We start from the raw sequence: 72,089 nt of genomic DNA, 5'->3' as shown, positions 1-72,089 counted from the left end.
TCACCACGGATTCAGGTGGAAATGAGGGAAGGATTATGCATTGTAAATCTAAGACTGTTTGTGCCCCAACCAGATTTGCAGCGCAGGGTTATGTCTTAGTGCCACGATCACTGTACCGCAGGACATCGGGGGAGTAAGAACACAAAAGAATTGGTCCGGAGGTCATTTTTTTGGCCAGAAATGTCTTCTGACATTAAGAAATACTTTCAGGCTCGCGCACAATGTGCCAGAAGTAAACATTGCTTCCAAAAACCTATCGGTCTTCTAGAACAGATCCCCTTGCCTGAAAGCCAGTGGGAACAAATTTCCACCAACTTTATTGTGGACCTTCCAGTCTCTCGTGGCCACACATGCATCATGTTTACTTTGGACTCGCTTACCAAGTTGGCACATTTCTCCCCATTACCGGTATTACCTTCTGCCTCACAAATGGCAGATGCATTTGTCCGAGACATATTTCGCTTACACAGTTTACCTACTAAAATAATATTTGACCGTGGAAGTCAATTCACCTTGACATTTTGGACAGCCCTTTGCCAGAAACTGGGTATTGAATGGGCACTGTCATCTGGTTTCCACCCACAAACCAATGGACAGACAGAGCGATTAAACGGTACCTTGGAACAATACCTTCGGTGCTACATTAACTACACACAAGACAACTGGTATGATCTGCTGCCCACTGCAGAGTTTGCATACAATAACTCTAAACATTCTGCCACTGGCCTCAGCCCCCCTCTTAAGTACCTTTGGTAAACACCCGAGGAGCATCTTTCCGGTCACTACTTCCACCATCGTTTGTCCCACCATAGATGACCGATTGCAGCAAATCATGGATGCACACAGAACCCCCAAAGAAGCCCTGACCGAGACTCGCCATCGCTACAAGAGTCTTGCTGACTTAAAGCGCACTAATGTACCTACCATCGGAGTGGGATCCCGTGTCTGGCTATCTACCAAATATCTACCCAGATGGATCCACACTTCTAAGCTGTCTCACAGATTTGTGGGACCCTACACCGTGGTCTCCCGGATTAATCCGGTAGCATTTCGCCTCCAGTTGCCTAAAAGTATGAGCAAGGTCCATCCTGTGTTCCATTCATCTCTGTTGCGTCCAGCCCTAAGCGGCATTCCCGCCTCACCTCTAGTTCGATCCACGGGGGCCGGAAGATGTGGAGTATGAGGTGGCGGGAATCAAGGACTCCCGTTATCACAAGGGGAGATTGGAATTTTTGTTTTCTTGGAAGGGATACCCTTCTTCAGAACCCAGTTCTAATGTCTGGGCCCCGCAGCTGGTGAGGAAGTTTTTTCGGGCTCACCCCCGCAAGCCAGGTTTCTCCCGCACTGGTGGGGGGCATACTGTCATGCATCCTTCTATGTGAGGCAATGGGAAACTTGACAGCCATAGGAGAGTTCCGTTACGTTGCGTACGCATCGTGATGCTGCAGTCTAATCTTTCACAAGATGGCCGCCGCCCGGGATATTAGCGTTTCATTTCAGCCGGTGGTCGCGTTGAAACTGTGTTTGTTTCCTCTGACTGTTGTGGCACTCCGCGTTATTTCTCTTGGCTCTGCTGAGCCCCCACTTTCCTGACCTGGGCCCTCTGGCCTCTCTCCAGGTAACATTTCTTTGTTTCCTCTGACTTTTCTCCTCGTCCCTCCGGGTGCCTTTCACAGTGCCTACCTTCTTTCTGTTCTCTGTCTCTCAGCAGTCTTGTGGGGTCCTCCTACCTTTGGGCCCTATCTGGATATTGGATACTCCCTTACCAGCTTCCTGCATCTACTACCATTCATCTCTGTTTTCCCGGATACTCTGCGGATCTCTCTATCTCTCGACCGGCATCTTGCAGACACTGTCACTTACCTTTGTTATCCGGTTATTCTAGGATACTCACCATCTCAGCCGGCATCAGGATTTCCACACTCCGGCTTGAAAGACATATCAGGGTTTTTTGCCTACCTGGTTTTTTCCCTGTTGGCTATTGCGGATCCGGGGCCACTGGTTTCCGGAACCCTCCAACAACCATTGTGGCGTCTTTCCGCGGTAGACCATATCTCCTAAAAAAAGAAATCTTCCATCAAGGAAAGAAAGAAACAGTTGGCTAAGGCTCTTTCTTCAGGTGAGGAGGAGGGGGGGAGGAGACTGAATTGGAAAGTGATTTGGACATAACGGACAGAGTTGGTATTTGTGATATATTTGATGATTCAGGATACTGTGTTTAGTTCTTAAGGTAAAAGTCCTTGATCAATGTCTGTTAAGTCTTGTTTCTCAACAATGCTGGAGTGTGGGTTGGTTTATGAGTTTGTGTCAAAAAAACGTGTTGTGACTTAAATGCCCAATTCTCTTCTTCACCCTGCAACTAGGATGCACAGAGTGTCCGTTTTATGTCCTTATCCCCCTTTTTGCTTAGAGGAAATGTCCAATTTAAGCCACAATTTGCTGAAGAGTTCTTTTTATTGGCTTTGCTGCTCATGCATCCTTCCTCGTCATGGATCTCGTCTGCAAGTGCTGAGGTTCTTTCCCGTTGTCTGTAGTTTCTTCGCGGTGGGGTGCAGCTAGAGGACTTTCTCCGATATAGGGCTTAATGTCATTGAGAAAAATCCATGCTCTGCTTCCTTGCAGTTTCACAGTTGAAGGAGTGCAGTCCTCTACGATGAAAGGGCCATTGAATCTTGGCTCGTCCCACCTCTTCCTCGTGTGGTTTTTTACTACCACCACATCTCCAGGAAAGACGAGTGGAACACGTAGACCTTGAACTGCATCTGTTTCAGTGTCTACTGCTTTGTTGTGTGCTGCGCTGCACCCTTTTCGTCGTCGCTGCAGTTGGTCTGAAATTACAGTAAGACTGGATGTCATACAGTTCAGATATTCTTGTAATTCGGATCCCAGGACCTCTCGGGTTGGCTGGGCATCACATCTGGCTCTATCTCGAGGGGTTAGGGGAGTATAGATTCCCCTACCTGTGACTATCTCGTGCGGCGTAAAATGATGGTCGGAGCCTGGTTGGTTCCGAAGAGCATACAATGCCAGTGGAAGGCAGTGCAACCATCCCCTCTTTGGAGTAAGCTTCAACTTGGCTATCCTTTCTTTTAACAAGCCGTTCAGCCTCTCACAGATACCATTACCTTCCGGATGATACGCCAACGAGAACTTGTGCTTTATACCAAGCAACAAGCTAATCTGTTCATAAACTGCATTTACAAAATGAGCCCCATTGTCTGATCTCATCACCTCACATACCCCCCCATCTAGGGAACACTTCCCTCACAAGAAATTTGGCCGCATAGGTAGAGTCTTAGTGTGTACATGGACCTGCTTCTCTCCATCTAGAGAATGGACACACCACTACAATTAAGTACCTGTACCCGTTACACACTTGAATCATGTCGATAATATGCAAGTGCTTAAAAGGCCCATTTGGCCAGGGGATGACTCCTCTCACTACTTTTAATGTGTGCCCAGCGGTGAATTGCTGGCAGATTATGCAGTTCCCCATAAAGAATGCAACATGCTCAGGTAAATTCGGTATAAACCAGTCTTCCGCGAGTGTTGCTGCCAGATTATCCTTTGACATATGTATGGGGTAATGTAATTTCTCCAATGCTATTTTTAGTAGGCATACAGGTTTACCAGTGCTGTCTTGCCACCACAATCCATCAGAGGGGTTTAAAGAACACCTTCGACGTTTCCATAGGTTCTTTTCATCCTGTGGTGCCTCCCCTTGAAGCTCCATTAGTTGTGTCTGCCCCATATTACTATAGGCTTCGGGTGTGGTTCGTGCCACCATCATTCTCTCATGGGTACATGTCACTTCCACTTCCATGATTGTCTCACTTTTGGATGCCATACCCTTGGCTTCCGTGTCTGCTGCATGGTTTCCGCGTGACACAAAATCTGTCCCTTTGGTGAGGGCGGCGCATTTCACGACTGCTGTGCCCACTGGGAGCTGTAGTGCCTTAATCAGCCTGACCAATAAGGCTGCATGCTGCACTGGCGTGCCGTCCGCTCGGAGGTAGCCCCTCCTTTTCCAGTGTGCTAGTCCTGCATGCACTGTGGAGGTCACATAGGCGGAGTCACTGCACACTGTTACCTCCTGGTCTGCGTGATTCTCTATGGCGAGTATCAATGCCAATAGTTCTGCAGCCTGCCCTGAATAATGAGATGGTATTCGTGCACTGACGAGCACCCGGAATTCTCCGTTTGCTATGTGTTTCATTATGGCAACACCTGTATATCTTTATCCGTCTTCTTGGTCGATTCTCGAAGAGCCGTCAATGAAAACAATCTCTCCTCCCGCCAGGGCATTTTCGCTCACTCTGGGGATTTCATCATAGAATTCTTCATAGTTTGCACAGTCATGTATCGGCTCTCCTTCAGTGATTGGCTCTGCTATGAATGTAGCTGGGTTCACTGTTTTACATCAAACTATTTTGATCAATGGATTAGATATGATCACTTCATATGCAGAAGCTCTCTGAGATGTCAACGTGCCTTTAGGTTTCTCTAAAATAGCGAACAGTGAATGTTCGACGTATAACGTCATGGAACATCCCATCACAATAGTGGCTGCCTTTTCTATGGCGAACGCTGCAGCAGCTAAACTTTGTTAGCATGGGAAGTGGCCTCTCATTACTGGGTCCAGGATCCCACTGTAATATGCCTGGGGCTTGTAACCCAATGTTTTTTGAGCAAGCACTGCTGTCATAACGTTGCCATCTGTGTGCGAAAACAGGTAGAATTCCTCTGCATAATTAGGAATTCTGAGAACTGGAGCTGTACAAATCACTCTCTTGAGTTCTGCAAACCCCTTTTCCATTGCCTCGGTCCTTTCAATCTTTTCCTTTGTCACCTGGGCTTTTAGTGCCTGGAGCAAGGGTTTGGTATACATGCTGTAATCGAAGACCCATGCTCTAACATAATTGCACAGGCCTAAAAAGCTCTGCATTTGCTTTATCGTGAGTGGCTTTGTCGTGTTCATGATAGCTTCAGCCCTTTCTGGGGTCACCTTTTTTCCCTCATGCGAGATGACTTGGCCCATGTACAGCACTTCCTGTTGACAATACTGTAGCTTTTCCTTGTCAACCTTATATCCTTTCTCAGCCAGTATGGTCAGTAGCTGAATGGAATCGCGTCTGCATTGCTCTTCAGTGGCGCTGCAGATTAGGATGTTATCGACATACTGTAAGACGACACTATCTAATACAATATTGCTTGGGTCCATCTGTGTTGCCACAGGGGTACTGTGAGTCCCCATCCAAAAATGGACGGGGACTCACAGTACCCCTGTGGCAACCTTGTTCTTTTCAGACGCATTTGTCTGAATGTAAATGACGTCAGATCTTGAGAGTCACAGTGCAACGGGATTGAGAAAAAGGCATTTTTCAAGTCAATCACCCTAAAATATTTTGCCTCGGTGGGTATATTACATAAGATCGGAGATGGATTAGGGACTAGAGGGAACTCGGCTTGAACAATACCGTTTAATGCTCTTAAATCTTGGATTCAACGCCACAACCCTCCCTTTGATTACTTGACGGTATGAATCATCGTATTACAAGGTGACTCTGACGTCACTAGGATGCCCTGATCCATCACGGCGGAAATTGTCTTTGCGATCCCCTCATCTGCCTCTCTGGACATGGGATACTGTGGCGCTCTCGGTAAAATTGCTCCTGGTTTCAGTTTAATTTTCACTTCTCCCACTCCCTTCAGTAGGCCTACGTCATAAGGTCCTGTAGTCCATACTGAGACAGGCACCTGGGCCATGTCGTCATCAAAGTATTCCGGACGTATTAGTGCCACCATCATTCTCTGGGGCACTTCTCTTTTGATCATTTTTAGCCAAAATATGAGACTCACTTCTACCCTCGTTTCTTCTGAGTCTGGTTGTTCTTCAAACAGATCGTCATCGGTGACGTCAGTCACTCGACACCCTTCTTCAATGGCGATAATTGTGCACCATTGTCTGCCTTCATCATCACAGCCTTCAACCAATGCTATTTTCCCTCGCACAGCTGCGGTATGTATCATTAAGGGACATACTTGTCCCTCCTCTTCATGCATACCTGTCATGCGCAGAAGGAAGGTCAGGCACACTGCCTTACAGAACACTCATACCCCCGGGGACTCCCTGACACATAACACAGCTAGACTCCCCAAGTCACAGTCAGCCCTTCACATGGTCACGCTACCTGTGGTGCGAGGGAAGCGTCACCAGCTTCAAGGCTCTGTAAGAGGGCGATATTATTTGTTCCCTCGTTTCCAGTGGCAACTGCCATGGAGATTGCGAGCGGGCTGGAGCAGGAGCAGTCGGCGGCAACCACCTCCCGGTTCCAGGCCGAATTCCCAGTCACGTGCCCTGAGCTCCGCTCACGTGATCAGGAGTCGGCAGGGTTAAAAGCGGCGCACTTTGAACCACTCGCCGCTTCACAGCTGTTTCACGACACTGTTTGGTGTTTTCGATTCACGTTGGATTCATTTGGATACAGACCTCAAGCCTACGGATTACAGACTGGTTATTCTTGCTCCTTGGATTTGTGTTTTTGGTTTCTGCTCAGATTTACGGACTTTTGGACTTTGGCTAACGTTTAACGGATTGTTTGGATTACCCTTCTCTGCTTTGTCAAGTGTTCTACGGTCTTCAGGGTTCCTTGAACTGCTATGCTACCACAGTGTTACGAATACATCCAAGAATCATCAGGTGGTGGCCAGCGCTGAGTTTCTGGCGCCTGGCTTTAAGGATTGCTGACGCTTCCCTGCACCACAGCCTCAGAGATCCTGGCAGTTGTAAATCACCCTTGGGTAAGCCCTTTTTTCAATAACAGTTACACTGTTGACAGTACTGTGCTTGTTTGTGCTAATACCTGAATTCATTCCACAGCTCTGGGGTCCTCGGCGGCATCTGGTCCTGCGAAACAACAACCACCTGTGGCCTCAAGGCTCGCATAGGGAGCAGTTTTCTTTCTCTCTGCGTGGAACTTGGGGACAGAGGCCCATATATTCTTCACGACGAGTCAAGTCAAGACAATAGGCATTCTTGGTCTGAATAAAAATTAATCACAGGTTCTCATAGTTCTATTTGCAAGGCCTGGCAACCCTGCCATAAGCACACACATGCCATATGGGAAGACCTCTGGCTCTAGAGGTACGGCCCTCATGGCTATGTGTCCTGAGTATGCCCTGATCATTTTGCACACATTTGAACAATGCATTCCTGGAGTGGAGCATACTATGCCCTCCTCCGTGAACAAGATCATCATGTTCAACTTTGTCATTAAGTCTCGACCCAAAATGTTCACCGAGGTCTGACATGAATATAATAAAGGTACATTCATCTGGCACTCTCCTACGGAGACTGGGAGTGTGTCTGTAAAGGGAAGTCGACTGTGAGCTCCTGTAAAACTCTGAGTATCTATGGTATCGCCGGACAAGGAACACTTGCCTTCACGTATGCACGAGCGTGTTGCACCTGTGTCAACTAAGAAGTAAAATTCTTTACCCCCTATGACGACATTCACCCTAGGTTCCCTATTAGGGTCTGGTGTCACTGATAGGATAGAGCACATCAGGGTTCCCAGTGAGCTGTCCTAGTTCATATACAAGTTCGGTCCACTGTACACTTGTGAATTCCCTCCACTCCCTGGGCTGCCTCCCCATCTGGAGTTTGTGCCCTGAGATGATTGTGGTGGTGCCTGATGAAATTGCCCTTGTGGCAAATTCCCCATGTTCGGGGGTTGAACCCTTGTTGCGCACCTTGCTGCACGCCTTGTGCTTGCTGCTGCACTGTGTGATTCTGTGCATTGCCCTGTTGTGAGACTGCAGGTGGATTCGCCATCCTGCTCTCATTCCTTGGCTATTCTGCCACACGTCTTGACTTCTGCACGTGCACGTCAGATGCCCCGTCATTCCACACAGCCAACATACTGGCGGTGGTTGGATTATTCGTCCATTTGACATATCTGGGTTGCCCATTTGCATGTTTTGAAAACCTCCTTGATTACTCTGGAAACCTCCTTGATTACTTTGCCATCCTCTTCCTCTAAATCCTCTTCCCCTCAGGTACTGCCCTATGTTACCCTGGTTGTTCTGCTGTGGGTTAGCCACCTGTTGGCAGTTCTGTTCAGCTGGGATAGTTAGCATGGCTCCTTCAAGAGCATACTTTGATAATTTATTTTGCACCAGCTTTGCTTCCTCACCCTTTCGAACTGCCTCCTTTTTTCTTTCTTTCACATCTACAGTAATGTGTGATTGTTAACTGTATTTCTGCCCAGGGTTTAGCCTCTACCCCTACCAATTTCTTGAGCTGTTTTTGAACCGGCTCTGGTAGCCCTTGGCACAATATGTGGTAAAACACTGGTATAGATTTCGTCCAAGATTCATGTGTTTCGAGCACCCACGTGTCTTGGAAATTCTGAATATAAATCAACAGATCTTCTGACTCCTTCATTTTGCAAGTCATTAAAGCTCCCATATCGGAAGTGTCTGGGAACCGTATTCGTAGCGCTTTCCATACGGCTGCTCTGCAATTATTAAATGGTGCTCCGTTGTAAGCAGTGTTAATTATGGTTACACCAGGGTACCCTGCCCGTGTCCACACATCCTCTGCTCTCTTACCAAGTATGGCGATCAGGAGACCCTTAATGTCCCCTATTGCGAGCACGACACCCCCTGTCATTTTTTCTAACTTGTGTATCCACTTCCCGGCTCCCGATGTCAGCATTGGAAGCTTATTTTTCAGGTTTTCCCGATCCATGTGTGGCCATGGAATATATTGCGGTCTTGCTCCCCCCTTTTCTAGTAGTGGAAATTGGAATGCATAGCCTTCCTTCTCTCATAGCTCTCCTGTCTACCGCTGGTGTAATATTCCCGCATAGCTGTCTGCCTGGCAATGTCCTCAACCTGTCTACATAGGCGGGTGCTGATACCCCCCTCTGACCATGGGGTGTTCTATCATGCCGGTCCGACTGTGTGGCAGACTCTGATGTTTTCGGTGCAGACTCACTAGCATCCGACCATCGTACCCCTTTGTCCCTTGGGAGTCACTTTTCGCGCTGTCTCCCTTCTTCATTTGTCTCGTGCTCCATTTCCTCTCCGGAGTCGGACATTGATTGTTCCCAATTCACACAACTCCTTGTGTCATCATCATTTTTACTGATTTCTAGTCTATCCAGGGACAGTCTCCTGCTCCCACTACTTTGGGTGATATCCTCAGCATCATAAAGCTGAGTGCTCTCCAGGAGCTCGTCTTCCCGTTCCCCTTGGGATACTTGTTCTAACCCCATTTCGTCAAATATCTTATCGATCGTTTCCCCAATGCTTCTGGTGTCAAAGTCATCTTCAATATTTGCCCTTCTCGTGCCTGGTACTGAGTCATACGCAGGTAAGAATTCTTCAATGTCTTCCCATTCTACAGCAGGATCGGGTTTTTTAACTTCCCTCTCCAGATATTCGAGATCGCGTGCCCTCTGTCTATGCTTACGTTCTATGACATCACATTCTTTGTGTTTCCTCGCCTCTTCTCTGACCTTATCTTCTTCTCTTCTCCTTTCATTTCTATGTTCATTTTCCCTTCGAACTTACTCATCCCTTCGTCTCATTATCTTGTCACGTACTCTTTGCTCTTCTTCTAAACCTTGCTGTTTCTGTCTGTCCAAGGCATAGACTGCTGTCTTTTTGCGATCAAGCTGTTTCTCTTGCTCTTCGCGATATAGCTGTTCACGCCTCTATCCTTCCGTCTTATCCTTTCATCCTTTGACTCCTTGTCTTTCTCCTTTCTCTGCGCCTCATCTAACATCTCTATAGGTCTCACGTCATCACTTCCTTTCCCATCGAGTTTCAACAATATCTGTCCTCCCATCCATTCGTCTTTTGCGAATGCCATCTCATCTGTTCTGCTTTCACCTTCTTTCCCTCTCTCTCCTTATCGAGAGATGCACTAATCTGTGCCTGATGCTTCCTCTCATCATCGCGTCTCTCCTTGTCCCTCGGGACTGCGAAGGTAAGAATCTTGTCGTGATCCTTCCCTCGGTTTTCGTCACTACTGTAGGTAGGTGACTCATATGCAGGGTTGCTGTACCCTGTGGCTGCTTTAAGCTCCTTTATCGGGTAGAGTCCCTCAGGCTTACCTCCCTCAGTTTCTGTTTCAGGCGGGGCAGGTGGCGCGTTAGGCATCTCACCCCCCTCCATGCATATGTTTAATATCCAGTCTGCAGGTGGCTCTTCCTCCTTGTTCGAACATTTTCCAAAGTTCTAGAACAGCCAGGCGTTTTTCTAGTTTTTTTCCCTGTATACGTGACATGCAAGTAAGTCATCATGTGCTGTAAAACGATTTTAGATAAAGACCGATTTTGTGGCCACGGCATAAACATCTTGTGGGCGGTGCCCTTAACACACTCTGTTCTATATTTCTTAAGCTTGGGTGCATGTTTCGGCAGTTGCTTACATAAGTGTGCTAATGGTGTAATTTCTTCCATGCTTAAATCTGTTCTACTTCCCTCTTAAACACCACTTTTCAATGCTTCCATGCAATTTCAACACCGTCAATAATATGAGCAAGCACTAAACACTGCAAGCTCCAATCCAATCCTTTCCCGCCAAAACTTTTTATCACCAATGTACTCAAAAACATCAATCCAAGTGCGATTCCCGCTCAACGATAGAATCGCGTAAAAACCCTATTTGATTTCAACCAATACAAGACAAAATTTCTTACATGTGACATACAACAGAACAGGTACAACAGACATTTGACGGACTAGACAGACACCAGCTGGACACAAATATCTCTGCCTTCTAATCAATAACCCTACATGAAGTCTAAATGAACTCCTTTTACCACGTCTTTAACCGTCGTAGTAGCCTATTCATTCCCTATTATGTGGGACTATGAGTTCACGTTTCTTCTGACCGCTATATTAAAGCGCATGAACAAGGTGAATCCTCTCTCTCCTTAGGTGTCCGCCCTGGAATCCTCTCTCTTCTTGGGTGTCTACCCCGGTTTTCTTTAATATCTCAGGTGTCCACCTTGGTATTCTTTACTATCTCAGGTGTCTAACCCAGTATTCTTTAATATCTCAATTATTCTCGAGTCATTATCCCCTTATATATATATACAGTCTTCGCTACTTCTGACTATTTTGTCTTTTCCACCTCCCTCCGTTACCTTTTCCCTTACTTGTTCTAATGCCTATGACATTTGCCAAAGCATTTACATTTTTTATTTTATATTTATTAAGTTGTCAGGGCTAGGCAGATTGGCAGCACTTCATGTAGGAAACTAGTATCCCACAGTCACCAAAGCCCTGCGAAACCTCTGTGTAAACCTTATATGCTGTACATAAGGAGGATGTTCCATCCCTATTGCAGGCAAAGTATGCAGGGGCTAAGAAACATCAAGAGACTACATATCCCAGCAGGCCGTGTGCTTCACAAGCCTGCTGGGAGGAAAAGATCTGCAGGCGGGCTACGCCCAACGAACAGCGCATGCACGAACCGCGCCCACGCTTCCCCGCTTGCTATTCCGGCTTAAGAGGAGAACGGACGTGTTTCCGAGCGCTCCGCTCAGGGCCAGCCTTCGCGGGGCATTTCCCCCGCCTGAACTCAGCACAGGCCCCACACCAACTTAAGATAAGTGCTTCTTGATATTTTCCGCGTGCAGGGAGAAAGACTAACGAAGCGGCTGAGGTCGCGGTGCATGCAGACATAGGATTTTGGCGGTTCGGACCGCAACGTATGGCTGAACAATAACCCGCATGCAGAGTGCATATGTGGGGGTGACTGAGGGTAACGTTCCGGGTGAGGCAACCCGACACGTACAGTTTCAAGTCTCCTACGGGGCAGGGCAGGAGGCACGTGTGCGGAGCCACGGGTGAAGACAACCCGATTCAAGCACACCAGCGGGTGACGTAGTGGTTTGGGAGCACAAGTCAGTGTAAGAACGTGCAGTCTGACCCAGCACACGGTCATTGTATTTTTTGGTATTTTCCAGCGGAGCTCGCTACGAACGTTCGGGGACTTCCTGTGCCGCGTCAAGGAGAACAAGCTCACGACCCGCAGCTAAGTGCATTTCTGGTTCTTTACTAAAGTATATATTGCCTAAGCTGGCAGGTACTCTGTAAATACCCTAAGGTGCTATGTAATGACATGTGATATTGTGTAATTGCGCACGTTAGCACGAGCTTTGATAACTGCTTGAAGAAAATGCAGTGGGGAATACCAAGCTCATGCTAACGCTGTTTTGGTGCAACAGTTGTGGTTAGAGCTCCAAGCAAAAGCTCCTGTAGTGGTTCCAAGCTCCACCACAAAGGCTCCCAATAACTGGTTATGGTATGACTGAGGATTGAATGAGTGGACGGAGAACTCATCACGAAAACGACAAGTGGATGAGGCGGCAGGAGCTGAGGAGCATCTTTCCCTAAAATTCCCATTCCCATCCTAAACCTCTCCCTAAACCTTTTTCCGGTGAACCTACAATCCCCTACCCATCCACTCTACGGACCCTAACCCTCTTTCCCCGGCGGGTTGCGGTAGCCTGTGTTTCCTATCAGGTCCAGGTGCCAAGACCCTACGGGGAGGCAGGAGTTTGTTCTGCCTCTGCGCCGGGCAAGTTTGAAGACGCCATGACAGAATAGCAAGCCCACGTATATTCAGGCGCCCGGGCAGCACGACCAACCATGGCTGAGCTAGTAGTTTTATTACAAGAGCTCAAACAGGAGCTTGCAGCAACTAGGAAGGAATACTTAACTCTTGCTGGGCAGGTCCATACCCTAACAGTTCAAAGTCAAGCCCAAGCAACCCCATTACCCCGCGAACCCTCGACACCTGTCCAAGTACATGTCTCTAGCGAACCTCCGCTTCCATTGGCAGCCCCAGAACGGTACGAAGGTGACCCTCAAAAGTATAACCAATTCATCATGCAATGCCAACTACATTTTTTAATCAAACCCACGGTGTTCCGGACAGAACATGCCCGCACTGCCTTTGTAATATCGTACTTAAGTGGGGATGCAGCTTCTTGGGCTACACCATTGGTTCGTAAGGATGATGCCCTTTTATATTCCTGGGAAGACTTTCTTGAAGAATTTGGCCAGATTTTCAATCGGCGTTCAGCCGCCCTGCAAAAAGACAGGGAGTTGTGGACTCTACGACAGGGAAGTAAGGAGCTAGTCACTTATGTTACCGCATTCAACAGATTAGCCGTAGAAACGGACTGGCCCCAAGATAAAAGAATGGTGCTTTTTTATCAAGGTCTCCGAGAAGACCTTAAGGATTTAATTGTGCAAGCAGACCCACAGCCATGCGACTGTTCAGGGATGATTGATCTAGCATTGCGCCTAGATCAACGCCAAATTGTTCGGCGTCAAGAAAGAAGGAAATGGGATGCCAAGCCAATGGTCCGTTTAGATCAGCAGAAACCCAGTAAACCCTTCGAAAGGAGTACAGGCTCAGAAGAACCAATGCAAATTGGGACAATACGGGGACCATTGTCCAAGGAGGAGAAGGACAAGAGGAGACGAGACAAGCTCTGCTTATATTGTGGTAAGGCAGGGCATTTTGTGAGAGAGTGTCCCACAAAGCCAAAAGGTAGTCAATCGGGAAACGCCACCGCTCGCCAGTGAGGGTGGCCCAGGCGAGCCTAGTAGAAGACACCCCAAAGAGCTTAGCCAACAGCTATCAGAAACAGGGGGCTCATGTATTGCTTAAAGGAGAGTTGCGTTGGCAGGGTGAACAGGTCCCAGTAACTCTCATGGTCGACTCAGGCGCCACGGGTAATTTCGTTGATGCACAGTTGGCACAGAAGCTAGGACTTCCCCTAGTCCAGAAAAGACCGGAAGAAGAAGTGCAGGCAGTGGATCGGTCTCTGTTATCTTCAGGACTCATCACGCACCAGACACAAGATCTACAGTTAACATGCGGAGACCACCATCGTGAACAGGTACGATTCAACGTCATAGCAGCTCCGCGTTTCGGATTCATCTTAGGCTTACCATGGTTACGCATACATAACCCTACGATAAACTGGACCTTAGGTTTAGTCCAGTTCTCATCAGACTTTTGTGAAAAATACTGTTTGGAACCACTTAGCACGCAGATTATTGGGAGTACGGACATGGCGCTACCCGCAGAATACACCGAGTTCAGGGATGTCTTCAGCAAGGCTGCGGCAGAGACTCTACCACCACATAGATCATTCGACTGCCGCATTGATTTGGAAGCAGGAGCTGTGCTGCCATGTAGCAGAATTTATGCCCTCACGGAGGCTGAAAATGAACACCTTAAGTCTTATATTGACACCAACCTGGCAAACGGATTTATTCGACATTCGACTTCACCAGTCTCTTCTCCATTAATCTTTGTCCCTAAAAAGACAGGAGATTTACGCACTTGTATCGACTACAGAGCAATAAATCGGATAACTATTAAAAATCGTTACCCGTTACCTCTGATACCAGTATTGCTTGATCAAGTGAGGGGGTCCACGGTATATACGAAATTGGACCTACGTGGAGCGTACCATCTAGTTCGCGTAAAACAAGGAGATGAGTGGAAGACCGCGTTTCGGACCAAATTTGGTCTATATGAATATCAAGTAATGCCGTTTGGACTCTGCAACGCCCCAGCAGCATTCCAACATTTTTTGGACGAAGTCCTGCGAGATGTCTTTACCTAGATGTCTTCGCAGTTGTATATATCGACGATATATTAATATATTCACAAAGCATGGAGGAACATCGAGAGAATGTACGAGCTGTCTTGCACAGGTTAAGGAAACACCAACTGTATGCAAAGCTAGAGAAATGTGAGTTCCATCGGTCAACTATAGAATTTCTAGGATATGTCCTATCACCTCAGGGAGTCACCATGGACAAGCGAAAGGTACAGGCCATTGTAGATTGGCCATCCCCTGGCTCAGTTAAGGAAGTCCAAACCATATTGGGATTCGCCAATTTTTATAGGCGATTTATAGACGGTTTTGCTCAAAAAGTACTTCCAATCACTCGTCTTCTCAAAAAAGGAGTGTTCCGTTGGGATTCAGCAGCCGAGGAAAATTTTCAGGCACTAAAAAAGGCCTTCACCACAGCTCCAGTACTTCTACACCCAAATCCTGCTAAACCCTTTATCGTTGAAACGGACGCATCAAGCTATGCTATTGGGGCTGTTTTGTCGCAGCGCGACGACCATGGGCAACTACACCCTGTAGCTTATTATTCAAGAACTTTACTACCAGCTGAACAAAATTACACAATAGCTGACCGGGAATTATTAGCAATCAAGACCGCATTCAGTGAATGGCGACACTATTTAATGGGAGCCAGGCATACCATCACCATTTACACAGATCACCGGAATTTGCAATTTCTAAAGTCAGCTAGAGCGCTAAGCACACGACAATTAAGATGGGCAATGTACTTTGCAGAGTTCAACTTCGTAGTTACGTTTCGGCCTGGCGCAGAAAATAGAAAAGCCAACATCATGTCTAGATATCCAGAGTCTTCATCGGTTTTGGCAGAAAACCCGATTGAAACAAAACCCATAGTTGACCCAGCTTGGATAATTGGAAGTATTACAGTGGATGATATGTTCCAAGGTATCAGAGAAGCTATGACTGCACAAGAACTAGCACAATGGAAAGCAAAAAATGTGGATCAAACTGTGAAAGAAGATTTACCATTCTACAAAGACTGTCTTTATCTACCCACTGCTCCACTACGAAATAAGGCCCTTCGGTGGTGTCATGACTCACAGTTCGTGAGACATCCTGGAGTAACTAAAACACTTGAACTATTGCATAGACATTTCTGGTGGCCTCACATGACCCGAGATGTCCAAGCATACTTAAATCAATGTGAGAACTGTCTACGTAATAAGGCTGATCATCAACGCCCTGCAGGCTTGCTTCAACCCTTACCAACACCGCCGAGACCTTGGCACACAATTTCATTAGATCTTATCGTCAAACTACCTGAGAGTTTAGGCTTCACATCAATTTTAGTGGTCATAGACTACTTAACTAAAATGGGACACTTTATACCGTGTACTGGAACACCCTCTGCCAGCGGCCTCACCAAGTTGTTTTTGAGGAATATAGTGCGATTCCATGGTATCCCTCAAGGAATTCTTTCAGACAGAGGTCCACAATTCACCTCCCACTTCTGGAATGCCTTTTGTAAAGCAGTTGGAATCGAAATGCGTCTGTCTACAAGTTACCATCCCGAGACGGACGGTCAAACTGAGCGCCTAAATCAAACTTTAGAACAGTACTTACGATGTATGATACACAGCCAAGGAAGATCTTGGGCCGAGGTGATATGGCTGGCCGAGTTTGCATATAACAATGCAGTTCACGCATCCACTAAGGTGACTCCTTTTTATGACACGTACGGATTTCATCCGAGATTTCAACCAGTACCCGACCTTGCTCCAATGGCACCAGCTGAGGAAGCACGAAGGAAACAACTCATCGACATTTGGCAGGTCATGCAAAACAACCCGTTTTCAGCAAAACAAAGCTATAAGAAACACGCTGACAAGAAACGCAGACCAAGCCCACTTTACCATTTTGGGGATACCGTCTGGCTGTCTACGCGAAATCTGCACCTCCAAGGACCAAGAAAACTCCAACCAAGATTCATTGGCCCATACCCAATAGAGAAGGTGATAAGTCCTGTGGCAGTACGTTTGACACTACCAAAGAAAAATGCGCATACATCCAGTCTTTCACGTGTCTCTTCTAAAAGCAGCACCCCCGTCCCTGAAACCCAAAAAACCCCCACCTCTTATTGTTGACGGCAATCCTGAGTTTGAGGTTAAAGCTATTCTGGATTCACGAGTTAAACAAAATGAACTCTGGTACCTGATAGACTGGAAAGGGTATGGCCCGGAGGAACAATCCTGGGAACCAGCTTCTAATCTGCATGCTCCTCGGCTCCTCCGTTAGTTTCATATGCACCCTTCTAAACCTGGGCCTGCGAGAGGGAGGGGGAGTACTGTCAGGGCTGGGCAGATTGGCAGCACTTCATGTAGGAAACTAGTATCCCACAGTCACCAAAGCCCTGTGAAACCTCTGTGTAAACCTTATATGCTGTACATAAGGAGGATGTTCCATCCCTATTGCAGGCAAAGTATGCAGGGGCTAAGAAACATCAAGAGACTACATATCCCAGCAGGCCGTGTGCTTCACAAGCCTGCTGGGAAGAAAAGTTCTGCATGCGGGCTATGCCCAACGAACAGCGCATGCACGAACCACGCCCACGCCTCCCCGCTTGCTATTCCGGCTTCAGAGGAGAACGGACGTGTTTCCCAGCGCTCCGCTCAGGGCCAGCCTTCGCTGGGCATTTTGCCCGCCTGAACTCATCACAGGCCCCGCACAAACTTAAGATAAGTGCTTCTTGATATTTTCCGCGTGCAGGGAGAAAGACTAACGAAGCGGCTGAGGTCGCGGTGCATGCAGACATAGGATTTTGGTGGTTCAGACCGCAACGTATGGCTGAACAATAACCTGCATGCAGAGTGCATATTTGGGGGTGACTGAGGGTAACGTTCCGGGTGAGGCAACCCGACACGTACAGTTTCAAGTCTCCTACGGGGCAGGGCAGGAGGCACGTGTGCGGAACCACGGGTGAAGACAACCCGATTCGAGCACACCAGCGGGTCATGTAGTGGTTTGGGAGCACAAGTCAGTGTAAGAACGTGCAGTCTGACCCAGCACACGCTCATAGTATTTTTTGTACTTTCCAACAGAGCTCGCTACGAACTTTCGGAGACTTCCCGTGCCGCGTCAAGGAGAACAAGCTCACGACCCGCAGCTAAGTGCATTTCTGGTTCTTTACTAAAGTATATATTGCCTAAGCTGCCAGGTAATCTGTAAATACCCTAAGGTGCTATCTAATGACATGTGATATCGTGTAATTGCACACGTTAGCACAAGCTTTGATAACTGCTTGAAGAAAATGCAGTGGGGAATACCAAGCTCATGCTAACGCTGTTTTGGTGCAACAGTTGTGGTTAGAGCTCCAAGCAAAAGCTCCTGTAGTGGTTCCAAGCTCTACCACAAAGGCTCCCAAAAACTGGTTATGGTATGACTGAGGATTGAATGAGTGGGCGGAGAACTCATCATGAAAACGACCAGTGGTTGGGGCGGCAGGAGCTGAGGAGCATCTTTCCCTAAAATTCCCATTCCCATCCTAAACCTCTCCCTAAACCTTTTTCCGGTGAACCTACAACCCCCTATCCATCCACTCTACGGACCCTAACCCTCTTTCCCCGAGGGGTTGCGGTAGCCTGTGTTTCCTATCAGGTCCAGGTGCCAAGACCCTACGGGGAGGCAGGAGGCAGGAGTTCGTGCTGCCTCTGCGCTGGGCAAGTTTGAAGACGCCTTGACACATGTCTACTCGGTCAAATGGCGAAGGACTCGTGATATTGCCGAAGACCTAGAGTTACTTTGTGTCGACGGTCAATAGGTGTCTTATCAATAATCAATAGTTGATGGTCAAAACCATCCTCCCCGCAACCAAGTGTACAGGAGGGTGGAGCAACCTCTGACAGGCCCATGGGATCAGAGCTCACCCTTAAGTACTTTAAGACGAGATAGCTGCACCTTAAGGAGGTTGGGGTGCAGGATTCTCTTACTCCAACACCAATCAATAAGGACAACTCAAATGGTTTGGCAAAGGGAAGTCTGTTTAATGACAAGTACAAAAAACGGGGAAACAGTAGCAAATCATCAGTGATGCGATCGCCCGTCTCGCTTCAACTTCCAAATTCTTCATTCAAACAGCAGTTTTTATAGGCAAAATTCGTCATCATTGACGTGTAACACTGAAGGTTTGTCATGCAATTCTATTGGTTGTAAAAGGTAACTTAAGTATAGGTACTATAACTGTTCATGGTAACGGGGTGTGAGGATTGGATAACTTATCAGGTGGGCGTCTACGCCCATCCCTCTACATTACTCGTGATAGACGTCACTACAAGTACGACGTCTCATTGGTTCTACTAGCTATTGGACCCTAGATTACTTGGTCCATTGTGATTGGTTCGGTTACACCCCTAGGCATAAATCTCCACTTTAATTAGCAGCTTGCAGAATGGTTACCCAGATGCGGCATGCCCCAAAATTCACCCTGCCTCCCTTCCATCGATCAGTACTTTAGGGCTATGTGTCAATTAGTTGGCTGAGGACGGCCTCGAAACTGTAGCTTCTTATCAGGAAAAGTTATGGCATCCTCAGGTTCTGGGTGACATCAGATGTTGGTACCTCTTTGCGCTTGGCTGGTCACGTGTCAGTACACCGAGAAGCTGCTTCATTTTCCATCTATTTGCTTATTTGATTCTCTCTTCGGCCTCACCACCTGCCTGGACCTCCTTATCTCGACCTTCACGGGCAGGCTGCTATACTCTTAAGTTTCGATTCTTCGGAGTTGCCGCTCTCCTCCCTTCCTGGGGTTGACCTCGAATTCCTAGGCATGAGCTGCTTCTTGCTAAGTTTCGATTCTGCTCTTCCGTCTGGCTTTGTGCTGGTATATGAATCCTGGCCCGTTGGGCCCCTACCTTAATTCTGCTTTCATGGAAAATGGAGTCGCAATTGTATAATGTGCTTCGTTGAGGTAGATATATAGTTGGCGCTTGCCGCTCTATTCTTCTACTAAGCTTAGCAGGCCGTACTGTTTTCTTAGCTTCTTGCATTACAAGCCTATGTAAAGGCATTAGCTGGTTTCATACTTTCATCCTGCTTTATGGTTGCGTTTCTTTATATTTTGACATCGTCGTTTTTATTAGATTTTTGAACAAACAAACAATAAAACCAAACAAACAGTGCATGTTCAACAGTTTCATTACACTTTTTAAATTTCCTAACCACTACTCCCACTACCCCACCCCCCTTGCGAGTCTATCACCTTGAGTCATCAGATTCCACACCCTTTGGTTCGGTCTCCTCCTCAACAGGTTCAGTCGGGTCATCTAATGACCCAAACAGTCTGGCTATCAGTGATTTCCAGGCCATCAGGGACTCATTCTCCTCCTCCCCCCCCGTTGCTGCACGCCTCTTGCCATGCTATGGTTTCGGCTTCTGCCCATTTTTGCAAGTCTTTCCACGACACCTCTATCCTCGGCACATGGCATGACTTCCATCCCATGGCAATCCTTCTCTTTGCAAGCACATAAGCCAGGTCCCTTAGTTTGCTTACATGCCTGAGTTTCCATGGTCTGGGGAACCCCCCAAGCAGGCAGGCCCATACCGTGTCCACTACTATCTTGATCCCCCTTCCTTCTAGTTTCTCTTTTACACCCCTCCAGAACCTCTCTACGATCGGGAAAGACCAAAACATATGCACCATGCCTGCATTCTCTTCGTCGCACTTGGGGCATGCTTACCGACCTGCATTCTCGAACCTCGATATCCTCCAAGGTGTCATATAAACCCTGTGTGTTATGTAAAGCTGTATCTATTTCAGTCTTGCGTTTCTAGACACCTTCTTATGATACCTTTGCACCCGTTCCCACATCCCATCTCCCATTTGAGCCCCAACCTCCGTTTCCCAGTCCAATCTCAGCTGTGTGACCTCCTTCCCCAGTTTAGACATCAACATCTCATACAATCTCGAGACCTCATGGCCCCCCTCAGCTATATCATATAATGTCGATGGTGGCGTCCAGTTCTTCCTCCAACACAGTTTCGGGCCACATTCTCTTAATCCTCTGTACCATTCTGTGGTACATGATGTACTGGCCTTCGTGCAACCCAGCCTCCTCCCGCAGCCCCTCAAAGGTAACACAAGAGCCCCCTGCCAAATATCCCCCATCGTTGCCACCCCAGCCGGCTCCCAGTGGGTCCAGATTATCAGTCGCAGCAGAGCGTCTGCCCCTGTCAATACCACCAATGGCAACTCCGGCGAGCATGGGGACGGGTTCCACATCAATTGGCATGCCCTGCGCCACACCTTCCACCCCATTAGCATCATTTTAGGGCGCCCCACCATCTCCGCCCTGGGTGCCCACATAACTTCTTTCAAATAAAAGGGTGCACAATCCCGCCCAAACAGCCTAAATTCGGAGGTCTCTTCATCAGATAGCCATTTGGCAACATATTGCAACTGGCTCGCCACATAGTACGCCTTGTAATTGGGCAGCTTTATACCCCCTTTGTCATGGAAGTTCTGGAGCTTCCATAACGCCACTCTGTTTTGCGTGCCATGCCACAGAAAGTCCCCACACATGCTATTCAGTTTGGCAAAAAACCCTTTAGGAATCAGATACAGAATATTCCCGAAGTAATGTAGGAGCCTTGGCAGGACCACCATCTTTAGCATCGCTCCCCGCCCCATCATCGCCAAAGGCAGCTTCGCCCAAAACCACATGCATTTCTCAATTTTTTGGATTGCCACCTCTGTATTACACCTATGCTCCTCCCCCACGGTGTGATATATATCTATCCCCAGGTACCGAAAAGTATGAACCGCCCACAGTACCTGTAAGACCGGTAACCTCTCCGCTGGAACCCCTGTACACCCCCCCAACGGGAACAGACTAGACTTCTGGGGGTTCACCGCTATGCCTGATAGCACAGCGTATCTCCCAAGCACTTCCAAAATGTACTGGAGGTTCTCCTCCGGATACCGCACATACAGCAACATGTCGTCCGCATATAGGGAGACCAAATGCCGCTCCCTGTTCACCTCAATGCCTATGGTGTCATATTGCTGCCTCAAATAGATCGCGAGAGGCTCCAGGGCCAAAATGTAGAGCATAGGGGACCACGGACATCATTGTCTAGTACCCCTATTAAGCTGCCACCTCTCTGATATCACAGATCCCGTCTTTACTCTTGCCAGCGGTTCACTGTACAAAATCTCCACCCACCTTACATAGCCAGGCCCTAACCCATAGTGTTTCAGGGCCGCCAGCAGCCACGGCCACTTGACGGAGTCGAAGGCCTTGATCGCATCCAGGGACACGATTGCCATTTCCTCCTCACTTCCGCTGCCAAACTCAATGATCCTCTGAAGTCGCCTACGATTGTTGGTGATGTTTCTGTGGGGGACATAGCCCGTTTGATCCGGATGTATTAACTTACCAATGACCTTTTTCAGTCTATTCGCAAAGACCGCAGTTAATATCTTGCCGTCTTGGTTCAACACAGGTCTGAAGGAACCACAGCTGCGCCCTGGTTTATTTGGTTTAGGGAGAGGTACTATAACAGCCTCTCTCAGTGACTCCGGCAGGCGGCCCGTCTCGAACGCCTCATTTATCATCTTTAGCAGCGGGGGAGGACCTCTTCTATATATACCTTGTAAAATTCGCTTGGGAGCCCGTCTGTCCCTGAGGTCTTACTAGTAGGCAACTGCCTCACCACCTCCCCCAGTTCTTCCAGGGTAATCGGGGAGTCCAATTCCTCTCTTTCCTCCTCACTTATCTTGGGCAGCCCCATATCCTCAAGCGTTTCTTCTATCATTGCCCGGCTACTTTCCCCGTCTTCCCCGTATAGCACTTTATAATAATCCACAAACGCTTGATTAACCCCCTCCTGGGTGTCCTCTACGCTACCATCTTCCCTCTCTATAGTTCCGATTGTGGCTCTGGGGGTCTTGCTCTTATATTACCACGCCAAAAGTCTCCCCGGTTTGTCACCTCCCGCATGCTGTCTCTCTATGTACCTTTTATAGTTAAGGTTGCACAACCTCTCCCAGTAATCCGCACATTTTTGCTGCAGCTTGAGTATCAAATCTAGTTTCTCCGCTGTATCGTCGCCGGCTTTTAAGGCATCTTCCAATTTTGCTTCCGTCTCCCTCAGTTCTGTTGAAACCCCACCTTGTAGGCCCTTGGATTTCGCCATGGCCGCCGCCCTCATAACAACTTTAAAGGCCTCCCATAGTGCCCCCGCAGAGTCCACACTCCCAGTATTGGTTTCAAAATAATTTACTATCTCCTCCCGTAAATCTTCTCCAAAGAAGGGGTCTCTCAACGCCTCCGCTCGTAGGCGCCATGTCAGGATCCTCGCCCTCGGGGGGCAATATTGCCACGCAAGAATCAGGGGTGAGTGGTCCGAGAGGACCCTGGCCCTGTACTCTATGTGCGCAATCTCCGCTATCATTTCAGGTGATGCGAAGACATAGTCCAGCCTTGTTGATAACTGCTGTGGGGCAGAATAATGCGAATATTGCCTTTCCCCAGGGTCTCCATGCATCTTCCAACCCAAAGTCATCAAGCAGTGTCTGTAGCACCCTGGCTGCAGGGGGCGGTCTATCCAATTTCCCGTCCGATCTATCCACCCTCGGGTTCAATACACAGTTGAAATCCCCTCCCCAGATCACCACGCTTCCCACACACACACTCAGGTTCGCACTCAGTGTCCTAATGTACACCGCCTTGTTCTGGTGGTGTTAACGGGGCGTACGTGTTAACAATTCTTATCTCCCTATTCTCTACCAATCCCCTCAGCATAACCATCCTCCGGTCTGTCTCAGCCACCACTTGCAACCGCTGAAACGGGACATGTAGCGCCACCCATATAAGTACTCCTCTTGCGTAGGCCGAGTACGAAGAGCCCACCAACACCCCCTTCCATTTTCCCGCAATCGTGTCCATCTTCTCACGTGTAAGGTGGGTTTCCTGTAGCAATGCAATATCTATTTTCTGCCTGCACAGATACAGCATAACCTTGTTCCTTTTTAAATAGCTATTAAGCCCCCGCACATTCCATGTGAGTATTTTAAGGTCCCCCATGGCCTGGTATGATCCCATTCCCTCCCCCCAGGTGCAGTGTAACCTTGAGTTCCATATAGGCTCGCATCCCCTTCTAAAGCCCTGTTAACCAAAAACACACCGAACTTCCCACTCCCTCTCCCCCCGCCTCCCAACCCTTCCCCAACACTCTCCCCCCCAACTGTTGCCCATCTCCATCCCTGGATCTCAGCCTCCCCTGCATCTAGCTCTTTCCGGCTTTCGCCTGTACTCGAAGCTCTGCAGGGTGAGGCCGCCCTAGTGGCCAACCTACTATAATTACAACTACAATTCGGGGGTAGGGTGCTACAGCCCTGCCGCTCCAATAGCACATCAAAGAACTACACATTGCTATACAGTTTAAATATATGTAACCGCCAGTATATTCAAGTCTGTGATATCTTTATTCATGGTGTTTCGTCTTAGTGTGTCATCTTTTGGTTGTTGTTCGTTCATCTGTACGTCTGTCCGGGACCTTGTGACGTCACCATTCGCCTTCGAATAAGGCCCTTTGGGTCTCTTCTGGGACCGTCTGAAAGTAGTCTTCATGTCGTGTCAGCTGTTGGTACAGTTGTCTCAATGGGTACCCTGCTGCCCATGGTTGTCTGGTTATTGGCATTTCAACAGGTATTTCTCTTCTGATGGGCACTGGGCAAAGCCCTATCGCGGCTCTGTGTTGGTTTATTTGCTCATCATACGTCACATATCTCAGCGAGTATGTTCCTGGTATTTCAAAATGGGTGGCTGGAGTGCAAGCCATATCTGGGACCTCTACACTAGCACATGAGACACTTCAAGTTGCTAGAGTAAATTTTAGTAGCAGTGCGGATGGTTCTGGTCCAGTCAACCTGGGCTAGATCTAGACTCTGAGTATCAACTGCTTTCGCCATTAGCTGGAAGATCGTGTCGCTTCCTGTGGAGAGCGACGTGCAATATATAAGTGTGAAAAGAAGTGGTCAGCAAGTGCCCTTTTAAAGAAATTCCTGTCCGTTACCTGCAAGTGCCTCGCTGACAGAAGGCGAACTGGTCGATTGGGGAAGAGTCGATGCCAAGGGACTCGGCTAAGCCACGGGTGTAAGTAGAGCATTGAAAGTGGCAAATATAAGCGGAGGGACTATATTGTAAATATATGTATTTAAGTAACTGGATCTTTGGGGATTAGAAAGAAAAGAAATGGATACCTCAATTTCTGATTCCAAAAGGGGTGGAAGGATACGCACTAAAACTCCAAATAGGGGTACAATTTAAGGAATCCTGAGGCAAGGGCAAAAAGAAGAGTGTGTGTAACAAATTTGATTAAAAAAATGAGATACATTTACTAGAGATAGTAAAAGAAGGCGTATACAACAAAAAAAAACAGTGCACATGTGTATGGGGTTATAAATATGTCAGTGCAAAACTTTTATTGTGCCTAGATTAGGAGATATAAAACGATAGTAAAGAATTAAGGTGATCATCAGATTTTTAAAGAGACTGACGTAAATCAGGAGGATAAAATCAAAGGAGAATAATAAAGTGTGAATAATAAAACAACGAGATTGATAGAAAGTTTAAATGAAGGAATAGAAAGAACACCATTGAATACTATTTTTAAAATGGGTTAAAAGTTTGTATTTTTGGTAATGGGCGGCGATTGATGGTGCTTGCTCAAATCAATCAGTGTGGATATTTGATGAAGTAAATAAAAGAATAAAAAATCTGGTATGTATTGGCAGTCAAAATTGACTTGTCACATTGGGGGCCACTCCTCTTTTACAGCTATGCAGCACACTGCCAAGATATATACCCAAGATAAGGCAATATCATGCGCAGTGGTTGAAGGGCACGACTAATAAAACACTAATGCCGTTGCCCCATGAAGGTTTGTTGTCAAAAACAGTATCACGACACATGACAACATATTGCATGCTCCATATAAGGGGAAGTAGTTACAGAAAAGGTGGTATACAGTGATATTAAATTCACAATAACAAATAACTTTAATAACAAACACAAAATAATGAAAACATTTTGAATTAGTTGATCAAAGTATCTATGGTGGTGGGATAAGGGATGAACGAGAGGATTTGGCTCAGGACGTGCACTCTCTGCTCGTATTTTCCTTGAATGAATCCAAATAATATTTTTCTATGTTGCTTTAGAGTCTTAGGTGCAATCTGTTAAGTCTGTGCTACCAGACTGAAAAACTGAACAAATTGTGAGGGTCAACCGTTATAACCGGAAGACATAACAAATGCACTCTTTTGTGCTGAACTACAACAGCCAAACCGTATCAATAAACTTAACGTGTACAGAAGTTATTTTTATAAAAAACACAGTAATATGTGTGTATTTATTTTTTCATGAAAAGGTTTTATACAATCGTTTTCTATTCACTCACTTAACCTTCAATTCAACTTAAACATTCTGTATATATAACCTTATATTGTCATATACATGGTTCTTCGTGATAACACATTCAACATGATTTTCAACATAATTTTTTCAACATAATTCTTTTTTTTTCCAACAACAAAACTTCACTTAAATACAATCAAATATTCCAAAATATCCTGATATCCTTTGTCTGTTGTTCCAATTCGAAAAGCCCAATTTCAGGCTTCTGGGGTTTTAACCTAGGACTTCCACTAAGCGTTTCGGGTGATCTGTTCGCCCTTCTTCAGGTGCGGATATCAGTGTTTTCCTGTCTTTATTCTTGGTCCAAGTAAACCAATGAGCGGCAACACCTTGCACGCTTATATAAGATGGCAACGTATCTCTTCATATATCTTTTTATACTCTTTCAGGAGTTCAAAACCATCGGTCAGGGCACGGTCCACTCTGTAACAGCCGTTTGCTGCTGTGTCAAATATCCACTGGTTGTGCACTTTCATCTGTGTAGTCTAATCCCAAACGATTCTGCCTTCTGTGCTTGTTGAGTGTGGGGCTGGAAACCGCCTGTTGCTTGAAAAGGACGCGCCGCGTCCTGCTGCGGATGTACGTTAAGGACAGACTCCCTCGCGGTACAACGTCTCTACAAGATTTCAATCGGGTTGCCGTTTCTAAAAGGTGTATGGGTGTTGCTTAAATTACACTAAACGGTCATGGTTCTAGTCACAAACTCATTTGTACTCGTTCATAACCTTAGCCGCTAACTGATTCCTTCACACCGTTCCCGACCATGACCGCACTTCCGTGTGCTTGGTCCTACATCAAAGGGTTGCTAAACCAAGGTATTAAGGGATTAAAACAGGTGGGGAGGGGTTGAGGTGGGGTAATAAGTTGGAGAAGGAGGGGTTTGGGGAGTCCCCCCAAACTAAGGACAACAGAAGAAAAAAACTAATGTTTTCATTATTTTAAATGAATTAAAAAATGATTAGTTATTATTGGATTCGTTAAGATCACATGGAACCAGAAAAGGTTGGCCATTTTAGAGTTGTGGAAGATGTATCGGAGTGAGAAAGAAGATCTGCCTGAGAAGGAGTCAGTGCTTACTCGGCATAAAAGGGAGGGTGCAACGCTGTTGGCTCCTCTTTCCCCTTCTGAAAAGAAGAGCACAGATATTGAGAAGCAGGGGTTTTATCCTTTAAAGGAATTGAAAGCAGCGGCAGGGTATGTTAATCCGACATACAAGCCCCCCCGCTTATAACAGTGAGGACAACATGGGAGAGAGCAAAAGTAGAGAATGCAAATATATGTCAACACGCAATGAAAGTAAACAGCGTGATGAGAGAAAGGACAGACAGGATAGACTGAGATAGAGGAAGAAGCAAAGAAACAAAGAAGTGAAGGACATGGCTAAGGGAGTGACAATAGCACAGAATTAATGGATGGGAGGACAGATACTACTCAAACTAGATGACAAGGGCATTGATGAGGTTAGAAAAAGGGAAGAAACAAGAGTGGAAAAGAAAGAACAGAGCGCATATAAGGAAGAGAAGAAAAAGAGGAAGGAAAAGGAAGAACGAACAAGGTCTGAGGCAAGGAAAGAAAAGGAGATACTAGAAGAGAAGAAACAAGAGAAGATACAAACACAGACTGAAAGTATGCAGGTGGCAATGAAGGCAAGAAGAAGAGACGGGAGATGAGGAGAAGGGAAGAAGAGATTAATAAAAGTAGGGTAGTAAAGGATGACAAAATAGATAATCTATTTACTAGAAGTAGGGAGCTGCAAGAGATACAGAGAATACAAACATGGGCTGAATAGCATGAAGCGGAATTCATAGGACAAAGGATTGGGGATTTATGTCAGAAAAAAGTGACAAAGATGGGTGTACAACCAAAGAGAATGTTGAAGGATTTTATTGGAGGGAAACGGGAGGAAGGCCAGATAACGTATTAACAGATGAACATAGAATGCTATCTTTAACCAAACTAGATCTTGATGATGTGGAAAGGGGCGAGAGCCATATAAATTGTGCATTAATGATGTCAGACGAAGAAATGGAAGAAAACATGAAAGCACGAATAGAAGGTGCATGCGGTTTTGCTAAGACTCAAGTGTAGAAAAAGGGGCAAAATGGTCAGACTTAAAGGACCCTAAAGAAAAAATACCAGAACCAACACCATATACTGAGCAATCACAAGCACCATTGTGCAGCATAGGGGGATATAATCCCTGCCTTTTATGTGAGGAGATTAGGGTCACTGCCAGGATGGAGACAATGGGCAAAACTAGCCTCAACAGGAAAACAATAAGTGTAGGTGGGTATTATCATGAATCAGGATTTTCACAATTCCCATTATTATAGAAAGGGGGAAGACAACCACAATATATACCATGGCCACAAATGGATAAGGATAATTTAAAATGTAAATTACCTAGTTTGGCTTCAGGTTTGGGAAAATGGATTCATGAGTTAGAGAGAATGACATCGGTAATGACGCTAGCAATAGGTGACATAAAAGGCCTGCTGGCAGTCATTCTAGGGTAGATGGCTGATGACATTATGAAGTGAGCAGGGTATGCAGGTGTGACTGCACAACACACGACACAATGGAGCACCATTTAATAATTGCGGCGCAGATGTATGGCGGGCACTCATGGTACAATATCAAGATACAGACTTGGGTGCGATAATAATTAGGAAAATGGGTGAGGATGAAGATCCTTTTGGCCTTTATTCAAGATATTCAAGAGCGATGGCATCTCAAGACAACAGAACCGTGGGATAAAACAGTGACATTATTTTACCACATTTTATGTTAAGGAATGCCCTAGCCAGGGCAATGGCAGATGAAGAAACAGGTTTGGATGGAAGCAAAGCCATAGCAAGAAATACAATTGACTATCGTGCATTATTGCCAATTGTTACAAGAGAAGAATAAAAAAGCAGGAGGAAGCAAAGTTAGTACAGAAACAATTGTCAAAACTAGCCATGGAGGGAGCGGTGTTGACGAGTGGTTAAGTGTCATGGCCACAGGCCCCAGAACACAAAAGCCACACCATCTAGTGATGGGGGCAATGGGTCACTTGACTCACTTATGTCCCTTTGGGACCTATAAACACAGGGGGCCTGGCTGGACTCAGTCCTGGCACCTTTGGCGACAGGCTCATATAGAAATGTGAGCAGGAACACTATTTCAGTGCAGGAGTGCTTTTCCTTTATTTCAGAGCAGGAGTGCTTTTATTTTACAAGACCTTTCTAGGAGCTGAAAGCCTTTATTCCAGATAACATCCTCATGTGCTGACTCATCAGGTATGGCTCCCTAGGCATGGTATTCATGTGCCGACTCATCGGGTGTAGCAGGGTGTGGCAGACAGGCTGAACCTGGTGGGCATGGCTTCAGAAGTTCAGCTATATAAGCTGCTCCATCCTTAAGGCCAGTGCTTCGCGTTACTGTGCACTCGCGTGCAACGTGGCGCTCACTGCCGCTTGGACCAGTTTACTTACCTTTGAAACCAGGTGTTCTCCTGCATACTCATCTCCAGGAAACCGATACTTCATCGCTTCATCTGCAGACTCATCTCCTGACATCCAGTGATCTTGATCCCGACGCCGCAGCACCGCACTCCACATCCACGAACTCGGAGCCTGTGAAGAAGAAGAAAGACAAGGTTAGAACATCTGTCCTAGGACCGCGCCGCATTTGAACCCTGCGCGCCCCCTAGTTAACAACGTACCAGCTACTGTACAGCTGCAGATTCGTTCCTCATTCTTTCCGGCTGTCGCCTCGAGCTCCGCAGATTCTGCCGGGCCGGCAACATCACCTGCAAGGGAAGAAAGCAAAAGCGCAAACATCAAAAGTGGAACGGACAGCAATACAAGACAACGAACTTTACAATACAATAAAAACAGATGAGGAAAGACAAAGGCAAACAGGAACACTTACCTGAAGTATAGTGGCTTAGTCGCAGCAGGACTGGACTGCCACATGCAAGGGACCAGTGAAAGAACTCGGTCCAGATCATACAAGCGCCCCTGTCAGAAGCAGGACGGAATGCGCGCCAAAACTAGTCAACAGGTGAGCTTTCCAGGGACAGCACATCCCACGGGTACCACGGTTTGGGAGGAGGAGTCTGGAAGGGGATCAGGCGCACAAGCGGGCATACTCACGCCACCTATTCTCCACGCAGGAGCAGTCCCGAACAGCATCACCTATTACCACCAGTCACCAAATAAGCGCAGAGGGCGAAGTCGGACCCGAGCGACCTCATCCCCGGGACGGCTACAACCGTGACCCAACGCTTCCACAGAGACCAGGTGAGTAATATGAAGGTGTAATGACACAGGAGATGAGTCCAGCGCAGCAAAGCAATTTAGTGTACCCTATGGATCAGAGTGGTTACAATTTTTGGCCAAGACGGAGATGGAACAGACCTAGAGGAGGACAAGGTGAATTTCAAAACTGAGGGAGGAGGATGATTTTATGGCAGACAGCCGCAATAATGTTGGAATTGTGGGAGGATGGCACATATAACCAGAACATGTAGAAGTAGGGGAGGCATGCAGCAAAATCGGCAAACTCCAAGGGGCGGAGGCCAAGGGGTTTGGGCTATGCTCCACAATACAATACAATACAGAAGAACCACAGGAGTATTATGCCCAAGATCACATGCAGAATCAGACACATGCGCCACAACCACAGCAAATACGGGCAAGTTCCACTACAAATGCAACTGCCGCAAGGGGAACCACAGCAAGTGCCTATGCAAACATAGATACAAACCCGGCAAGCGCAGACACAATAGGCCATGGTACAACAATGGAATATGAATGCAGGAGACTCTTTTCAGGGATGATTATTCAGATGATGAGTTAGTATTTTTCATAAACCTCACTTATTGGATTAAACACCCAAACCTTGAATAGGACGTGTGACCATGGTAGGAGGAAATCATGAATTTATATCGACAATCAGACAGCACACAGAGCAACCTGATGTGTTCAGTATTATCAGTAACACCGGACCCCGAAGAGGAACCAATGTTCAAGGTAATGATAGGAGGCAAGACATTTTCGTTCCATCTAGACACTGGAGCAACGCGTTGCTGCGTCCCAGAGGGAAAATACCCAATGTCAGGCATTGCCATGAATGCGCAGGGATTCTCTAGGGCAAAGAGCTTAGTTCCTATTACAGACGAATCAACAATCTATATAGGAGAACTCAATGTCTTTATGCCATTATTATATTCTCGGCAGACACCAGCTAACATATCGGGGCATGACTTCATGAAAAAACGTAATATGATGATATCTTTTACTGATGAAGGAATAGAAATGTTCCACTCCAGGGATACATTATACAAATGTGAAAGAGTTTATATTCGGCATTCAGAGGAGTCCCTTTAGAACCAGAAGTATTTTTGTATGGAGTGACTGTTTTATTTACGTGCTTACCCAGGTTGGTAGGAAACATGTTGAGAATACCTGTAGAGTTTTTGTTTAGACCAGAAACATATGGATGAAGAAGCAGAAGTGGTCAGAGAAGAAAGGGTGGTTGTCCATGGGACAGAAGATGAGGGAAGAGGATGAAGAGCAGCAATAGCCCTCGTGAAGGATATAGGTTGACAGATTTGACAGACTAGGCAGACCTTCCAGGATTTTGCGGCATGAAATGGCAAATTTTGCGGCATGAAATGGCAAATTTTGCGGCACAAACCTTTATTTATTGCGGCATTTTTGTGGGACATTTTGTATTAACTGGAGGGTGTAAGATTGCCACATTGCAGGAAATAGGTAGAGTGCAAGGCTAGAAGAGATCCAGGGTATCATTATTATGTGTCTTTTGTATTAATTTAATAGGAAGAGTCCCAGATGTCTCTGGCTTGGCAGAACAGTGTTTGATTTGGCTACATTTCTGGTTTAATGTTCATGCCTATTTAATAGTATTAACTAAATTGATCATTATCAATTGTAATGCTGAAAATATTCCCCTTCTATGTTCTCCAATCCCCCAAACACCCACAAACATCTCACCAACTCTCCATCATAACTTACATTCCTTAACCTCTCACTCTGTCATACAAATACTCACGTGCTATGTCACACTGTCAAGTCACAATCTGCACTGCCCAGCCCCTGCCACACTCCAAATCATACTCCCAACTCACACCTTACACTCTACAATTCCTCCCTCAATATACAGTCCTTCATTCTTTTGTGCTGCTTCTGCATCTTGCATCTTTTCTCCCATTCTATCACATTCTTCCCTCATCCTTTTTCCCAATCTGCAGCTCACTGCCTCTTTCTGGCCAACCGCTTCCTCTACTTTCTGTACCTCTGCTCGCTCTCAGATTTCTGGCCCACCGCATCACTGCTTCCTCTGCTCTCTTGTGCAGCACTTCCTCCTCTGACCCACTGCTCTTCCTCTGCTTTCTTGCCCATCACTTCACATCTCACCCATCACTCTCCCTCTCTCTCATAGTGTAACCATTTTTATTATTTTTTTTTAAATGTAGATTTTGTCCCAGTTCCTCAAATGAGGGGGCATTTAAAAAAAGAACGGAGGATATGCTATTTTTAGACAACCCATTTTTGGAAATGAGCAGGTCACCTTATTCTCAAAGGTGACCGGCGCATTTCCACAGGTTTGAGCTGTAGCGCAAATTGTGCGCTGGCAGCTGCCTTGAATGGTGTTCTGGGTTGTTTGAACGAAGTGTAATTATTTGCGGCGGAATTGACCGTAGTCAATTTTGCTGCAAATTGATTTGCACTTCAGCCAAACAACCCAAAATGTACCTTTCACCACCACCCGACCCCCTCCCCTACTTAACCGCTTGGTCGCTGCAGCTTCCCCTGCAACCCTGCGGTGCCAGATCCGTCCCTCTAACGCGGGTCGGATCTGTCCCTCTAACGCGGGTCGGATCCGACTCTGCAGGGTCCTTTTTTCGTTATTTTCCTTTTTTTTCTGTCCCCGCCTCCAATTTTGAGGAAAAAGGGGAAAACACTTCTGCAACCACCCTAGACCAAAAATACTAAACAAGGGGAGCGGGTGACACCCCCGCAACACATGTTCAGTATTTATAAAAATCGATCGAATAGAACTGCACGTAATTGGTCAAATTGTAACATTCGATAGATTTTTGTCATCAAAATGGGGAGTACTTTGAATAGAATCGCTCTCCCGACAGTGTTCTGCAAGCTCCCAGCGCCTTTCACAGGGACAGGCACTCTAGGTGCCTGCCGCTGTAAAATGTGACCCAAAAAATGCATTTTTATCCTGTTTGAGGAACAGAAATGCAAGCGACTCAGCAGCGGTTCATACCTTAAAAGAAATGCATGACAGGGTCAGGAAAGACCCTGTCATGCAGTGGCAGCCCCACATCCCGTGCGCGTAGGGTTGCCTACAATTTCTGCACATTTAAAAGTGCATCTTGCTTGGAAATGCGGGATGTGCTTTTAAATTGACAGAAACGCCACTTTATTTGATCAAGGAGGTGAAAAAGGCCATCTGAATGGGCGCGCATATAAAATGTGCCCATTCATGTGTCCCTTGTGGATTGGGCTGCAATTTTTGGGGCGCAAGTGATTTCATTTCTTGTGTAAATAAAAACAAAAAAAAAAAGTTGAGCACCTGGCACCCTGAGGATTCTTTTTTTCAAAACAGTAATTTTTGCAGATTACTTAAAAAAAAAAACAAAAAAAAAAAAAAATTTTTTTTTTTTTAAAGATGCTGTTTTTGCACAAAACGGCAATTTTTGCGGCATTTTGCGCAAAACGGCCGTTTTCGCGGCATTTTGCGGGATCGCAAAATCGCAATAAGCTGGAGGGTCTGACTAGGAGCTTTTCAGGGAGGATCATTCAGATGATGAGTTAGTATTTTTCATAAGCCTCACTTATTGGATTAAAGTAGCTAATAGAAAAATACTGCAGAGAATGGCAATGGTAAAAAATAAACTATTTTTTTCAGGGAGATTTAGAGAAAGTACCAAATATTTTATGGACTACTAGTCCATAGGACGTGGATCTATTGAAAGGAGTAGGAGCAGTTCACATCAAGCTTAAATCAGGAGCAATTTTGAGAGTATATTTGAGACTATTTCCACTTTAATGAAGCAAGGAATATTGGTGCCATCTGAGTCCCCATGCATCACGGCTTTGTACCCAGTGAAGAAATCAACTGAGGGGTCGTGGAGATTTATTCAGGATCTCCGTCCCCTAAACAATATTGTTGAAGCAGAGTTTCCTTTAGTTACAAATCCTGCTACAATATTATGCAATATCCCATCTAAGGCCAAATAATTTACAGTTCTAGATTTAAAAAACACATTCTTCTCAATTCCCCTTCATGAGAACTCACAAGATTTGACTTCATCTTCATATAGAAATACACGCCCGAAACATACTTATTTGCCTCAGTGGTACTGAGAGTCCCCCTCATTCTTTAACAGGGTCCTCCAGATGGACCTAGGTAATGTACAGTTTGAGAGTGCAATAATTCAGTATGTAGATTACATATTAGTGTGCACTTAGACAGAAGGAAGATGCATAGAGGACTGTTTGACTCATAACCATACTTGCAGAGAAATGATACAAAGCAGACAAAGAAAAATTACAATATTGCCAGGAAGAGGTCCTGTATATAGGGCAGTTAATCTCTCAAGAAGGGAGAAAAGTGACACCTGAAAGAGCAGAAGCAATTATGAAGACTTCAGAACCTAAAACAGTGAGGGAAATGCAACAATACAATTTGTAGGCCTATGTAACTTATGCAGGGCCTGGGGGTTTCGATTGCAGCACATATATTCGACCACTTTTAAAAGAACCTAACAGGTAGAAAAAAGTAAGATAACATGGACAGATGAAATGACTGAAGGATTTGAAGAATTAAAAAAGGCAATCAGCACAGCCCCTGTGCTAGAAATTCCAGACTATCATGAAGAATGTTATTTATTTTCTCATTCAAACGGAGAAATTATGACAGCAGTCATCACACAAAAAACGACATTAGGACATGGACACAAACCATTGGCTTTCTATAGTGGGATTTTAGCTCCAGTAATGAAAGGGCATTACCCTTGCCAACAAAGTTTACCTGCCCCATTTGGTATTGAAAAAGCTCCAAGTATTACAAAGGGGTGTTCAGTGACACTATTTGTTGAGCATGCATTATTTGCTATTCTAGAGAAACCCAAAAGTACATTGACTACACATCAGGATATGAGGTCATTATTTAGAATCCTGCAATCAAAATTGTTAGGTGTAGAATAGTGTATACCAAACAACATTCATTGCAGAACCAGTAGGAAAGGATGACTATGTACACAACTGCACAATGTATACTGAATTTTATGTCATTCCCTGTGTTAGAGGAAATGTTCTTGGAGGGGGGGGGAATTCTCTTTGAGAGTCCTTCTAAAATTGACCAATTGACTGGTGAAAGGCATACTGGATCAGCAGTAGTGAAGCTGAATCGTGAGGGTGAATTTGAAGTAGTATTAAGTGCGAGATTGCCTTTGCATTGTTCAGTACAGGCTGCAGAATTAGTGGCCCCGATTTCTGCACTTCAAAGATACGAGGATGAGGAAGTGACAATGTACTCTGACTCCACCTATGTGATGTCAACTGTGCACGCAGGTTTGCCACACTGGAAAAGGAGGGGCTTCCTCCGCGCAGATGGCAAACCAGTGCAACATGTGTCTCTATTGGTAAGCTTATTGAGGCACTAAGACTCCCATTGGCTATCACAGTCTTGAAATGGGCAGCCCACACTTAGACATGATTTCTCAAAGTAATGAAGCCGCAGATTTAGAAGCCAAAAAAGGCAGCATATTTCCCAAATATTTCAGATTTTGAAGTAAAAACTGTTAAACAGATGTCAGGGCGGTGTATGACGGTAAAGGAGGATTTTAACATCTTGTCCATTGTTCAGTTAATTGAGTTACAAGGTCGAGCTCCCAAAGAATGGCAAGATTTATGGAGGGTAGCGCTCAAGCAGCTTCACTACCCCACACATGACACTTGGGAGAGTTTTGCTGCTATGATTGCAGAAGATTGGTACTCACCAAATGTGTTAGATCATGTGGCACAGTTTAATGTAAATTGCAACGTGTGCCAGAAATCTACAGCAGGGCACACTTTGCACACAGTGAGAGGAGCAATCCCTAGACCCAATAGCCCATTTCAGCATCTGCATATAGATTATGTGGCTATGTTTCAGACATGCAATGGTTATAGGTACATGCTGTTCGTGGTATGTCCCTTTTCCATATGGATTTAGGCAGGTCCGTGTACGCACCCCGATGCCAAATGCGCTACCAAGTTCCTTGTGCATGAGCTGTTCCCAAGATCGGGTGCGTGCCAAGTCCCGCAGTCTGACAATGGACCGCATTTTGTAAATTAACTATTTGAGCGGGTTATTCTTTATTAGGTATAATGCACAAGTTCCCTTCTGCCTATCACCCACAGGTGTATGCGATTTGTGAACATTTAAACAAACTCCTTAAAGAGAGCATAGCAAAAATAAAGATCACTTTAAAGAAGGGGTGGTTACATTGCCTATCACTTGCATTATATGCACTGAGAAATCAGCTTGGCTCAGATCACCACCTAACTCCTCATACATTGGTGACTGGACGCAGAATGAAAATACCTCTTGCTCCTCCTACTAGGTTAGAAACTGATGCCCACAGTATAGCGAAGGCATTAGGTGATGCGATGCCTGATTATTTGGCAACTATGACTGCCAGTGTCTCTTATTTCTCAACAGATCAAGATCTGTAGGGAGGGGTCAGGATTGCAGAAGGCAGCCAACCAATTGATCCCGATAATCTATTGATATATTTATATATAGGGGACCAAGTGCTGGTTGCAAACATGTTCGCACCTGGAATAATCCCCGTTTCAAGGGACCATATGAAGTGGAAGAAGTCACTCGCACCGCTTTTAAGCTACAAAGATGATGACCCTGGAAGCACCCGCACGACATCAAACTGTACAAAGGAGAGACCTTGACCCCTCCTGCATCTGCTGACAGTGAAGCAAGAGAAGAAGTTCTGCGCATGAAGACCAGATCGGTTACCAAGGGCAAAGATAAAGACTGCATGGAGTCTAAAAACACTTTGGAATAAAATTTGAAATTTCATAAATCTAATAAGGAATTAATGGACTTGCAGCTATTCTGGAACTATTTTAGATAGGTACAAGAGACAATGTATTGACGCACTGAATCCGAAGAAAAAGAGCACACTGTCTCTTCTATGCTACCAATCATAACATTACACATATTCTTGTATGCTGTTTTTACCTATATACTGCAGTCTTACCCAGCTCTGACAAGGCGATATGTGAACATAGTGACATTTCTTGGCAATCCTAAAAACAATCATACTTTCAGAATCATTATCACCAGTATCCTGCAGTTTTGATATCAAAGTGTGGTTTACAAAGAATGACAAAATTACATATTGAATTAAAACAAGATGGGAAGGTTCCAAAATATAAGAGATTCACTACCATCAGGAAAGCTGGTGAGTTTTTTTTTAATGGTAATTGCAATTTCATTTTGCCTTACGATTTGTCTTTTCTTCCTTATTATTACGGCATTTAGACACAATGTTTAAAAATGCAGATATAGTGGTTGACAATGAAACATTTCTTATAATCCCTAACAAAAGCATGAGTAGCATCTTCCCTGATTTTATTAAACAATTGTTCACCTTAAAACAGATGCTGCTGAAGATAATGAAAATATAAATACATATCTTGATAATTGGTCCCATTTGAAGAACAACACGTAGTATCAGCACATAAAGGAGGTGGGAGAGAAAGTCAGATGAAAGCTGCTACATATGTTCTCTCATCCCCTCTGCCATGAACACAGCCAGAACATTAATTGCAAAAGAAATACCTGCACACGATGCAAAGTGTCTCAGCCATCTAGCAGCATGCACAACGAGAGGACAATTTGAAGGAAGATGGACAACCCTATGATGGCGATCAAGGCAAACAATTACATATGAAGATGCTTATGTGAAAACACAAAAGATGGAAAAAGAGATAGGCTGGACAAGAAAAAAGCGTATATATTCATCTATGACTGGAGAACGAGTAAAGGTTGTTGACAGGTAGAGGATACAATTTTCAGACATACTGGAAAAATCAGGACTACCAGGATGCTGGGTTAGACCTCAGCTATTGGTGTATGGACGAGAAGCCATCAGTACATGGTGGTAAGAAGGAATGTTATCTTGCACCGCACACTTATCGAAGAAGGAACTAGTAAGCATAGTGCAAATAGTAAATGACATGTGCCTAAAGTCATGGGCCAAGTATTCTAACCTACTAACATGGGTTGACAATGAAGCAGGACCGGTGTCCATAATACCAATAAATAATGCAACAACATGCTTCAAGAAAGAAGGCCTGGTTCTGGTTGGAGAAAAAGGATGTAATCAGATATTCGAAGTACCAGGAATGTATGGAGGAACTGCTGTGCTGATGGGTCGATATTGGGCCTGTGGATAAATAGATTATATGTAGCTGCCTGAAAATTGGGGAGGAATATGCTCCATTATGGTCATACACGCTCCTGCAATAGTGATTCCCAAAAGTGGCCTCCATATTGAATAGTTTCCAAAAATTAATGAATAGCAGAAAAAGAAGAGGTCACCCAACCTCTGTCGACTGAAGGGGAGAATTTCTTTTCATCAAAATCAATAGCAGCCTATGACGATATTCCAGCGGAGCACAGATTATTCAGCAAGACGGCAATGATAATTACATCTATATATATATGCCAGGACTCCAGACTGCAGTGAATGCCAAGTGGCTGCAGATTACCAGATGGGAGTTGTTACGATTGATCAACGTGAAAATAAAAGGACTTAATGCAATTAAGGAAGAACTGAGAGCCATCAGGCGTATAACCCTCCAGAACAGGTATGTCCTGGAATTAATTACAGCAATGGAAGGAGGCATGGGCCAAGATCAGGCCTTCTTGTTGTACATTTCTACCTGCTCATGATGGAGAAAATAGAACCCTGACAGAAGCAATATCTATGCTGACAATCCTGCACGCAAAGATGGAGGATGAAGCTGATGAGCCAGAAGATAATGATTGGTTTCCATCTCTGTTTTCATAGATTCCAACTTGGCTGGCGAATGCCTTTAAGCTACTTGGAGCAATAGTACTGTTGGTTTTGCTAGGATTCTGTTTTATGTGGGTCATTTTAGGACAATGCACGAAGACAGCTAAGAAAGCTAATGGGATGAAGATCTAGATTGATGTGAAGGGTGACCATACACCAGATTGAAGTCACCACCCATGAGAACATAAAGAAGAGGTTGCTGGCACACCCAGGGATGAGGTTTTATTACCCAAAGGATCATAAGAACTATATTGGACATTGGATATTCTGTCAACCAACTGGAGACTGTCACATTTGTGAATGAGCATATTTATTTATTTATTTATTTGTATTGCGCCGGTAGCTCTCAAGTTTCAGGGTGCAGAGACAAGAACACGAAAGACAAAAGATAAACAAAAGACATGTAGCACGAGACATTAGAACTGCATAGATGGTGGGCAGGTTGTATTATATATACATTACTTAAATATGTGGGTTTTCAGTTGTTTGCGAAAGCATTGGTAATTGGCTTCCATCCTTAATTGGCCAGGGAGGTTGATCCAAAGGCCTGCTGCAGTTATAGGGAAGGATTTACCAGCCCCGTTTTAAGTCTGAAAGGAGCTACAACAATCAGTCCTTGTTCGGCTGATCTTAGCCCTCTGGCAGGTTTGTATGGAATGATTTTAGTTTTCAGGTATGCAGGGGCTTTGCCAAAAATACATCTATGCGTGAGCGTGAGGGACTTAAATTGGACTCTCTCCAATTTTTAGCCCGTGTAGTTCTTTCCTGTTTTCGATGATGCGCCAATTTCTGTTTTTTTTTGCTTAATGATTCTCACTGCATTGTTTTGCAGAACTTGGTAGCTGTGGTAGCAGTTTTTGTGAGATCCTAGAGAGAGGGGCGCCTACTACCTTGGTTGTATGTGCACAATATGTGTCAACATTTGTGGGCGTTTCGTCCGGACCCAAGAAATGACTTTCATCCTTTGTGATCATCATAGTGTCAACTAATGCTTTTTCTGTGTAGCTATCCCCACTCGTGCCACTACTCCACCTGACTAGAGTCTAGCTTCTTTGTCCTAAACGTCAAGAGAAGGACCATTATTTCTGACCCACATAAGGATAAGAGAAGTCAAGTATGCAGACATATAAGTTCATTCTACCCCACAGAAAACTTCAGCAACTTTCACCTTTCTGCACAAGCTTTGTGATAGCCCACAGCCCAGAGACCAGCAACGTAACTCGAACAGGGAGGCACTGACCCCGACTGCCAGGAATCCACTCATCAGTTGTAACTGGTCCCCCATGACGACAGGTGCTCCATTGCCATGTATATTTTCCCGTATTTAAGCCTTTTTTTTATTAAATAAATACAAGAATGAACTGGATTTTGTGTATTCTCATATTCTTCCATAAAGTGCTGCCTTATGCTGGTCTACAACCACATGCAAAGCATCAGCCTTGATTTTGAACCCCGCTACTACAGGCGAGTCGAGGAAAAATCAGACACAACTGCTTACAGATTGGCATGAGTAGATGAGACAAAAGAGAGCCAAGGCAGAGACCCGAAACTCACTGGCTGACTTTTGTGCACGGTCACCGGACCTTTATATACACTCACTAAAGCACATACACACCTTCAAATGATCGCTCATTTACATGCGCAGTCGCTCAGGCTCACTAAATCACACTAAGTACCTCACTTATTTACTCATTCAAAAAATGAATTAATCACTCACGCATGCATTTTCAATCACTCATTAAACGCAATCACACCTGCACACTTGTTAACACATTTACTATTTCTGACTCTCATGCATGCGCACTCTCGTACACCAACTCTGACTTAGTCACTGACATAATAAAAACAGATTCACTCACTCATTGACTAACGTCAACACTCGCAGTAATTCATTCACTCTGATCACTCACATTTGCTGCTTTCCCACACTTACCCACATCCCATTCCCACTATAACTTTTGCTCACTCCCTCACGCCCACACTAAGTCACGTTCTCACTCATCCATACTCATATGCACGATCACTCAAACTGCATTCACTAAAACTCACATACTTCATCACTTCCTCGCTCTCACACGCCTATTCAGTCACAACCACGCACACTCAAACATCCCCTTTCATTCGAGTCCTGGCACTCACACTCTACCCACTCACTCACTAGACACACTCATACAACTCTCATTCACATGCTCGGTCACTAAATGACACGCATACACATTTAGTCATACACACACTCACTCTTCAGTATCACAGCTGTTTTTTTCTATGTGGACCACACTGTAACCCCAAAGGGTTAACAGTGCCCACCACCATCCTCCGAGCACCTGCAGCAGACGGCACCCAGGTCCAATTTTGGATGGCACCAGCTGTAAGCTCCTCTGTTTCCATCCTCTTCCGCTGGGCCCAGCTCCTCTTACACTAGAAGGGATCGTCCAGGCCGGTAACCCGAGCTCAACCTGCCTGTCTGACTGATTGAGCTGAGACGTGTACTGCGGGAAATCCAGAGCTGGGACCAGTAGCTGCACCACTGTAATCCCAGCGACTCTGTATTATGTCATGTTGGAACTGGAATAAGCTAGATCATGCGTGCCCTAGGAAAAGTAGGTAAGTGTGGTACGCACCTACCAGAGGAGTGAATGTGCCACCTGCAGGATCTGGTCACGTGTTTCTTTTTCGGCAGCACTGCCATTGCGATGTACTACAGGCTAAAAGACCTTGGGAAATGGAAAAATGGCAGGATTTTAAGAAATACTCGTAACGACACGGGTGCACACGATGCCCCCCACAACGAGAGATTTTGTTATCTTTTGCAGCTGGAAATCAAAACAGCTCCCCACCAATCCTTCCACCCACCTCAGCGTGGCAGCAGCTCCGGAGAACGTTTCTCCACAGTACTTCTTCCCATAGCAAAGAATCAGGCCCTCGGAGCCTCATTAGGTCACTACAGTACAATCAAGGCCTGTGTTATGTTTTGTAAAAAAAAATAATTAAAAAAAACACTGCACTGACGTATTTGCATTTGCAATAGGGGCCCTCTCCCATTAAGATGTCTGTTTCTGAGGCTCCGACACAGCAGGCATGATGCCAAATCCCCTATTGCGTTTCTTCCTGTGCCTGAGTTAGACCATTGCACCATTAATGGGCTGGGGAGATCGGGGAAACTCTCCGGGATTCTGGGAGACCGATACTGGCATCTCGACCATGCTGTGGAGTCTGATTGGATCTGATATAGTACCCAGGCTAGTGGCTCGGCATGACTCCTGGGCCACAAGGCGCTAGCAAAATTCGCGCCTCCGTAGAGAGGCCGCCTCTCCCGACAAGGTCTGAATTAATTGACGCCTCTTAATTTCGTAATTAACCGGCAGCGAGTGTGCCGTGGGGTGAGAAGCGGCGGCAGCAGCTGCCTGGCTCGGGGCATCACGCTGCATCGCTGATGCATCTCACTGCGGGGGCTTGTGAGCCCCCGTCCCTCCGGAGAGCTGGGATGATGGGAAGGCGCCTCTCACACCTGCGACCGCGGAGCAGACGAGGTGCCTTCCGGGTGTGCGCGCGCGCTCCCTGCCAACCTGCTCTGCAGCCCTAAAATAGTCCCGACCTGGCACCTTCCTGTACATCTCGTGAGAAGGAGCCGGAACTACAACCTCTCGCTCCATATGGCATACAGTAGGCGGAGGGCATGTAGAGACGTTCAGACCCCAAAAGCTGGCGCTTTGTCAGTCCACTGCAGCGCCAGGACACCCTTTTCGGCCCCTTTATGGGGCTGAGCCGCGCTGTTGCTTCTTGCGAATAGATTTTTATCCATCAGCGGTGATTTTTGGATACCGAGGTTTGAGCCTCATTACTCCATGTTCTCGGACTGGGTATGTAGGCGTGGGTTAGTATTCTTCTTGGATAGCGTTATGTTCACCTTATACAGTCTCCCAAACGGGCGATAAACAGCACGTTAGCTCCTTTCCTTTGACTTCCCATAACGTTCTGGAAGGTGGGATTGGCGTAATTGGAGCGATCACCTTCAAATGGGGCAATCGAGAAACAGGTGAATGGAGCAAGGCCACGTGCCATTTGCCTGATCACTCGTGGTGTTTGTACATACCACGAGTCACGTGAGTGAGGGGAGCACTGTGATGTGTGACCCTCCCATGTGTATTACCCTTTTAAGGGGATGTGTCCCTCCCACGTGTATAGCCCTTTTGTTTATTTATAATATACTTTTAGATGCATGGTTTTGTTCATACAACATGTAATACATACATATGCAACACATCAATAGACATCCGGTGTCGGTATCAGGACATCATTAGAGTATCACAATGCTCAAAATCACAACTTCAATAGTAACAATAGCAAAAAGGTTAAACCATCCTATGATAGACAGTTAAACATTTCTAAAAGGTTCTGGTAAAATGTAAACATAAATAAAATAAAATGAATATCATCTATTTGCATACATTTCCACCATATCAATGTTACATCACAATATACAAATTAATGTTGTAAGGATGCCAACACTAGGCACCCACATAGGTGGCACATTCTTTCTGAATGACTTATCCCAAGTCTCGCCACTTGTATCTCTAATGTTTCACAATGGTTCATTTTTAACTTTAGATAACTTCTGAAGATATGAGTGTTCGGATATGCCATTATGTACGGCTATGCCATTGTGAATTTAGGCAATGATATACGTGCCATCCGATATTGGCAATATTGCCCACTATTACACTTGGAAGCCAATTCAACAAGATGACACTCCTGGCTGAATAATAACAATTTATTTTTCAACCAGCCTTTAAACTGGTAGTGACAGCCAGGAACAGACACACAATCCCTACTGACCACGTGTTATATAGGCTAATGATTTTACCTATGGTACCCGTGGAGATGTACTGGTCAATCTTCAAAAAAACCTGCATATATGGTACAATAATAGTATTGTTGTCTAACGACTTTAGGTTAGAAAAGTTCATTACCATTCTGCGTATGCACTGCATCACAATACCTTTGAGTTAAAAATTCCAAATAAATAAATTCAACTGATACATTGTGTAGCATTTTTAACTGTTTGCTAAGGATCAGCTCTTCAAACTTTTTGAGAGCATGAGAGTAGTTATGCCCCCAGATCTCAATGCCATACAGTATCATCGGTAATATTTTTGTTGCATACAACAGCAAGATAGCATGTGTTGAGAAACCAACATTTTTCACAATAAACACACTAATTGCATTCACCGATTTTATGCATTTGTCTTTAGTTGCTATTCAATGCTTGTCCCATTGAGCTTTTCATCAACGAGCACACCCAGGTATTTATATACTTTGACCTGCTCACGTTTAATATTTTCAAAAGTCCACACATTGTTTTTCAGCTTTTCCTACAGAAAAGACCATGGTCTTACTTTTGTCAATATTTACTTTCAGGCATTTTTTTTTTACAATAATCTGCCAACGCATTTAACATAATTTGCAGGCCTATGGGTGTGTGGTCCAATAACAACAAGCCGTCCGCATAGGCGAGCCAACTAACAGATGCAGGCCCAACTTTTACTGGACACGTGGCCAAGTTCATAAATTGCAATTGCATGTCCGCTAAATATAAATTGAACATGGCCGCCGCCACAATGCAACCCTGTTTCACTCCGCGGCAAGTGTGGATTGGAACAGAGAGTTTGCCCATTCCATCTAGGCGGATGCAACCCGTGGTGACTGTATATAGCAACATGAGCATCTTTAATAGACTGGGTGGAATCTTCCATGTGCTCAATTTCCTCCATAGCTTATTTTGAAGGACAGAATCGAATGCAGCGCTAAAATCTATATATGTGCAATAGACGTTAGACTTGCGCCTCTTCCATGTATATTTTCTACAGCAGAGGTTAAGATAAGTACATTGTGCATAGTGATAGCTTTGGGCCTGAATCCAGTTTAACTGGAAGAATATTGTTAGAATCTATCCATTGGTTTAGCTCTGCCAACAACACACTTGCAAACATCTTAAATGGTGTATCTAGCATAGCTAGCATGCAGTAGTTGGCTGGGTTATCCCAAGCTCCCTTTTGTACACAGTGAGCAAGTGGCTCATAGGCCACATGTCTGGCATCTTTCTTGTAAGCCCAATTTATTTAAATAAGACAGAGTGCATGAGCCCAGATGCTGGGGGGAAAGTTTCTGTAAGGAACAAGTTACTTACCTGTAACTGTTGTTCTCCAGCATGGGTCTGGCATGGATTCACATGCTCATGAATATTCCCTGTCAGGCTGGGAATCCTCGGTACAGAAAAAAATCAGTATCAGTTTTGTTTCTGATTTGTCTTTCCTAGTAGTAACCAATCACTGATCTCTGGGTCATACTACCCACAGCCAATGACTGCCCTCTCCCTAAGCCCCGCCTCCGGCAGCCATCCTCAGATTTGGTAGCACGTAAAGTGGCAGTATGTCCAAGTGAAGAGCCGCAGAGGGGTAGGCGGGATGGTTCGCATGTGAATCAATGCCGCCAGACCCATGCTGGAGAACAACAGTTACAGGTAAGTAACTTGTTCCTTCTCCAGCATGGGGTCTGGCATGGATTCACATGCTCATGAATAAAAGAATACATAGCAGTATACACATGCACAACCACGGGAAGTGGCAACAGGCTCAATATTAAGCAATACAACCACTCAACATTAAGCATCTCTTACCTCCTCACCAGGCTCACCATAAGCGAACAGGTTGCGCAGCACTGCTTGGCCGACCCTGGACTCCTCCCTGGAATCCCGATCGACACAGTAGAATTTCGTGAAGGTGTGCGTCGACCTCCACGTAGCAGCCCTGCAGATGTCCAGCAAGGGGCACACCAGACAAGAACGCCGTGGTAGCAGCGATCGCTCTGGTCGAATGGGCTCTCGGACGGCCGGGCAGTGGTCGGTTTGCCAACCGGTGACAGTGCATGATACAGCCGGAGAGCCATCTGGAAATGGAAGCCTTCGAGAGAGCCTTCCCTTGATTCACAGGTCCAAAGTTCACAAAAAGCTGTGACGTCTTCCGAAAACTCTTCGTGCGGTCCACGTAGAACTTCAGCGCTCTAGCTACATCCAGCGAGTGCAAAGTCCTCTCGGCAGGCAACGAAGGCGACGGGAAGAACACTGGTAACACCAAGGGCCCGTTGAGGTGGAAGTCCGATGGCACCTTGGGCATGAAGGGGGGGTGCGTCCTGAACACCACCCTCGTGTCGTGAAAAGTCAAGTATGGAGGCTTGCAAGATAGGGCCTGAATCTCTCCCACGCGCCGTGCGGAGGAGATGGCCACAAGAAAAGCTGTTTTCCACAATAAGAACTTCAATGGTGCCGTATGCATAGGCTCGAACGGGGTCCCCATGAGCCTAGTCAGCACCACGTTGAGCTCCCACGCCGGGGCTGGGGCCTTCACCGGCGGGAACGAGCGGAATAGTCCCTTCATAAATTCCTTCACTAGGCGATGAGACCACAAGGACACCCGTCGTGTTGTCCTGGTGTATCTGGAGATGGCAGCCAGATGTATCTTGATGGAGGCGTGAGCTAGTCCAGCCTTGGCCAGAGACAGTAGGTACGGCAGTACTTGAGGGGCCCTAATCCGTAGAGGTTTAATCTTCTGTGCCCGGCACCAGACAGAGAACCTCTTCCATTTGTGTCCTTAACACTTGAGAGTTGAGGACGCCCTGGCCTTTGCAAGAACCTCTCTGCAGTCGGCCGGTATATCGTATCCCCCAAACTCTAGTGCTGCAGGAGCCAGGCCTGCAAGTTCAGCGACTTCGGGTCGTGATGAAGAATGGCGCCTCCTTCTCTGGAGAGAAGATCCGCGTCCACGGGCAGTTTGACTGGTGGGGACGCCGATAAGTCCAGAAGGTCCGGGAACCAGATCTGTCTCGGCCACGCCGGTGCGACGAGGATCATCCTGCACCGGGACCTCTTGAGCTGGTTGACGAGCCGGAGTAGCAGTGGCAAAGGCGGGAAAGCATAGAGGAACAGGTTGTCCCAGGGGAATGAAAAAGCATCGCCCATGCTCCTCGGTTGGGGGAACCTGCTGGCGAACCTCTGGCACTTGGAGTTCGTCGCCGTCGCAAAGAGATCGACCTGGAGTCTGCCCCACAGCCTGAAGAGTCGAACCACTTGATCCTGGCGTAGCTCCCACTCGTGCCACGAGCGCAGCTCCCTGTTGAGTGAGTTGGCGATGGTGTTCTTTATCCCTGCCAGATGAAAAGGTACCAGAAACATCCCCTGGTCGACGGCCCAGTGCCACAGCTCCTGGGATTCCTTGGACAGGGCTGGGTATCTGGTTCCACCCTGCTTCCTGATGTAGAACATCGTGGTGTTGTTGTCGGTAAAGATCCTCACCACCTTGCCCCTGAGGGACGGAAGAAAGGACCTGGGGGCCCAAAACATTGCGCGGAGCTCCAAAATGTTGATATGTAGTTGTTTTTCCTCCAGGAGCCAAAGGCCTCTCGCATGGAGATTTCCGGTATGCGCTCCCCACCCTTCCAGGGAGGCATCCGTTGTCACCGCTACCTGGTGAGCTGGGGTCTGAAAGTCTGCGCCCGCTGTCAGATGAGTGCGGGTGCCCCACCACCAGATCGCTTGTCGGAAGGTCTTGTTGAGCAGTATCCTGTCCTCGAAGCTGCCCGTCGCTTGGATCCAGCATGCGTCGAGGAACTCCTGCAGTGGACGCATCCGAAGTCTGCACAGGCGTACCAGATAGATGCAGGAGGACATCATCCCGAGAATGGGTTTTGATGGATCTTACTCTGGCTATGTACGTGGCTAGAAGGCGGTGCACCTTGCCTAGGATGGCTTTCGTCCTTTCGTCGGACGGCGAGGCCAGCCGTGCCACTGTGTCGAGCTTGGCTCCCAGAAACAGGGCGACCTGCGAAGGGACCAGGTGGGATTTGGGGAAGTTGATGGAGAACCCCAGGTCCGTTAGTAGCTGGACGGTCCTAGCTTTGGTTTCTACGGCAAGCTCCCTTGTCCTTGCTCGGATGAGCCAGTCGTCCAGGTAGGGATAGACGTGGATCCCTTGCAGGCGTAGCCACGCTGCCACCGGTGCTAGGCACTTGGTGAATACCCTGGTTGCCGACTTTAATCTGAACGGGAGGGCCTTGAACTGGTAGTCCCGTCCTTGGACCACGAACCTGAGGAAGTTCCGGTGTCCTTTTAGAATGGGGATGTGGAAGTAGGCATCCTCCAAGTCCAACGACGACAGGAAATCGTCCTCCTCCAGCTGTCCCAGCACATGCTGGAGGGTGACCATCCGGAACTTCTGAGCCTCATGTACGAGTGGCACGCGAGGGCACTTCTTTAGAAACTCGAGGGCGTGCCCCTGGGCCAGGGTATCCAGCACCCAACGGTCGGTGGAGATGGACTCCCACACGCTGATGAACTTCACCAGCCGGCCTCCCACCGGGGTGCTTCGGTGGGGGCCCGACGCCACGGTCGGTTCAGTCCTGTTTTGTGGCAGCCTTGCCGCCTTGACCTCTCTGGCGACGACGGCGGGAACTTCCAGACTTGCCCCGTCCGCTATAGGCCTCCTGCGACGAAGAACGTGCCGCTTGACGGTAGGTAGAGGAGCCGCTGCCGGAACCTCTGGAGGCCCCTTGCTTGCCTCCGGTGTTCCGAAAGGACGGCCGTCGTTGCTGGAGAACTCCCACGGCCCGGGCTGTCTCCATGTCCGTTTTGATGGCTTGCAGGGACTCATCGACTGTCTTCCCAAACAGGTTGTTCCCGTCGAAGGGCAAGTCCAACACCTTGGCTTGTACGTCCTGGCGGAAATCCGTCGCCTTCAGCCATCCGCGCCGTCTGTGGCAAACACCGTTGCCCAACTGGCGGAAACCGGTGTCAGCGATGTCCGACGCCACCTCGCCTTCTTGCAGGATTTCCAAGTCTTCTGCCCTCTTGTCGTCCGGCAGGAAGTCCAACAAGGGAGCGATTTTATACCAAAGTTCCCTGTCGTAACTGGCAATGATAGCCAGGGCGTTGGCCACCTTAATCGTCGTCGCCACCGACATGATGACTCGTCGTCCCATCCCGTCGAGCTTCTTTCCCTCGCCGTCCGGCGGTGAAGTTGATGCCGATGCCCCCCCGCCTTCTTCCTGGCCGCCACCGAGACGACTGAATCCGGGGTCGGCTGTGCTCTAAGGCATAGAGGGGCCGCGTCGGGACCCGGTACTTCTTTTCGTATCGGTCCCTTTTTGCCGGCGTCGTGGACGGGTTCTTGAAGAGGGAGAGCCCCTCGTCCCAGATGTCATCCAGTAGAGGTACTGCGAGGACTGTCTTCCTCTTGGTCTCTCGACGTTGATAGAGGAACCCCTCCTTCTTTTCTTCGGGGCAGAGCTGGAAAAGCTCGGATGCCCTGGAGATCATCGCATGGAAGGATCCAATCTCATCGGGCGGGGAAGCCCGGGGAGGGGGGGGGACGACGGGAGGTCCACCCCGCCGTCGCCCTCGTCGTCCGTGCCTGTTGTGGCCGTGTCCGTGTCATCCCCGTGGACCGTGGACGGGGAGGAGGGTTGAGCAGGCCTAGAGGGCTGGAAGGGTGCAGGAGGATGTGTTCTTCTCCTCTTGGGTGGCAGACATCCTGACGGCCCTGCCCCTGGCTCCTCCGTCGGGCCTGGTTCCGGCTCCCCCGTCAGGGGTAAAGGCAATCTAGTCCTTATGTCATAGCATAAGGATTGAATTGCCATCAAAATGGCCGCCGAGTTGTCCTGCGGCACTGGCTGCGACAGGCGCGACGGTTGGTCTGGGGTCCCGTCGGCACCGCCGTCACTTTCGTCGTCCCCCTCGTTGGGATGCCTCTCGACGGGCTGGTCCTCTTCCATGCCCGCGTCGTGGCTCTCAGGGTCTTCGACAAGTTCCTCCTCAGAGGTTGTGTCTGAATCCACGACGGCCACTGGCCCCCCCTCTTACTCCGCCGGGGCTTTCGTGGGCGTTCTTTCGATGGGCTTGAAAGATGCCTCCCTCCGAGGTGGCAGGGAGACTCTGGGCCCCGAGGCCGCTACCACAGGTGTAACCTCCGCAGGCGGCGCCAGGGTTGCCGCGACCTCCTCGATAGAGGCTTTGACTGGGTGAATGAAGGCCTTAGTCACCGACTGCGTGCTTGTGGACTTCACCTTGGGGGAGGGCTCTCCGCCTCGCTCCCCCTCAGCCGAAATCTTCGAGATCGACCGGGGCCTCTCCAGAAGCTTGGCTGGGTTCTCGGATTTCCTCTTACCCGAGCCAGAGCGTTGGCTCGTGGTCGATGGTGCCGGGGAGGATGCGCCCTGCCTGGCAGCCGAGGAGCCCGACCGTTCGGCGCTCCCGGTGCCCACGGACTCGCGGTGCTTAGCCTTCTGTTGGGCCCCCGTCGCCGGGGTGCCCTCACAGGACTTAGAAGACCGCTCGGATTTCTTCTTTTTCTTCTCACCTGACAGGCTCATTCCCTCCAGCCAGTTGGCGAGACGAAGATGGCGGTCCCTCATGGTCCGCTCCGACATGTTCCCGCAAAACGCACAGTCCTCCTCCACGTGCGTTTTGTCCTTGTGAAGACAGTAGAGGCATAAGGAATGCTCGTCTTCCTTGAACACGTTCTGCAGCTGGCATCCAGGGCAGGCCCTGAACAGATTCCCGGGCGTCGAGGTCCCTTTCTCCTGGGCCATGTCCGGGGTAGGCCCCAGAAACGTCTGGAATCCTCCAAAAGCGTTGTTCGACGAAATCTTCATCCTTGAGAGGCGTACAAACCTGCGAAATGGGTTGATCGGAAGTAAAGACGGTGGAGCTTGAGGCTCAATGTAACTGAAAAATTAGAAATTCTCTTTGAAAAAGCACGAAAATGCAGTAAAGCTCGAGAGCTACAGCACGAGGACTCCCAACACTTGAACGTGCAGTAAAAATCTGAGGATGGCTGCCGGAAGCGGGTTTTAGGGAGAGGGCAGTCATTGGCTGTGGGCAGTATGACCCAGAGATCAGTGATTGGTTACTACTAGGAAAGAGATCAGAAATGAAACTGACACTGATTTTTTTCTGTACCGAGGATTCCCAGCCTGACGACGGGGAATATTCATGAGCATGTGAATCCATGCCAGACCCCATGCTGGAGAAGTTATTACACACATCATCAGGCCCAGCTGCTCGGGACTTATAAAACTGCTCGATAATCACTATAATATCGAGCACATTCACTTTACAAGACCATGTATTTGCTAGAGAGAGTAGCTGGGCATCACTATCGACATTAGTCCCCAGAGTTCGGTTTATATGATCTATCCACTAGTCTTCAGAAGAACAAGTTACTTCTTACCTTGTAACGTTCTTTCGACGGGATGTTCCTCCGACGTATTCCTCATTTTAGATATCTCCTTCCACCTCTGCTGGCCTCGGAAAATTTCACTAGAGGGCGCTGCGCGTCGACGTCCTCCGAGTCGATGTCCCTCGACAGCCGCCGTATCGACGTCGACGTCATCCTGCCTATAAAGGCCGCACGCAGCGTCCGTTGCTCAGTTCTGTTTTGTAGCCCACAGTATTACTGTCTGGACTAGACTAATCACCCTGAAGGAGCGTAAGCTGCAACAACAAGGGAAGTAGAACTGCAGGGATGGATGGGAGGGTCGTTGAGGAATACGTCAGAGGAACATCCCGTCGAAAGAACGTTACAAGGTAAGAAGTAACTTGTTCTTCGAAGGGATTGTGTCCTCTGACGTATTCCTCATCTTAGATAGGCTCCCATAGCAGTATTCTATTATTGGAGGAGGGAGTACTGACTTCATGCTGTCTTCTACTGATGAATAGAGTGCAGTACAGCCCTTCCAAACCTAGTCTCTTGACTGGAGGAGGAATCCAAGTTGTAAAATCGTGTAAAGGTATGGACAGACGACCATGTAGCGGCCGCACAGATGTCTTTAACCGGCACACCTCTTTTGAGGGCCGATGAAGCTGCAATACCTCTGGTCGAATGAGCCCTAAGGTTTTGAGAGGGCTCTTTCCCTGCCAGTTTATAACATTCCAGAATGGCTAGAATGATCCATCTGGAAATAGTCTGCTTAGTTATTGGTAACCCCAGCTTGTGACCTGTGTAACCTACAAACAGCTGGTCTGCCTGTCTTATCCTGTCTAGTCTACTGATGTAAAAACTTAAAGCCCTTCTAGGGTCTAGCCTGTGTAACCTCTCTTCCTCTTTCCCCGGATGAGGAGGAGGATAGAAAGATGGTAGGGTAATCTTCTGAGTGATATGGAATTCAGAAACCACCTTTGGTAGGAAATTAGGCTTCACTTGCAGGACAACTTTGTCTTTGTGAAAGATTGTGTGAGGGGGTTTACAAGAAAGAGCTTGTAATTCGCTCACCCTTCTAGCAGATGTAAGTGCTATTAATAAAACAGTTTTAAGGGTAAGGAATCTTAACGAACAAGAATGGAGTGGCTCGAAAGGTGTGCCCATCAGGAAAGTTAGGACTAAGTTTAAATCCCATAGGGGAACTTGGAATGGTCTTGGGGGATAAACATTGGTTAACCCCTTTAGAAACTGTATTACCAAGGGTAACTTGAAAAAGGATGGATCTTCCCCAGTGCGCTTAAAGATGGATAGCGCTGCGAGATAGCCCTTAATGGTGCCAACTTGAAGGCCTGAATTCGCCAAATATAGTAGGAAGGACAAAACCATTGGTGTACCACATGAAAAAGGGTCGATATTCTGTTCTCTACACCAGCTGCAAAATCTGTTCCAACGGCAGCGGTATAAAGACTTTGTTGCTGGCCTCCTTGCCGAAAGCAACACTTCCATAACATCATCAGGGAGGTCCCAATCCTTGTACCTCAGCCTTTCAGAAGCCAAGTGTGAAGGTTGAGGGTTTTGATGTCTGGATGGAGAACCTGACCTTCTGTGAGAGTAGGTTCTCTCTGAGTGGAACTCAAATTGGAGGGCGGATGGACAAGTCTAGAAGGTCCGGGTACCACGTTCTCCTGGCCCAATCCGGGGCAATTAGGATCATGGTTCTCCGGAATCTTCTCAACCTCCTGATCATTTGAGGAATGACAGGGACCGGTGGGAACGCGTACAGAAGCGGAAACTCCCAGTCCACTATGAACGCGTCTCCCAGAGCTCCTTTCGGGGGAAATTCCCTTGAGCAGAACAGATCGCATTTCCTGTTGAGGCTGGTGGCGAACAGATCCACCTGAGGGGTTCCCCAAAGGGCGAAGATCTCTTGAAGGACTTCCTGAGCTAGCTCCCACTCGTGGGAGACTGTGCTCTGCCTGCTCAGAGCATCCGCTGTCAAGTTCTTCTCTCCGGCTAGGTGAACTGCCGATAGAGAGATTCCTTCTTGGATTGCCCAAAACCAGAGCTGCATCGCCTCTCTGCACAGGGGTAGTGATCCTACGCCTCCTCTTTTGTTGAGGTAATGCATGGTCACCGTGTTGTCCGTCATTATCAGGACATTTTTCCCTTGTACAGCTGGCAGGAACGCCTTCAGCGCAAGTCTGATGGCTCTCAGCTCTAACAGGTTGATATGTAGTCTGGACTCCGATGGAGACCAACGACCGCTGATGGTCAAGTCGTTGGCATGGGCCCCCCACCCAGTGAGTGAGGCATCCGTGACTACTGTTATCTCCGGCCAGGGTTGCCAAAAATGTTCTCCTTTCAGAATGTTCTCCTGACAGGCCCACCACTGAAGGTCTCGAGCCACCCTGTCGTGAACCTGAAGAAGATCTGTCATTCTCCCTGAGAATTGTGACCACTGAGTCCTCAGTGCCCACTGGAGGGATCTCATTCTCAGGCGAGCCTCTGGCACTAGGAAAATGCAGGATGCCATGAGGCCTAGCAACCTCAAAAAGTCGAAGGCTGGGAGACGTTGGGCATCTTGGAACTTGGTAACCATCTGTAGAATATCTTGAGCCCTCACCTCTGGTGGCGAGGCTTTTCCCAGGGAAGTGTCCAGGATCGCTCCTATGAACTGGAGTCTCTGCGATGGTATCATTTGTAACTTCTTTAAATTGAGGGAGAAGCCCAGTCTGTGAAGGGAGTGGCAAACGTGATTTAGCTGGATCTGAGCTTGTTCCGAAGAAACAGCCCTGATCAACCAATCGTCCAGGTAGGGGTAGACGTGAATCCCTTCCCTCCTTAGACTTGCCGCCACTACCGACATTAACTTGGTGAAGACCCTCGGGGCGGAGGGCAGCCCAAATGGCAGCACTCGAAATTGATAATGAGAGTTGCCAATTGCGAACCTCAGGTATTTCCTGTGTTTGAGATGGATAGGCACATGGAAATAAGCGTCCTGAAGGTCCAGAGATACCAACCAGTCCTGGAACTGAAGGGCCTGGAGGATCTGAGAAAGAGTGACCATCTTGAATTTGTCTTTCCTGAGGAATTTGTTCAATTCTCGCAAGTCCAAGATGGGTCTCAGTCCTCCGTCTTTCTTTGGAATGAGAAAGTAAGGGGAGTACCAGCCCTTGTTCCTCTCCGCTACAGGTACCGGTTCTATGGCACCTTTCTCTAGCAGGTCCAAAATTTCCTGCAAGAGGAGCGGATCTGGAGCTTTCTGAGAGCTGATCCCCGGTGGATGACTCTGAGGTATGCGTAGGAAAGGCAGGCAGTAACTTTGGGCAACTGTTTCCAATGCCCAAGCATCTGACGTGATAGCCTGCCATTCCGCCAGATGTTGAGTCAACCTGCCTCCTACAGGTGTCCTGTGAGGGAAGTCCTCAGAGTGGTTTTGGGGCGGCTGATGCAGATGCCGATGGTAAAGAGGCACCTGCTGTTGCTGCGGCTTTTGAATATCTACCCCGTCCACCTCGGGTAGTTCTTCTTTGTCCCCTTTGAGCCGGCCGTCCTCTACCTCTTCCGAATGCGGAGTAGAAGCGAAAGGACTTGCCCCTCGCAGAGGTTCCTGTGGGACGAAAAGGTGTCTGATGGATTGCAGCGCCTAGGGATTTTGCTGCTGCTTTTGAAGTTTGCAGTTTCTCTAAACTGTCATCCGCCTTTTTCCCGAACAAAGAAGAGCCATCGAATGGCATGTTCAAGAGCCTGGCTTGCACATCTTGGGCAAAACCAGACTTTCTCAACCAAGCAAATCTCCTGGTTGTTGTACTTGCCGCCATTGCTCTGCTGATACTGTCAGCCGAATCAATGCCCGTCTGGAGGGATTCGCACATAGCGTCTTTACCGTCCTGTATGATATTCAGGAACGCCTCCCTTTCTTCTCCCTCCGGGATGCAGTCAGCCACTGTAGAAGCACATTCCCAAAGTGTTTGGCTGAATCTAGCAAGGGTGCAAGTAGCATTAACAGATTTTAACGCCATGCTACATGCCGAAAAAACTTTCTTTGCCATAGCATCATATTTTTTATCGTCCCTGTCCTGTGGGACGGTAGGATAAGCCGTCTTAACATCGGTAGAAGATGCTGCCTGTACCACCAGACTTTCTGGGGATGGGTGTTTTGACAAAAACTCTGGGTCTGTAGAAGATACCCTGTATTTTGTAGACAGTTTCTTATTTACTGCCGGGACGACATCTGGGGTTTCCCAGTTCGTCATAATCTTCCTCTGAAGAGCTTGATGAAAAGGCACCACAGGATCCTCCTGTGGGCCTTTGTCAAGAATATCCGTGAGGTCATCTTGTTGGAAAGATTGAGAAGGTGCAGACCACCCCATAAACTCTGTGATCCTGGCCATTGAGGCTCTATAGGGGGTTTCAGCATGCTCCCCCGGGTCTGGCCTAGCAAACTCCACCTCAGGGGAAGTGTCTAACCCACTTGCCTCATGTAAGGAATCATGAAGATCCTTTAACCTGCGTTCTTCAGAGGAAAATTCCTCTCTAATTGGGGTTACAGGTCCCTGCAACTCAAATGTGTCTTCCTGTTCAGACAATTCACCCTCTTCCATAATTGAGGACATGGTTCTCAATTGTTCTGAACTCATAAAGGGTGTAAACCCCATTTCCAAGGCAGAGGGTGCCGAACTTGTCATAATCGGCCTCGAAAACGTCGATGTCGTCGACGCCGACGTCGAAGGCTTCGAGCGTGGCGTCGAAAACAAAGGCGGAGGCCTCGATCACCTCGACAGAATTGGGATTCTGCTCGACAATCTCAAAGCCATCGAGGACCTGGGGATAGTCACTGGGTGTGTTGTAACCGTGACTTTTCTTGGCGTCGACGCCGGTGTCGAAGCTGGCGTCGAGTCGACAGACTCGTGTGTCGAAGGTCCCTTCGACAACGGCGTCGAAGACACCGACCTCAGCGTCGACGGAACCTTCGTCGACGGCATCGACGGAACCTTCGAGGAAGGTTTGGAGGTCATAGTCCTACTCGAGGGTTCAAGACGCGCTCAAGAGGTTTCCTTCGCCAGGTACTGCGACTCGCGGCGTTTTTGACCTTCGGGTCTTTCGACCAGAGCATCGCTCTCGGCAGTCTTCGAGGGGGTCGAGTCCGCTTTCTCGAAAACGCTCATCATATTTTTGCGCAATTCCTCCCATTCAGCCCGGGAACTATGTTTCGTGGGGCAAGGGATTCTCTTTGGCGAAACAGAGGAAGAGGAAGACGGAGAAGGGGATCTTCGACGTCTCCTCTTTGAGTGCTTCGATCTCGAGGAGTGATGGGACCCACTCCGAGACCTGGAGCTCGAATGGTGACGAGGAGACGAATGTCTCAACTTCGTCGAGGAAGAAGAAGCCTTAAAAGTCTTACCTTTCTCCAGCTTCCCCCTACGCTCCTTCAGGGCCTTAGCTGTCATGGACATACAGTCCTCGCACTCCGAACAATGGTGTTGAGCTCCCAAACACCACAGACAAACTCTGTGAGGGTCAGTCAGCGACATCTTTTTCCCACAATCTCGGCATTTTTTGAAGCCGGATCGAGGAGTTGTCGGTTCCGACGAAGAAGCCATCGAGTACGGATCGAATAACTCGAGGTAAATAGGATAAACCTGACAAAACTGAGCAACGGTATTCCGAGGCACTGAGTAAGCGTGGAAAAACGGAACTGAGCAACGGACGCTGCGCGCGGCCTTTATAGGCAGGATGACGTCGACGTCGATACGGCGGCTGTCGAGGGACATCGACTCGGAGGACGTCGACGCGCAGCGCCCTCTAGTGAAAAAATGTTCCGAGGCCAGCAGAGCTGGAAGGAGATATCTAAGATGAGGAATACGTCGGAGGACACAATCCCTTCGAAATACAATTTAGAGTCAACTCCCTTTTTCTTGCACCTCGGATTAGCTCCCCATATTGCTGTATCGTTCCAATAGGAGGCAAGGGAGGCTATCTTCTTCCAACGCTCTTTTTACAGACACATTTTGTAATCCTTCAACCACCTACGATAGGCATTTTTAAGAGATCTAATATATGTAATCACTGCACTAGAATCTCTACTCCCAAGGCAAGGGCAGATCACTACCGTTATATCTTTGATTAGCAGTTTTATTGCCTCTGTAATTTTCTTATCACAATGGTGTCTTTTGTGCATAACCTTATTAGATCTTTCACAGGGAGATTTATAGGATCTAGTGGCACAGGTGTGAGTGCCTATGGCACAGGTGTGAGTGCCTATGGTAGCCATCATATTAACAAACAGAGGAATTATTCCAACTGCAGAATTATTACTACTATTCTCACATTGAGAAATAAAGTCAGGGACTATGTTTGCTTCCACACAATTGGCCACATTTAGATTCTTCCTATGCCAAAGTATCCAATTTTGAGCTTCATTAAGATAGATCTGTCCATTTTGGTCATGGTCAGTCGGTACATTATGCGCCTCAAGGGGAGATAAGAGGACACAGAGGAAAGTGGTCACTTGTTACGTGGGACAGTTGCCATATCTACTGTAAATTGGAGACCTTTATTATTAGTGAACGCATACTCGATTCGACTTGGCCAATCTCCCATCTACCTGTGTAATAGCCATATTGGCATCACCAAGGCAACCACCATTTAATCTAGTGATCCCATATTCATCTATGATTTTAGTCCAGGGTTTCCCTTGCCGATTGGAGTGGAAGGTGCTAGCAGGAGCAGATTTAATCAACCTCCCTATGTTTGGATTGGACAGAGATTTGCCAATTTTGGCGTTGAAATCTCCAACCATCCATACGGGATACCGGTGGGTGTAGGTATTAAGAATTTTAGTTACTGTTTTTACATTTTCCAGCATAGCCACACAATTGGGTGGGTTGTATATATTTATTAATATTACAAAAGGCTGTTGATACGATCTCTTAATCACCTGAATATTATGAGTGGTTTGCTTGAAAGCGGTCACTAGCCATGGTAATTTAACAGAGATCAAAAGTCCACACTTCGGCCTCCCCCTTTTTCCTTTGTTTGCTAGCTGCTGAACAGTAAATACGACCGTCAAAATGTACAATATCGGCAAGCCAAGTTTCCTCCACCGATGGGGACGACAGCAGCACTGTTAACCATCTTATTTTCCACCCTCCCCGTTGGGGCCAATTTAGTGGCCACAGGCTGATTACTAGACACACCACCTTGTTGAGAAATCTCAACAGGTCTCTCTTGGATTGCATTATCACATATGCTCAGCCCACTAGGACACAGCCGATTACTATCTAGCGTACACCCTCCAGTGTCGACCCAAGACTTTTTCACTGATATCCACACAGGCTTGCAGGTATAGCCTATTACACATAGTTATTCATAACGAAGAATGTAGTCAAGGGTTGCTACAGATTTAAACCAGACATTGGATACAAACTCAGCAATATGTTCTATTTGATCGACAATCCTGATATCCTCAGATGTGATTGCTTGGAGGGCAACCACAGTATGAAGTATACACAGGACCACTGATCTATTACGCGGTGGCATATTAGTAACAGCTGAAACTGGCTGGAGTTGCAAGGCCCAGACACGGTCAGCATCATGTGAACTAACATGTCTAGGCAAGTTAGATGAAGGATTGCTAGGATTAACAGACCATATTTCTGTTAGCGTACTTTGTGATTTTACCTTTGCGATATGTGCAGCCCCACTACTGGAGATATAACAGACCCCTTTACTAGACATGGAACTTCCTTTTTCAGGAGGCCGTTCATCACTCACATTACTTTGAGCAAGACTCTGTTCTTTCTCAATCACAGGTATTTCTTGTGGAAAGGGGATGGACTCAAGTTTTTTTCTTTTTTTTTTGTGTTTTGTGTCTCAATATACGCAAGAAACTTTCACAAATACAAAAGGAAAAATTACTTTTAAAAGAAAAGAAACAGTCATTGCAAATCCAAGGTAAAAATAATTTTAGCAGACGAAGAGGGAGGAATAAAAGAGGTGCAGAAACAAGAATATCAAGTAGAGAAAGGAAAAGGAAAAAAAGGAGAGAGAAGAAAGTAAGGAAAGCCATATGGACATTACGTAATCCATTTACATCTCACATGATTGATGAAATCAATACACTTCCAAATATAATTCACCTCCCCCTTGATTCGTCCTCTTTAGATGTAAGACTTTTTAGCCTGTTCAGTACACCATAAAGGAAATCACAGTTGACCAAGATCAATCGCTGTGTTTGTCCATTCATTAGACCGCTCCACCAGGCTTCATTGCCTAGTGTCAAACCTAGATGTTTCACCCGTTCTTCCTCCAGGGCTTTACACCCATCGACCAAAGTTTGGATGTTTCTTTAATTCCCACCATACCAATCTGCGGCACAGATTTCCTGGTCTCCTTTTCCAGTTGGCCATTATTTCCAATGTTGCTAGTTGATTTAAGTGAAAGCGCAAGTACAGTGATCTCCTTCTTGCGCACGGGAAAATAAGTACGTATTTAGAGAGTTGGTCCAGTTTATTAACTAGTTTTGCATATCCCCTATGAAGGGGTTATTGGGCCAACTCATCTATTGTTTTCCCCAATCATATTGAAAGAACTTTTTTTAAACGTAGCTGGATTTATGGTGAGCGCCTCACCAGAAGATCCTATTTCTATCAACAGCATAGACATTTGTTGTTTCAAAACTGTGATAGACTCCTCTGTGGCACATGCTTGCGCTTCCCCCAATTCTCATAAAGCGAGTGTAATGGTAGATTTAACAATTTTGCATATACCAACATTTTCTTCCATAGGGCCTTAGTTGCCAATGAGACCGCCCGAACTCATTTAGAATTACAGAGTTTGGTATAGCAATTGCCAACCTCAAAGTATTTTTCCAGTGTAGACCCTGGACCTTGTTTAGTCTGTCTTCTAAATCGTTAAGATTTATGTCGGTCCCATACAAAATTATTGGCTCAAACTGCATCAGGTAAAATTGAATGAGTGTGGATAAGGAGAATGCACATAGTAGAGCGTACACCTGTTTCATTTTTGCTAACTGTGGCCCGTATTTCAAATTTATGTATTGAATAACTCCTTGCCTTGAGATTTGAACTTCGTAGCCCAGATATGTTAGTCATGAGACCCGCCCAAGTGGCTCGTCTCCCACCCTCCATATCATGGTTTTAGGGCTCCTCCTAGTTGAAAACACACAGGCTCTGCATTTGACGCTGTTTATTTTTAGGTTGTTTTCCACCGCATACAGATGGCAAAGAGTTTTTTTCCAAAAATGCCCTCGGCTAGCTGTATCAAAGGCGCTCTTCATATCTATCGAGGCCATGTATACGGTGCCCAGAGTCTTCGAGTCGGGGGGAGGGGAACCACAGCAGATGGGGGGAGAGATACCATCACATGGTCTGGGGCAATAAATGAGCCTACTACATCCATCACCACACACAAGTTCTTATGTAGTTTAGCAGGGCTATTATACATAAAAACATGACAGATGGGAGCTTTTTTACGTTTTATCATGGAGGCTTTCTTGCCTTTGACTTTACATTTACCAGTACTTACACTGACTTCAGAAGTAGGATTTAGTATGGCATGCGTATGTGGCTGGAAGTTCAACATGCACCCACCTAGCTCTATAGGTTACATGCTGGTATTTTGGTCACGTACCGTCTTCCGACCACGGTTAATGCTCTTATGTAGAAGTATCGACTGGATGTCCAGTTTCTTTTCTAAACGCTCACATTTTGCAACTAAGATAGTTATTAGGTTCTCAAAGATGTCAAACATTTCACTCAAGGTCATAGTATTGTTGCTAACTTCATGCAAGCTTGTATTATCATTGTCACTAGGATCATTAACAACGTAAGTCATCTCCCTATCACTCGTACCAATACCCACCATCATGTTACCCATCATATGCCCACTTTGCTGTTGATCAGCTATAGGTTCTTGATGGCTCATATCTGATATTGAACTCACACATAGCGGGGTTTTGAAAAATTCTTGTGGATCTTTATCTGTATAACTCAGTGAAAGGGGGCGTGGCTGGATCTCATGGAGTGAAGCTGTGCCAGGACTGAGCTCACGTCTTGATCCTTACTGAGATCCTGCAACTCGCTGAAAAACAGCAAATAAAAACGTCAGCATTGTGCCGAGCAAGCGTTTCTGGCACTTATGAGCGAAGACCCAGTGGAATTCAGAGTCTGCACCTCCGAGAACGAGACCTACGGACGAGCCCCGGGGGCATGGAGGAAATGGTGGCCTGAGCGGAGACACAGAACATAATGGGGAAGGGGCTCGCCCTGATGCCTTGGTGCCTGGAGACCACGTTACAACGCACTAGCCCTCCTCCTGCAGCGAGACCCCAAAGCGACTGCTGGTGAGCCTAGAGCCGGATACATACAAGGCAGCGGTGGTGACGGGCTGGAGAGAGCTGCCCGTGGCGACCTGCTGAAGGAGGAAGGCAGACTTGCCGCTGAGTGCCCGACCTATTGTTGGTATGGTGCAGGGTTCCCCCAGGAGGCTGCGTCTGGCGAGAAAGACTGCGGCCAACACAGGGAGGACCGGCAGCGGGGGTAGTGCACACCCGGCAACGGAGGAGGTGAGCAGATAGGAAGGCGCGCTGGACGACAGCCAGCACAAAGGCAGCCACCCTGCTGCATCCAGACAGCCCGGAGCTCTGCTGGCAGCCAGAAACCTGGGCGGTGCGGCCAGGAGGCGAACGAAATCAGCCAAACGCTAAATGCTGCGATCCCTGAAGGAACGGGTAGCAGGGAAGCACAGGGAGCTACCCGGCACGAACGAGTAGTCCAGCGCGCTTAGTACTGCGGTACCACAGGGAGGTAAGAGTGGCTGCCCAACATACAAGGAAGGGGAAGGCGAGTGCTAACGCTGCGGTGAAATGCAATAAACAATAGCACTGAGCATGGGGGCACCGCAGTTGCAGGAAGGACGCTGCAAGCTCAGGGACAGCACACACCTTACAGCAGTGACTTATCTGGAACATACACGCACGGCTGTGGCAACTCGTCTCCCATATCTGATTAGTGTGGGGACCAGGAATGAGGCTGTCGGGGCGGGTCGCCTGGGCCAAATAAAGTGCTGCACATACCAAAGAGGATCAACCGACAGAGGTGCCACGGCATGCCGAGGACACTAAGAGGATTGAATGTCTGGGTCAATCTGGGGGCTAATATCTAAAGAGACGGCCAGGGCATGCAGATAGCACGGGAGCTGGTGCAGTGACGAAAGACCGGCGTCGGGGTGTAAGGAAAGCACATCACATTAAATAGTTAGCTGCCCTGCTGCGCAGCAGTTTGTGTATCTCCCCCTACTACAGGAACTGCTAGGCTGCTGCACTAGTTAGCATCTACGTGCAGTGGAGCCTGGGGTTGGCCTGCCTGAACTGCAGTGGGGAGCGGCATCCCAAACCACCACACCCCTAAACAACTTACTGCTTGGCACCCGGAGAAGGGAGTGGCTGGACAGCTGCGGACCGCAACAGAAGCGCTGCAGGCACAAGTTACCACGGGTCACAAAGACGATAAGCCTGCACAACGGGACAGTCAAGGCACTGCAGGAGACCGGCACACAATAACTAAGCACCATTCACCAATACTGTAACGGTGCAGCATCGGGCGAGTCCCTAAGACTGAACCGCAGGAACGGCATTGCGCCCACACCTGACACGCAACAAGAACCAGAAATACAGAGCAACACACAAACTGCAGCTGCTGCTCGTCTCAAAAGGTGCACAGAGAACTAGGTGCAATTCGGGTGAAGCCAATCTGAGCAACACTTCGGTATGTCTCTGGCCAGGGGAAAGAACAAGGAAAAAACCACAATCATGGACTCATTCAATGCCACCCCACATAAAGGGCAGCCAAAGAGTGAAACAGCAGTGCAACCAGCTCAACCAGACAAGGAAGCTGGAACTAAAGACAGCCAGGTGTTAGACGCATTTGCTGCTCTGAAAACTTTCATCGACACCAACATTGAAGAAGTTAAATCTGATATGCAATTAATGAGGCAGGACATTCACAATCACACAGAAAGGGTCGCAAACACTGAGAAGGACTTGAAAGAGACTATGGACACTACTAATAACCTTGAGAAGAGGCTGTCAGAGCGGGAAAGAAAGAATGCGGCACTGGAGGCCAGAGCTGAGGGCGCTGAAGGCCGCTCTCGGTGCAATAACGTGCGCTTGCTACGGATCCCGGAAGGGGTGGAGGGCCCGAACCCCACTGAGTTTGTTGAAAACTTGCTCCTCCAAGAAATAGGGGCAGGAAAGATATCACAAGTATGTGTGGTGGAGGGGGCCCCTAGGTCCTTGAAAACAAACAAATAAATAAATAAATAAATTAGGAAAAAAAAAACACCTCTCGGCTCCCATCTCCTTCCCATGATAGCAAAAATACTCAATTTCCGAGACTGGGAGACCATCCTGAGATTCTCGAGAGAGGGCGGGGTAATCCACCGCGATAACTCCAGTATAGCTATATACCCGGATTACACACCAATGGTTCAACGGGCGAGGAATTCCTTTGTGCCAATCAAGGCAAGACTCGGGCAACTACACCTTAAATACATGCTGATGTATCCGTCCAGGCTCAAAGTGATATATAAAGGGAGACCGGTTTTCTTGGAGATGCCAGCAGCTGCCAGGATGTGGATGGAACACAACAATCTAGACCAGGGCGAAGTACGAGTTACCTGAGCAGTACAGGCTTGAAGCGAACACACTGGGGGAGGGGGACTTGCCAATTGCACAAGAAGCTGCTGAAACGTAGCGTGAGCTACACATACAACTACATAGCGAATTGTGATACGACACATGGGCGGGACGTCGGCCTGGACGCTTCACCAGAGTACGACCCACTCCACAAATTGTTAGGTGCTGGCCCATTGTCGACACCGCACAAAACTCGCACATGAAGACCTGGATGAGCCAAGACGGTGCGAGGGCGCTCGAGCGCTGCAACTGGAGTGCGGCTGCTGAGCGCAGTTATTTGTTTTTGGTTAAGTACTATTTGTTTCCTGCTCGTTAGATGCAGACCGTTTAGTTTAAATTGTTTGTTGTCCTACTACATGGTCTTCAAGAAAAGCCTAATGGGGTGAAGAGGCGCCTGTCAGGGGAAGCGCTGAGGCTGGGAAGCTATGGGGGGAGGCCGGTGCTGGGAAATAGAGCAGACTGCAAGGGGTGTGGGATACATGATAATGGTGGTTGACATAAAGGTAATGACATGGAATGTCAGAGGGATGGGCACCTACATGCAGAGAAATAGGATTAAATCGTACCTGAGGAGGAAGAGAGTTTCCATTGCTATGATACAAGGGACCCACCTCACCACGGATGGCAACAATAAAGTGACAAGCCGCTGGGAGGGGTCAGGGGTTCGGGGCTCCCTATTCCAAGTAAACTCAGGGGATATACACGTGGATACATGAAATGGTGCCCTTCAGGCTCCTATCTAAGGAGGTGGACCCGGAAGGGGAACAGCTAGACATCTGCATAGTTAACTCTTACCTCCTTAACTGTGGAACTGAAGTATACCTGACCAAGCTGAGCACAAAGCTGGCAGACTATCGGGGATGTTTTTTTTTTATCTGGGGGGGGGGGGATTTTAATTGTGTCTGGGATCCCACACTAGACAGATCTAACCTCCCACCACAAGGGTTGCAACGGGCCTTGTCTCCACTAAATGAGGTAATAAAGAATCTAGACCTGGCGGCAGAGGTGTGGAGAGAACTGCACCCTGAAGACAGAGTTTTCCTACTACTCACCTCCCCACGACCTGTACACCAGGCTTGATTGCCTGTTGATTGATAGAATGCACCTTCTCCAGATAGAACGGGTGTATCATACCTATATAGATCAATCTCGGACCACTCACTCCTAGTCATGGAATGGAGGACGAAGGGACCTAGGCCACCCATACCCCTGTGGCGCATGCCGACGGACGCCCTCACAGACTCTGCTTTTAAGGAAGACCTCAGGTGGAAGGTAATGGAATATATAGATATTAATGTGGGGAGTGTTAAAGGCTGGGACACGACATGGGAGGCTATGAAGGTCGTAGTTAGAGGAGAGGTCATTGCCAGCGCGGGTGGAATAAGGAAACTGCTCAGGGGTGAGTTGGAAACAGGAGAATGGAGGATCCAACAACTGGAAGCTCTGACCCGGAAGACCAGGGAGACAGAGCGGGAACTGGCAAGTATTAGAGAGGAATGCCGAAATGCCTGGGATAGATTGTCAAAGTTTGACTACATAGCCAAGACTACCAGAGCCCATGCGGAAGGGGACAAAGTAGGTAGATTGCTGTCATGGCTGTGCAAGAAGGGAAACCCAAGACATCTGATAAGTCATCAAAGATGACACAGGTACAACACACCACACAGCTAGCAATAAATGAGGTGTTTAGGGACTTTTATTCCCAACTGTACAGTCATGAGGAGCAGGATCCCCAGGAAACTATACAAGATACGTTAGATGAGATAGGGTTGCCGTTCTTAGGTCCGCACCCAGCATTTCTCGTTGGGCTGCATCTAATAGTTGAAGACGTGAGCGAGGCAATACAGTCGCTGGCCACCTGAAAAACTCTAGGGAGTGATGGGTTACCCCCTGAATTTTATAACACATACAGTTCAGAACTGGCATTGGTCCTACACAAAGTGTTCAAAGAGGCTTATAAACACAGGGATACTGCCAAGAAGCATGAGGGAAACGCTGGTCATCCCGATCCCAAAGCCCGGGAAACCGGTAGAAGAGTGTAGCTCATACAGGCTGTTAGCTATGCTAAAGTATGACATTAAGATTCTCACAACTATATTAGCCAAAAGGCTGACGAAAGTAATAGGGTCCATAGTACATGGGGACCAGAATGGGTTTGTACCGGGCAGGGACACTGTGGGGAACCTACGTAGGCTCCAACACAATATAGCATAGACGACCGAGAACCAGGGGAAATATGCAGTGATCTCATTAGATGCTATAAAAGCATTGGACTCCATATATTGGGAATGGTTGATTGCTACCTTAAGGCAATTTGGGCTTGGAGATCAGTTCATAAGATTTGCTCTACGAGGCGCCAGTGGCAAGGGTGAAAACAGGAAGGGTGTTATCGGCACTATGGGACATCCAAAGAGGCACTAGACAGGGCTGCCCTCTGTCGCCCATGCTCTACATCCTGGGCTTGGAACCGGCAGCTATATACATCAGAAAGCAGTTCTTCGATGTGGGCATAAGTGTGGGGGGGGGGATCATGGTATATCACTGTACGCCGATGACGTACTGCTTTACCTAAGGGGCCCATACCTCAATGTGCTGGTGATCCTAGATGTTCTGCAGAATTTTGCATGAATATCTGGAATCCGCTTCAGCATGGAGAAATCGTGCATATTCTCGCTAGCGGGCCTGGCAAAAGTGGGCGAAGGGGACCTCCCGGATGTCAGGATCAGGTGGCAAAAACACATGTTTAGATACTTGGGGGTGAATATTTGGCATGAGCCCGAAGAGATACATGGGGGCAACACAACGCTAGAGATACAGGGGCTGAGGAACTCTATGAAGTTCTAGGCCAGGTTGCCACTGTCATTAATGGGAGGGGTGGCCATGGTTAAAATGATTGTCCTCCCAAGGTTCCTAACCTCTTCCATAACATTCACTATTACATACCTGCCTCCTTCTGCGGCCTACTGGAGAAGCTGTTGAGGGAGCTACTGTGGGACCCTGCCAGACACAAACTGTCCTTAGACATACTTACGCTGCCATACAAGGCAGGGGGGGTTCAACTACCGGACTTTGAGAGATATTTCCTAGCAGCACAACTTAGTCACGTGGCTAAATGGTTGGCTGATGATATAACCTTGGAAACGAGATTGCTTAAACAGTTAATCACACGAGTGCACTTAAAGGAGGTGCTATGGGTACTGGCGAAGTGCCTCTGCACTCAACCAATGATTGTGCAATTAGACAGGAAGGTGGTCTGGGGCAGAGCTTTGAAACTAACAGCGCTGGGTTACCCCTATTCACCTGAAACCCCCGATAGTGGCAGGTGTATGTGCAACTAAAGCAGACTTGATGAGGACCAGACAGTGGGAGAGATATGGCATCTATACGTGGTGGGATGTGTATGAGGAGGGCTCCTTTAGAGAGTTTGACTCCATGGTGAAGAATGAGGGACTGCCCAGCGGCCAGTTTCTATGGTACCAGAGGATTAGGAGAGTAGCGAGGAACGTCTGGAAGAGCTGGCCTGAAGAGCCGACACAGCACCAATATCAACGCTGCTGCACAACCTGGGAGACGTATGGAAACCATTGTCTAGGATATACGAACAGCTTGCAGATAGACCGAACCCTTGGGGCAGCGGGCTAAAGCAGGGCGGAAACTGGAGTTGGGTGTCGACATAACGGAAAGAGTGGGAGAGGATACTGGAATATCCACGGAAAGTGTCGAGGAATGCCAGGTTTTGACTGATTCAGCTGAATGTTCTCTAAAATTGCTAGGTTTCATGGCACCACAGATCCATTGTGCACCTAGTGTAAGTCAGAAGGTGCGGGCATGACACACATGTTTTGGGAGTGTTACAAGGCACGAAATTTTTGGCACAAGGTTGAACTGGCATGCAGAGGGGCGAGGCTGTCAAGATACGAATTGTCACCAAAACAATGCCTGCTAGGAGCTTACCCGAGAGTTAGCAAGATCCGACACCTCATTAAATGTATGGACATGGCATGTGTGCTGGCAAAAAGGGCCATTGCTATGGCGTGGAAGAAACCTGGAGGCCCACAATACACTAGGTGTTATAATGAGCTGGAACGCTGGACGGGAGCGGAGACAACTGTGTGGGGCGAAGGTGTTGCAAGGGCAGGGGGGGAATCAGGTCCGGCGTATGAGGCTTGGAAGACACTGGTGTGGGACATGTTCCATCCGTCTGATGACAAACCCCCCTGAAAAAGATAGCTTTGTGTAAAATAGACTGAATATGCATAAGAACTGACCTGCTAGGATGAGAAAATGCGACTGTGTACTCTGGCCCGGGCGGCGCTGCACATACCCTGTATGTTGGTATCCCTGAAATTGAGGGCTGCCCCACAAGAAAGTGCTACACGCTGAAGATCACATGTTGTAGCTGGTTATTTTGTAACTATACTATAAATGCTAATAAAAACATTTTCAAATAAAATGACTCAGTGAAAAGGACATCTCAGTGGTATTACCCATGTATTCAACTTCTAAATCATCACATACCAAATCTATATCAGTCGCCAGATTCTGAGGAACAGAGCTGATGGCATTCACACTATTATGTACCATAGCCGTAATATATCCATGCACTTCTACTGAGGCATTCGGCATTGACACCGGTATTGCCTCACAGAGTTCTGACTCTGTCGGATCGATACCAATAGCCACATTAGAAAGCTTAGGGTTTTGCTCAGGTTCAAGTACACCCCCCACACTAGGCATGCCTACCTTTGATGGAGGTAACATGACTCCTTCAAGCAGTTTCGAACAGACACACCTCAGTACCTCACTTAGTTCAACCACAACTTCCTTAGCGGCTAGTTACTCATTGGTTTTCTTTAAGGGCTGTACTTTAGGGAAATAAGCTGTCAATGGTTTAGATTTCCCTCCAGGGGCTGGTTTGGACATTATTTTAGGTGTACATATCCTCCGCTCTTGTTGAAACAGCTTGTGAGGGCTATCTCCAAATGTTTTATATGGGTGTGGGATTGCGATGCATTACAGCCGGTCGGCGGTTTGTTTACACTCATGGTCACAAAAGTTACCTAATCAGGTTGTTTGCAAGATTGAAATAGACACGGAATCAGAAACAGCCAGACTAACTCGACTCAATTAACTCACTTGAACTCAAAAATAGCAGTCACTAACAGAGACCCAGCAATATCGGCCTGTCAAGTGTAAAGGAAATGCTGACACTAAGCACAATATCAGCACAATATCAGGGCCAAGGAAGGCTGATCGCGCCACTGCCATTTTCAGGCGTATGTACAGAGGTTACTTCACCTAGCAGATCTAATGTCTGGCAACAAAATAGGACAAACCGCATAGACTTTTGCCATCCACGACCGCTGCAGGAGTGCAGGTGAGCCCATCCGTGCGCGTTTAAACTTGTAAATTCCCCCTATTTTGTGGAAAGTGTCCCTCTAGCCCGCATCCCTCGCCATCCTCCCGCTTCCTGGTTTCCCTCTCTCAGCCCCCCCCTGTGCCGGCCCACCGTCCCTGGTTGGCCCCCTCCTTGCAATCCCTTGAACCTAGCAACCCGTTAGCAGCCCCAGCCCCTCTTTGCCATCCACGACCGCTGCAGGAGTGCAGGTGAGCCCATCCGTGCGCGTTTAAACTTGTAAATTCCTCCCATTTTGTGGAAAGTGTCCCTCTAGCCCACACCCCTCGCCATCCTCCCGCTCCCTGGTTTCCCTCGCTCAGCCCCCCATGTGCCCGCCCACTGTCCACAATTGGCCCAGCTATCCTCTACTCAGCTCATCTCTGACCCCCCACCCAGGGCAGCCCTCTGCCCGGCAGCCCCATCGGCTAAGGACCATGAGGCAAAGGACGGCGCCTGCAAAGACGGCTCCAGGTCGTATCTGCAGGTATCCGCAGGAGAATCAAGAAGCTGCCAACAAGTAAGTGTGGCAAGGGCAGGGACAGAACCAATTACTTCTCGCCATACTACCCTACCACTCAACCTTCAACACTTCAACATTTAGAATTGTTCCCAATAGTCTCCCTGTGAAAGTTGTATTTAGAAGTTGTGCCCAATAGCCTCTCTGAGAAAAGTTGCATTTAGAAGTGTTCCCAATAGCCTCTCTGAGAAAAGTCCAATTTAGAAGTTGTGCCCAATAGCCTCTCGGAGAACGTTGCATTTAGAAGTGTACCCAATAGCCTATATGTGTATTTAGAAGTTGTGCCCAATAGCCTCTCTGAGAAAAGTTGTATTTAGAAATTGTGCCCAATAGCCTCTTTGAGAAAAGTTGCATTTAGAAGTGTACCCAATAGCCTCTCTGAGAAAAGTCCAATTTAGAATTGTGCCCAATAGCCTCTCTGAGAAAAGTTGCATTTAGAAGTGTACCCAATAGCCTCTCTGAGAAAAGTTGCATTTCGAAGTTGTGCCCAATAGCCTCTCTGAGAAAAGTTGTATTTAGAAGTGTACCCAATAGCCTCTCTGAGAAAAGTCCAATTTAGACGTAGTGTCAAATAGCCTCTCTGAGAAAAGTTGGGCACAATTTTTTATCTCCTTTCCCTTGACTTCCCATAACGTTCTGGAAGGTCCGGATTGGTGTAATTGGAGCGGTCAACGTTCGAATGGGACAATCAAGAAACAGGTGACTGGAGCAAGGCCACGCCCCATTTGCCCTATCACTCATCATTGGGATGTTTGTACTGTACATACCCCGAATTACGTGAGTGAGGGTGAGCCCACTGTGATGTCTGACCCTCCCATGAGTATTACCCTTTTCAGGGTGTGTGTCCCTCCCACGTGTATTGACCTCTTAAAATGGGCCAGGACTATATCATGGCCCAAGCTAATAAAAGGAGCCTCTTCAGGCATGTGCAGCAGAACAGCTGCAGACGCCAACTATGGAACTCCTGTTTTCTCTGTCTCTCATTGTGGGCCTGCAGGCCTACACCATGTGATCACGATCCTGCGGCCCCACACTGTGTGACTACGGCCCTGCAGGTCTGAGCCAGCAGGCACCCACCATCCAGGATGTTACTGGCATCCATAGTGATTCAGCACTTAGGCTTTGCCCCACAGCCTCACAGGGCCCTCCCCTGGAACTACCTACAAGGCTGGGTGACCCCAGCACACCAGCATGGTCCTGGCCCCCCAGTAGCAGTAAGGCCGGCAGTGTGACTGCCACCGGCCCCACAATAATGGCGACGAGGGAGTGGAACCCTTGCGATTTCCCCTGCTCCATTCCTGTCCCTCATTTTCTTTTCTTCTTCATGGGAAGAATGAGGGGGGAGAAAGGAGGAGTGGCAGTTATCGCCGCAGAGATGGGAGGGGATGCCCTTGCATGCTTCGACACCCCAGCAGCGGCCATCATTCAAGAGGGATATCGGTAGGCTGGGATCAGAGTGTGCCCGCACCACCCCCTGCGCCCCTGCGGCATCTGCAACAAGAAAAAGAAGGTTTGTGCTGCCCCCCTATGGGAAAAAGAAGAGAAGTGGCAGCCTTTTCACATTGCAGAGGAAGAGCCCTGATCCTCCCTGACCGCTGCCCTCTCCCGAGGAGGGTACTCGTGTGGGCAGGGAGGGAGCCAGTCTGCAACTCCCTGCGACGTCCGCTGCAAGAAGATGGAAGGTACTGCGCGACCACATTTGCCCCCAGAAGGAAGGAGTTGTGCCCCGGTGGTGAGCTGAAGCCGCCGGGGCAAAGGGGAAGGAAAGCGGTGTTGTCACCAAGCAAAGGAAGAGGTGAGTGCCCGCCCCCACAGGCAGCACCGACAACGCGAGTAGCTGCGCTTGCAGCCCCCATCAGAACCTGGGCTGCCGGGCAATAGCTGATCGTTGCTCCAATCCTGGAGCAAAAAGAAAGAAGACCTGCGGTGGCCCACGTCCCTCCAACACTGTTCCTAGGCCCAGCAGCAGTGATTAGATA

This window comes from Ambystoma mexicanum, chromosome 13 (assembly GCF_040938575.1).
Source record: "Ambystoma mexicanum isolate Mex_15411 chromosome 13, UKY_AmexF1_1, whole genome shotgun sequence".
NCBI lineage: Eukaryota > Metazoa > Chordata > Amphibia > Caudata > Ambystomatidae > Ambystoma > Ambystoma mexicanum.
This window is presented reverse-complemented; position numbering follows the sequence as displayed.